General features: G+C 39.5%; 1 protein-coding gene across 2 annotated transcripts; it reads right to left on the reverse strand.

Moving 5' to 3' along the window:
* Positions 1-504: 504 nt before the first annotated feature.
* On the reverse strand, positions 505-32391 carry LOC136323206 (solute carrier family 5 member 4-like). Of its 2 annotated transcripts, none has more exons than XM_066255024.1 (15): positions 32241-32391; positions 31475-31546; positions 30066-30170; positions 27367-27426; positions 25525-25629; positions 21980-22085; positions 19464-19544; positions 16226-16446; positions 14506-14641; positions 12823-12930; positions 10853-11003; positions 8290-8458; positions 5826-6041; positions 4213-4315; positions 505-3830 (listed from the first exon to the last, which is right to left on the reverse strand). In XM_066255024.1, exons 1-15 carry the CDS (start codon positions 32373-32375, stop codon positions 3616-3618), a joined length of 1983 nt encoding a protein of 660 aa, XP_066111121.1. In that variant the 5' UTR covers positions 32376-32391; the 3' UTR covers positions 505-3615. The 2 variants fall into 2 exon arrangements, with proteins under 2 accessions (XP_066111121.1, XP_066111120.1); XM_066255023.1 differs by having other exon boundaries at positions 12823-12926; positions 14502-14641.
* Between the last annotated feature and the right edge of the window lie 39698 nt (positions 32392-72089).

Genomic DNA, 72089 nt, shown 5'->3' on the forward strand with positions numbered 1-72089 from the left:
CATGCACACACCTGTGTCAAGAGCCTGAAGCCACAGAAGTGCATGTTGACAGCTAGGGCTCCCACAGATGATTCTGGGTTGGATCTGGCCCTGTCTTCTGCCACGGGACTGCACTGCTGGGCTCATCTCCAGCTAGCCCCTGCAGCTGTGTACCAGCCTGCCCCAACCTGGCTCCTGGCACTGGCTTCCACCTCCTTGCAACTGTGGCAAGACCCAGTGGCCATGGTAGACTACACTGGTAGCCAGGGCCCTCACAACTGCTAGTCTGCCTGCAGTTTTTACTTTTAAAGTAAATGGATTAAATTAACATTAAATTTATGCCCCTGTGTTTTATCTATTCAGCCACTTTACGTCTCTGATCAAAAGGCATAGAGTAGCTGAATGGATAAAAAACAAGACCCAACTATGTGCTACTTACAAGACATTCACTTCAGCTTCAAGGACACATATAGTCTCAAAATTTTCCATCAAAGTGAAAATCATGCTATATTTGCCATGAGATAAATAGACTTTAAGTTAAAAACTGGAACAAGAAACAAAGAAGGTCATTATATAATAATAAAAGGGTCAATTCATTAAGAGGATATAACAATGGTAAGTATATATGCATTGGACATTGGAGGACCTAAATATATTAAACAAATACAAACAGATCTGAATGGGGTAATAGATAAAAATACAACAATAATAAAGAAGTACAATGATGAATTTTCAATAATAAATAGATCACCTAGGTCAGAAACCAATTAGGAAATATTGGACTTAAATAACACTTCAGACCAAATGGACTTGACAGAGATATACAGAACATTCCATCTAGCAACAGCAGGGTACACATTTTTTTCAAATGCATATGAAACATTCTCTAGGATACATCATGTTAAGTCCCAAACAAGTTTCAGCAAATTTAAAGGTTTACCAAGTATCTTTTCCAACCACAATGGCATGAAACTAAAAATTAGTGACAGGAATAAAATTAGAAAAGTCACAAATATGTGGAAATCAAACCATACACTTCTGAACAACCAATGGGTCAAAGATGAAATCAAAGGGAAGTATAAAAAGTATCTTGAAACAAAACTCAGGCTGGCAAATTTTCAATTTTATGATAGAATAGCAGTAAGAGAGGTATCTGTCACCTTCTGTGGATAATACATAAGAGGAAATATTCTCTGGGGAGGAATCAATTATTATGAAACAATCAAGGAGACTTAAAAAATATCTTGAAACAAAAATGGAAACATAACATACCAAAAATAAATTATAAAAATTATAAATAAATCTGCAAAAATAAAATTATTTTCTAGTCATCAAATTGACAAGTATTAAATTAGACTTATAATACACTCTGTAATTAAGGGTGTGAGTGTGTGAGTAATAGTGCCTTTCATACAGTAATGATGAGAGGATAAATTGGTGAATCCTTTTTGGAACACAAATTTTAAAATTTTATCAGAAAAGTAAATGTTTATACCGCTTGATCCAGTATTTTATTTGTAAGAATCAATCATTAAAGGAAAAACAACTTCTCCAATGTGCTAAAAGTGAATATACATTATGTTGGTCAAGTATTCTTGGTGAAAATAATTGAAAACAACTTGAAAGTTTCTCAGTGAAAAAATGGTCAAATTATGGTAAATGATTTTATGGGATAACGTGTGATTATTAAAAAGGAGGGATACCTATACCTACTAATACGCAAAGAATGCCAAGATAAATTATATATAAAAAAGTTAGTCATTCATCAACACACAAAGTCAGATTGCATTATGTAGAAATATGAGTATATTTAGACACACATACAAACGACTAGAAAAATTAATATTAGCTTTAAACTAACAACTATTTTGAAAGTAATGGGGCAGATGGGAGAGATGGGTTGTCAGTGGAAAGTATTATATTTAATTCTATAGACCAAAGCATTGTTTAAATTTTCATAACAATATCCTAGGTAGGTATTCTTTGTGTAATTTATCAAAACATTTATATTTGTTGATTTCCTTTTACAACAGTGTGTTTTAAATCTGTATATAGTCTTACATAGAGATAATTAACATCTACAATGTCAAAAAAAAACACAGAAATAGGCAGAGAAAGATATATATTTAAGTAACAATGCCAATAAATTAATTGTTAATATCTAAAATTAGATTGTGGTAATAGGCACAACTAAGACTATTTTAAAATACACTGAAATGTACCCTTAAAAAAGTGCATTTTATGATATGTAATTTATATTTTAATAAAGCAATTTAAAAAAAAAATCCATGGCTTAATATGCTAACTTTTAGTGGGGGATGACTTATTTAAGGCAGAAGCTAATAATTTCTAATAAGTTTATGAGAATATTTACAACAGGCATTTCTCACTCACTTCCCCTCAACTATTAGGAAATCTTTATTTTTTGTTTTTTTTTTTTTTAATTAAATTAGAGGTGGATGAGGGGAAGTCCAGACAGATAGGCTCCCACATGTGCCCTGACTGGATCCACCTGGCAAGTCCCCTACTTGGCAATGGTCTGCCGATCTAGGGCCGCTGCTCCATTGCTCAGTAACTGAGCTATTTCAGTGCCTGAGACGAGGCCATGGAGACATCCTCAGCGCCCAGAACCAACTTGCTCAAAACCATTTGAGCCACTACTGCAGGAGGAGAAGGGGGAGGAGAGAGAAGGGGGAGAAGTGGAGAAGCAGATGGTCGCTTCTCCTGTGTGCCCTGTGTGCCCTGACTGGGAATTGAACCTGGGACTTCCACATGCCGGTACGCTCTACCACTGAGCCAACTGTCCAGGGCCAGGAAATATTTCTATTTGTCAAATCATTGAGATCAGTGAGGTAAAGATGGGAGGAAAATGTCACTGTTTTTCAGATGAAGAGGTTACTAAGGGAGGCAGAGTTGGAAGAAGCATTCCTTTCTACGAGGAAACCTCTGGAAGTAACAGAAAACAAGTTTAACATAAGACAATCTTCTGGTGAACTATAAAAATCAAAGATTGAGATCCAAATTCTCCTAGTTTACACACACAGATGCAGTCATTTCACTGGCTTTCTGAATTACCAACTCTTTCTCTTTATTTATTAACACAAAGGAACAGCAAAAGCTAAAAAGTCAGGTTTATAGTTATAAAATTACAGACTGTTTATTTTCCTTTTTCTCTTTCTTTTCTTTCTTTCTTTTTTTTTTTTTTTGGTATTTTTCTGAAGTTGGAAACCCACATGTGCCCGACCGGGATCCACCCAGCACGCCCACCAGGGGGCGATGCTCTGCCCATCTGGGACTTCACTCTGTCACGACCAGAGCCACTCTAGCGCCTGGGGCAGAGGCCAAGGAGCCATCCCCAGCTCCCGGGCCATCTTTTGCTCCAATGTAGCCTTGGATGTGGGAGGGGAAGAGAGAGACAGAGAGGAAAGAGAGGGGGAGGGGTGGAGAAGCAGATGGGTACCTCTCCTGTGTGCCCTGGCCGGGAATCGAACCCGGGACTTTGGCACGCCAGGCTGACTCTCTACCACTGAGCCAACCGGCCAGGGCCTATTTTCTTTTTTCAATACAACGAAATCTAGAGACGAAAAAGCAAAAATATCCTTTGCTTAATAAGTATTCTAGTGGCTCAGATAGAGTTCAGGCAAAGTAGCCGTGGGCAAAGATGGCCACAGTCAGGAGGAGGATGGCATTGATGTTCACTACAGTCCTCCATAATGGCTTCTCGGACGTGTCCGTCAGCTTCTTCCTCAGGGCTTCTTCCTCCTCTTTGCTCAGCTTGGGGCCTTTCTTCTGAAAACCACAGAATATGTCATAAGCTTTCTTGAAACATCCGCGACTTTCTTCAGGATTGTCTGCAACAAAGAAAGATAAACAAATAATCACAAAACACAGGAAATAAAACTCTCGTCAAGGTGATACAGATGACTGTGAAGAATAATCACAGCTACCTCTATGTGTTAGAGAATGTCCCTGAGAAAATACAGATAACTCCGGTTATATAAAAATAGAACACTTTTGCATAACACAAAGTCCAAAAAACCAAGTTAAACCAGTGACAAACTGGAGGAAAACATTCGCATTTTATATAAAACAGGGCTTAATATCCTTAGTATGAATGAATTTCTTGAAATAGAAAAAATCCTACAAACAACTCCAGGTAAATGGACCAGAGAGATGAATAAACAGTTCAAAGAAGAATGGTAGTTCTGAAACCAAATGTGAACCAGATATTACCTTCATCAACGTCGTCATCAGCGTCTTCATGTCGTTTGTCTTCTGCATCTAAATCGATTCGTTCCTCTGTACTGTTCCGAAGAGCCCAGCATAGGCGATACAGCTGCTCAGGGGACACAGACAAGCACATTAGTGATGAGCAAATGTTTACATTAATACAATGGCACATTTATTGTTCAGTGCAAAATACCCAAAAACATCAAACAGCACAGGAAAATATAAATAACCAAGACAAGGTCTTATACCACACTCATTCACCAAAACACACTATTTTCAATATTTCTGTAATATGTTTAAAACTCCTACTGCTGGGTATAATTTCATAAAAGTCAAAGATTTATCTGACACATTATACCCTGGCTTTTTTACTCATTGTTCTGTTACTCAACTGCTCTTAGCTAAAGCATTATTACTTTGTCTGGTTAGACATTATTACTTTGATAACTTTTAAATTTATTCTTAAGTTTCATTTCTGGATCCATCACGTTTAGATAGTATCTAGGTACTCCTATTAAGTTCTGATAGAAATTTATACCCTTACACGCCTGTTTTCCTGACCACATCCAAGCTTTTGTCAACTTGACCATGATTTTAAAACTGTCAAACTTTTTAGAATTTTAATTGTTTTCTGTAAATATAATTAAGATTTACATGCTTAGTCTGTATGTTGAATAAAAAATTTGAAAATAAATAACATTTATGCTATGACACAACTTTTTTGGTCCCATAGATCTAAAATCTGTGATTGGATGCAATGAATTAATACCAACCAGCTCTAGGTCATTTTAAGAAAATTGTTTCTAGTGTCAAATAGGTTTTTAAAAATATAATCCACCTTTCTATGAAATTCTACTTACCCCCAAACAGGCCCAGCCCAGATGGCAGCCCTTTTACGAAGTAGTTTTCAGTCTCTTAGGCAACACTCATTGCTCAGTTTAGTGAATGTTCAGATTTACCTCCTGAATGCATTCTGGAGTTATTAGAGGATGAAGCCCATATCCTAATTCCACATTTCTTTCTTTTTTTTTTTTTTTTTTTTTTTTTTGTATTTTTCTGAAGTTGGAAATGGGGAGGCAGTCAGACAGACTCCCGCATGCGCCCGACCAGGATCCACCCGGCATGCCCACCAGAGGGCGATGCTCTGCCCATCTGGGGCATTGCTCTGTTGCAGCTAGTGCCATTCTAACGCCTGAGACAGAGGCCATGGAGCCAACCTCAGCACCCGGGCCAACTTTGCTTCAATGGAGCCTTGGCTGCAGGAGGGGAAGAGAGAGACAGAGAAGAAGGAGAGGGGGAGGGGTGGAGAAGCAGATGGGCGCTTCTCCTGTGTGCCCTGGCCGGGAATCAAACCCTGGACTCCTGCACGCCAGGCCGACGCTCTACCACTGAGCCAATCGACCAGGGCTAATTCCACATTTCTTAATTCACTATGCTTTTAACATATCAGGTGCAAATTATTGTTTAGTTGAATAATTGCATGATAATCTCTTAGGTTCCTTCTAGGTCTAATGGTATTATGATTCTGTTGCCTGGGACTTATACACCAGTTGAAACTTTAGAAGGCAAATAACTCTTATTTTAAAATGAGCATCTATCTATTAGTCATTACTCACATGTATCTCAGGAATGGGTTTTGTTAACAAGGAGACTCCCAGGATGACAAGTACGGAAATTACAAATAGAATCATGGCAAAGTACAGATAGTGCACTCCACAGATGATCTTGGGACAGTCACTGGCAGCCACGCAGCTCCCTGTTCCATAGGCAAATTCTGTAATCATACGTATAAGGCCGATCACAAGTCCAATGATTAGACCCCAGAAGGCTCCCTGCAAAAGAAGCAAGAACAAAATCAGGACATTTAGAAAAGATGAGAAGCTCGTTTTAGTAGGTCACAATTATCATCCTACTTGCTTTTTCCACCTAGAACCAACACATGGCTAACCCTGAACACAAGGTCACCAGAAAGTAGGGAAAAGGCACCAGTGCATGTGTTTACTAGTGGGCTGTTGCTCTCCGTGGTCTTGAACCATCCTTGCACTGTTAATTCTCCAACTTCCAGGACACTACAGGTATCCCCCACTTCTCAAGCTTGCACTATGTGTCACTTTGCATTTGTGAAAAATCTACATTATTAGGACTCGTTTCTGCTAACCGAAAAAAATTCAAAGAGGATTTTCACTTTTACAAAAAAAGGCAAAATGTGGAAATAGTTTTTTAGCATTTGTTTTTCAGTGCGCCCTTATAGAGGTGGCGTGCACTGACCGGAGCAATGAGAGTGGCCCCACCAAGCTTTTTCCCTGGAACCACACTCCATTTCTCAGCATCAGGATGCCCTGGATTTGAACTGTGTTTGTGAGTATTGTGCTTTATCTTGATTTGTCTCATGCGTCCATTAACAAGATAAGTCCCAATGTATCAGAAAAGCCTAAGAGAGGTTATTATTTGGGTTTGAAAATGCTCAAAAAATTTTCCGTATAAATTAGTGGTAAACTTCTTCACTTTATGCTTTTTAGGCTTAGGTAAGGTTTCATAGAAACATTATCCTTTTGGATAGCAGGGGAAACCTGTACTGTCTACTCTAACCCAAGTTTATGTTTACCTTGACTTTTATTTTATATATAGATTTAAAAACTGGCAACATTTTGTAGAATAAAAAGAACTATGCCTTATGTTACACAATTTACAGAGTTGACATTAGTTATGATACTTCTATTTTTTTAATTTTTTTTTTATTTATTCATTTTAGAGAGAAGACAGAGAGGGACAGAGAGAGACAGAGAGAGAGGAGCTGGAAGCATCAACTCCCATATGTGCCTTGACCAGGCAAGCCCAGGGTTTCAAACCAGCGACCTCAGCATTTCCAGGTCGATGCTTTATCCACTGTGCTACCACAGGTCAGGCGTGATACTTCTATTAAGCTTTGACAAATAAAAGCATTCACTTTCTCTGTGAAGTGGTGGGGGTGGAGAGATATGTCCCCTGTTCCCTTGATTAAGATGTTATGTTTAGTGGATACTGTCTTACATAGAGATTAAGAGTATACGCTTTGGATGGAGGAAGACGTGAGTCTGAATCCCAAGATCCCACTTACTAATACAAAGTAACATGTGGAGAATGCATAGATATTAATTTCCTGTATCTGATCCTCATCTGAAAATTATGACAATAAGGCTGACACCTGGGGACAATTAAGGTGTGAAATGTACATGGTCCATAATAATTGTTTCTTTATGCAATTATACATTAATGTATTTCAAACTCTTATAGTGAGGTAGCTTTTCTTCTAAGCATTTCACATTTAAAGAAATCTTTTTAAATCCTTACAGCAATCCTATAAGGCAGGCACTGTGATTATCTTCATTTTACATAGTCAAATGGTTTTTTTAATATCACAATGATAGGCCCTGGCTGGTTGGCTCAGTGGTAGAGCATCAGACTGGCGTATGGGTGTCCCAGGTTCGATTCACAGTCAGGGCACATAGGAGATGTGCCCATCTGCTTCTCCACCCTTCCTGCTCTTGCTTCTCTCTCTCTTCACCTCCTACAGTCATGGCTCGATTGGAGAGAGTTGGCCCAGGGTGCTGAGGATGGCTCCATGGCCTCCTCCTCAGGCACTAAGAAGAGTTCAGTTGCTGAGCAACGGAGCAATGTCCCAGATGGGTAGAGCTTTGCCCCCTAGTGGATTTGCTGGGTGGATCCTGGTTGGGGCACATGCGTTAGTCAGTCTCTGCCTTCCCTTCTCTCACTAAATAATAATAATAATAATAATAATAAGATCACAATGATATTAAGTGGTAGAGGCAGGATTAGATCCTGGCAGTCTTACTCCAACTCTTGTATTCTTTGGCACTGTGCCATGTATGTATATATTTTGTAAGAAATACAAAAACCACTATGAGTGTGCAGTACCTATTTTCACACTTGGATGAGAGTCAGGAATTGTGGCTGACCACAGTTAAAATGGAGATGTGCCTTGAGTTGTATAAATTCGGTGGAAAGAAGGCATTTTTCTACTAGTGAAAGACATTTTTTCTCCCTCCAGCAGGAAGGAAATGCTCCTTCATTTTCACTTACCTGTTCATTGACTCTTTTACAGAAGATGGCAAGCAGGAAGACAGCACTGACTGGAGGTGCAAGGTAGCTAGAAATTGATTTCACGTAATGAAACAGTTGTCCATTTTGAGATACTTGTATTAAAGGGACCCACAAAATGCTGATGACAATTAAAAGAATGATAAACAACCTGGGAAGAAAACAGAATAATTTCAGTGTTAATCAAAAGCATTGCTGGTTTTGTTTATACTGCTCACAAAAATTGAGGGATATTTCAAAATGAATATGAAGTGATAAAATATCCTCTAATTTTTGTGAGCAGTATAGTTCTTGAATTCATTCTTGTGGCCATTCATTGATTTTCCATAGAAAGTCAAGCTCCTTGACATCAGGCCATGTCATACTTAATGACTGTTCATTAGTAAAATGTTAATAAAGCAATAGCTTACCTATATATGTATATAATAGCTTCAACTGTGAGATTAAAAATCCATTTATAAAAACAGTTTAAATATCAGCATGTGGTTAATAATTCTCTAATGTAGTTTATACATTTTATCAATCAGGAAAAACACAACACCATTTCTAAATAATTATTTGAATGATAAAGAAATTAGACTCCAGCCTGGCCTGTAGTGGCGCAGTGGCTAAAGCGTCAACCTGGAATGCTGAGGTTGCTGGTTTGAAACCCCAGGCTGATTGTACATACAGCAAGCAATCAATGAACAATTAAAGTGAAACAATTATGAGTTGATACTTCTTGCTCCATCCTGCCCTCTATAAAATCAATAAATAAAATCTTAAAAAATTAAACTCCTATTTTGCTCTTTTTTTCTAGCTTGAGAGAAACTGAGTCAGTTTGCACACTTTAGAATAAAAATATCTTCTCTCCTAGAATGCTGAGTGAATTGGCCAGAAATGCTAATTTGTGCATTTTACTACTTGAGTACTTTGGCAGGTAGAAAGGATGGCTTAAAATATTGATATGCAGTACAAATCTATTAGAGGCTCCCGGGGTCCAGGGACCATGACTGAGTCACTTTTAAAGCTTTGCAATATTCTTTTGTACTTGTCATGTGAATAAACCAATAATAACAGTTTACTGGACTCTCTGTGAAAGGTCATTGCTTGTCTGTGCCCACCTGAAACAGAGAGGTGGGAGTAGGGAGAACCGGGAACAAGCGTTTGGGCAGAAGACTGAGGCCCATTCTCATTTAAGCTTTACAAAACCTCTGTAACCCTTTTGGTAACTATGTGATAAACCACGCAAAGTCCAAGCACACTAGAGCTCAGTAAAGAGTCAATAAATAACACCTACTTTCGTTATTGTCATCATCATTGGAAAGCAAATTAGATGCCTCTTTTGCTCTTTTACATTCAGTTGTTTTCACTCATGTGTACAATAAAATCCAAAGTCCTGTTATAGCTGAAATGGCCCTGCATCACTTCCCCTCTCACTATGTTTCTGACCTTGTTTCTTATCACTCTCATCATGGGCCAAGTTCATCTCCTGTTGTTCTCACACGCACCCCACATGACTGTGGAGGAATGTAGCACTTACTGTTCCTCCCTACTGAGCCTTGGGGTTCCCAGCACACTTTCCTCAGGGTTCTGCTCAAATATCATTTCTTCAGGGAGGCCTCTCTGAGCATCTGTCCTAAGGAGGCTCATCCTTTAATCCTGCTTTAATTTTCTTCCTAGAATTTTTTACCACTGGATATAGAATATATTTATTGTCTATCTTCTCCACAAAGGCATAAGTCCTATGCAGCATAAAATTATTTTCCATATATATGTCATTTTTTTTATATTTGGACGTTGGGAAATAGTAGGCATTTAATATGAAAGAGAAAAAAAGAAAAACTCATTAATTGATCATTGAGAATTAAAAGGGGTTTATACACAAGATCATATACCTATTAGTGGGCATCTTTGGCCTACTGACCTCTAGTCCAACACTTTCTCTATCACAGAAACACAGATGCCTTACTGGTCTTCCTCTCCTGGAGCATTTATCCCAAGTCAAGATTTGGATCAACTGAACCTTTGGAATTTCTCCAAGTGTTTAATTTACCAAAACAATTGTTGCTGTATTCAACAAAGCACAATCTTTTAAATAGGTGGTTAGTTTCTCTCAACATTTCATTTTAAAATAAAAACAGTTGGTAAACTCCTCTGCAGTACAGTGTGGATGCCCTTTAATCTGTTATTTCCTTCACGTAATATGCATGGAAACTTCTAGAAATGATGCATTAACCTATGAGAATAGGTAGAAACTTTATACCCCAGGAAAAACATTGATGGAATTTCATGAAGATGTGGTTGGGAGAGAGTGTGAAGGGAAGAATAAGAGACAATCAGAGCTATTTGGAAGTCTGCAAAATAACTATTTCATTTAAAAGTATGATCCTAAATTTTGTATCTAGAAGGAGATAAAGTTGGATCAAATGACCTCTAATGTTCCTTTACCCACTCTAGAACTCTACGGTTAGTTTCTGGAAACCCAAAGATGAGGAAGCTCTGTTTCACTTCCATATTTCTACTTTTTCAGAAAAATTTTAGATGGAAGCCAGGATTCTCTCACCGTCCAGCTATAAGGAGCTCCTTCTCTGATGCCCGCTTCCGGATCTTGGTGTAGAGGTCCATGGTGAAGAGAGTGCTGGCGCTGTTGAAGAGGGAGGTCAGGGAGCTTATGAGAGAGGCCAACATGACTGACAGCATCAGGCCTCGCAGTCCTGGGGCCAGAAGAGGATGCAATCACTGGTTAGGATGCAATCACATGCAAACTGGCTGCCATGATCTATGGTTACCTTGCCAAACCAGAGTCATTCAAAGATGACAGTGTCACGTGGAACATTTATTAACTGATGTGCTTATCAACACATGCCATCATGTAGCATTTTCTGCATATTTCTTGGGTGATTTGATAATAATCCAGTATAGAATTTTAATTCTAAATATAAATTTAGAGATCATTGGCTGGGACCTTTGTTTGGAAGAAAGGAAACAGTGTTTGTTATACTGTCTTTTTTTCCTTTTATGTGGAAGAACTGCTGGCTTCTTGGAGACTTAGGGAACTGAAGAAGGAAAAGCATAGAAGGTGGTTCTGTTGAAGATATCTTTAGTAGGACAAGCAAAAAGTTTTGAGATATTACGGCAACTTCATCCTCCAGGTTCCTCTGCCTAGAATAATGCCACTGAACATCCGAGGATGAAGCGTTGAATAGGTGGATGGGTGATGTACCTTGTGGGTTATGCTCCCTTCTTTCTGACAATGTGCATGTGTGTCAGGGAGAAGAAATGTCATATAAAAGCTATCTTTTGATGGGCCTAAGGTACAACATCACTTGGTCATTTCTGAACCACATGACCTGCTGTTTCTAATCACAGCAGATCACCTTCTGCATCCTAGTAATTCACTTGTTTCATGTGTGTGTTTGATCTCCTATTTCATGAAACTAGAATGTGAGTTCCAAGGGGTAGGTGACCTTGTGCCTACTTCACTAATGTTTTCTAAGCACCAGGGAAGTTTCTGGCACATAGTAGGCACAATTATACTGAGGTATAATTGATCATAACAACTGTATGTATTTAAGGTGTATGACATGATGCTTTGATGTATATATGCACTGTGAAATGATTATCACAGTCAAGCTAAATAAAATATTCATCATCTCATATAGTCATTACTATCTTGTTTTGTTGTGAGAATGCTTGGGATCTATTATTATTTTAGCAAATTTCAAGTATACAACACATCAACTATAGTCTCCATGCTGTACTGTAGATTTCCAGATTTATCCATATTATAACTGAAAGGTTGTACCCTTTGACCAACATCTCCCTATTTCCCCTATTCCAAAGCCCCTGGCAACCACCATTCAACTTCTCTGTTTCTTTAGATTCTGTATATATGAGACATCATGCAATATTTGCCTTTCTGTGTCTGGCTTATTTCACATACTGTAATGTCCTCCAGGTTCATTTATGTTGTCATAAATGGCAGGATTTTCTTCCTTTTTTTTTTTTTCCTGAAGCTGGAAACGGGGAGAGACAGCCAGACAGACTCCCGCACGCGCCCGACCAGGATCTACCCTGCACGCCCACCAGGGGCTACGCTCTGCCCACCAGGGGGCGACGCCCTGCCCCTCCGGGGCGTTGCTCTGCCACGACCAGAGCCACTCCAGCGCCTGGGGCAGAGGCCAAGGAGCCAACCCCAGCACTTGGGCCATCCCTGCTCCAATGGAGCCTCGGCTGCGGGAGGGGAAGAGAGACAGAGAGGAAGGAGGGGGGGGGTGGAGAAGCAAATGGGCGCTTCTCCTATATGCCCTGGCCGGGAATCGAACCCGGGTCCCCCGCACGCCAGGCCGACGCCCCACCGCTGAGCCAACCGGCCAGGGCCAGATTTTCTTCCTTTTTAAAGATAAAAAATGTTTATCTATCTATCTATCTATATCTATCTATCTATCTATCTATCTATCACATACCTACCTACCTATTTATTTATCATCACACTTCCCTTATCCATTTATCTGAGCATGAACATTTTCTTACCATCAGGCATTAGTTCCATCACCAGTATTGGGTAGGCATAGTTACTGCAGCCAACTTCAGTGCCACAGTGTTTCACACATTCAGAAGGTACAACACAGGCCACCCTGTCTGAAGAGAAATTCAGATAAGTGGGTTCAATGAGTGGGGCCCAAACACATAAGATCTACCAACACAGAGGCAAGTTGTAAGATCATGGGTTAGAGGAAAGACATTTGTCTGGAAATTGAAGGTTTGGCATTAAACTTTATACAACCAATCTGGTTCCCCTTTGCCAGGAACACAACTTCCTAAGTGTCTCACAGCTGTAGCTCTCCTTGCACTGACCTATGGGGCAGAGCTCTGTCTTGGGATGTGGCCCAGATAGAGCATTAGGAGCAAACAGAAGGAGCTGATTCCATACTTCGGATGAAGTACAAGAGCATAAATCCTCCCAGAAGCACAGAACTCCAGTGATAAAGCAACAATACCACTACTCAGGAAGTTAATCCTTCGTCAGATCATTTAGCCCAGTGTCTTTCTCCCATATCTAAGAAGATGTGTCACTTGTGATGTTGTTGGGGTGACTGTCCATGTGGGATGATGTCTCATTCATTGTGGTAGTTGCACAGTACCTTGGTGATATTTTCGCTTAAAGGACATTATGAAAACAGATAGCAAAAGTTGATATAAAAATATCACCCATAATACTAATACCTTAGCACATTAGCTTCTTTTAGATTTTTTTTATTCCTTTCTAATCTTCTGGAGAGAAATGTCTTTTTTTGCATAACTATGGTAATTGTTGAGATAATAGTTTACAGTCTGCTTTTTACATCTAACATAATAACTTCAGCATTCCACCAAGTTTTTTTTTGTTTTGTTCTTGTTTTTGTTTTTGTTTTTTAACAAGTTTTGAGATAGTATACAATAATATCTTTGGCTACTCCCTATTTGTTGGATATCCACTCAGTCTTTACTACAATGTTGCAGTAGGAAGGAATATTGGTCACTTGATGTTCATCTTAACAAGTTTTCAGCTAAACAAACTGATGCCCAGTTGAGAAAACATGAAGTGAATTCATTGTTATCTGATAGATTGCCTCAAGAGAAACCAGAAATCTTGATTAGCTAAGAAATATTCTGCCATATTTCCTTAACTCTTCATAATAAAAATTTTTAAGGAAAAATTTCAACATTAGTAGTTACTCTCAGCTGACTCAGAAATTAAAACATTCCCAATAACCCAATTCCAAAATAGTGAGGGTGGGTACAGTTCTCCAATCAGCTTAGAGGGACCAAGAAGTGACAGTGCATCTCCAAGACCCTCTCAGTCAGTGACGTCCTGGACTGAACCACCTCAGCTCACCTATAACTCCCATTTCCCCAGTTCTACCTCATGCTCCTGCATTATCCTCTAGACTTGCTTAAATCCTAGCTACTCATGGAAGCAAGACAAAACAGACGCAAATGTCTACAAAGAGACAGGCATGCAGTATAAAATAGATAAGAGAATAGAATGTCTGATACAGAAAACTTTTTTTCTCTGACCTTCTGCACAATGTGTTAATATCCTCTTGGAATTTTGTGTTTACTTCCAAACATAATGTGTTTTCTAGTTACTAAGGTTTTTCATACATTAAAACCACTATCTGTAACTCAAGCATAAAAAACGAGCAAACGAGCATTTGTGGATTCAGGACTTGCCTGTAAACAGGATGCGGCTGATCATCCCTGGCATCACCATGATGAACATGGGCAGCAACTTCAAGTACCCACACATGACACAGGCTGCCTTCACGTGAGACATGTCCTTGCCTGACAGGCAACGCTGTACAATGACCTGCCAGGAAAATACGATCTTGTCATGAAACAACCAGAGGATGACTTTAAAGAAGGAACGTGCCTCTTTCCAGGGATTAATGTTACAATAAGAAATATTCCTGTTTAAAGGAATATTCCATTTCAGCAGATGTCCTGATGCTCAGTGTATGTGATGTGTACAAATAAATGTGTTCTGAAGCTTTTAATCTTATTGATACATTTTTATAAATGTGTTCCCAAGGAATAAAGATTATTCTTGCTTGAAAAAAAAATGGGATGATGACTAGTGAATAACGAGCTTTGGAGTAAAAGCTGGACTTGAATCCCTACTCATTTTTTTTTCTATATATTTTTTTTGTATTTTTCTGAAGTAAGAAGCAGGGAGGCAGAGAGACAGACTCCTGCATGAGCTCGACCTGGATCCACCCAGCATGCCCACGAGAGGGCGATGCTCTGCCCATCTGGACATTGCTCCATTTTGCAACTAGAGCCATTCTAGTGCCTGAGGCAGAGACCATGGAGCCATCCTCAGCGCCTGGACCAACTTTGCTCCAATGGAGCCTGGGCTGTGGGAAGGGAAGAGAGAGAGATAGAGAGAAAGGAGAGGGGGAAAGGTGGAGAAGCAGATGGGTACTTCTCCTGTGTGCCTGGCTGGGAATCAAACCCGGGGCTTCCACACGCCAGGCCGATGCTCTATTGCTGAGCCAACTGGCCAGGGCCTGTACTCCTCTTAAATGAGTACCTGACTTCTGTGAATTTCAGGTTTCTCGCCTCTAAATAAGGGTATCTTTTGTAGGGCATCCTGAATATTTGGGAAAATGCTCCAATTTCCCTAAACACATATATAAGTTGGAAATAATTTCCCCAAAGTTGTTGATTTATTGTCTTCTGACTTCAACTAGTACTGTTGAGAAGCTGGAAGTTATTCTTGAACCTTTGGATGTGACCTGTTTTTCTGTTGTCCTCAGCATTCACTACAAAGTACTATTGTGTGTGGAGCTATTTTTGTCCATTGTGATGAGTCACTGCATACCTGATTAACCTGGTAACTGATCTCACCAAAATTGCAAATTAGATTTATTGGGAAGATGGAAGGATAAGAGGTCTGCTTGTGTGAGGTTGAGGATGGAATGTTAAAAAAGCTAAATCTTCAGCTCTCATTATCGGAAACCAATAGAAAAATCTTAAAACTGGAAAACTAAGATGTAGCAATAAAAATATTTATTTGAACAACCTGGGGTCAAGTTTATGATCAAATTCTGATCTAATGGGTCTGGGTAGCATCTGAGAGTATCTATTTCTAATGAGCTCCAAGGTGTGTCATTCATGCCAATGGTTCACAGATCATACATAGAGTACCAGGATTTAGGGAAGAGAAATAGACCCCAAAACAAGTGACTGAAGGAGCCAAAAGTGTTTACCTTTGAAGGGCAAGAAATATGGTAGAAAGAGGGACATCAGAAAATTATTTTGCACAAGGTTTGTAGAAGTGTTTGACTTTTTAAATGGTGTGTGTGTGTGTGTATACAAAATAGAAACTATATGATTTTCTAGGAGAAGAAAAAGAACAACATAACATATCCACACCACACACACATTTTACCTGATCTGCACACCAGTACCACACAGCTGAGAGGGTCATTCCAAATATCATTCCTGGCCATGGAATATCCCCAGTGACAGCATCTCGGTAAATGTGGAAGGAGTCTGCCTGAGGAGTGTAGCACCTGGGGCTGATGGTCAGGTTGTCCCCTTCGACGATGGATGGAATGGCATTCATATACTTCTCGGTAAAACTCTCATAACCTCCAACTTTTTCAAATGCTGAAAGAGCATTAGATGAAATAAAATGTTTTACAAAAATATGCAATACCCAGTTTTCGTAATTATTCTTTTGTGGTAAAGATACTCAGCACCTCTGATCAGCCTGGTCATAGTCTCATTATCCTTCTCTCAGGATCTATGTCTTTCCAGTACCTCCATTGGTACCAACTATGCTATCAGATTTCCTTTCACAAAGTTCAGAAAGCAAACCACCTTTTAACTTTTTTTGTTATGGTGCTTTTGAAAAATTTGGTTTAGTACCTCACCTTATAACAAAAACAAAACTGCAAGCCACCAGCCAGATGTTGATGTTTCATAACCATCAGAGCAGAAATAAACCTGAAGGTGAACTAACAGAGTGAGCCTACCAAAATCAGTCACCAGAAAGTCCCAATGCTTCTGAAAGGGCTCTGACACAGAGCCTGGCTAGTATGACTTTACGCCTAGTCAGATTTTCTGGAGTAATACTGTATTCTACCTATGTTACAATAAAAAATTGAAAAGAGAAGGAGCAGAAATTGGAGGAAGCAGATTATGTGTGGTGAGGGGAAATGGTGAGACTCAGCCATTGAGGGTCTAGAAAAGCTAGAGAGGTATAGAAAAGAACCGAAATGGATGGAAATCCTAGAAAGATGAGCCCAGGCATCTAGTGCCACTTAGTATAAGTCAAATTGTGCAAAATTCATTGGAGTATCATAGCTTTAGAGTTAAGGCTGACATTAATTTTTATTTTATTTATTTTTATTTTTTTTTATTTTTTGTATTTTTCTGAAGCTGGAAACGGAGAGAGACAGTCAGACAGACTACCGCATGCGCCCGACCGGTATCCACCCGGCACGTCCCCCAGGGGCGATGCTCTGCCCACCAGGGGGTGATGCTCTGCCCCTCTGGGGCGTCGCTCTGCCGCGACCAGAGCCACTCTAGCGCCTGGGGCAGAGGCCAAGGAGCCATCTCCAGCGCCCGGGCCATCTTTGCTCCAATGGAGCCTCTGCTGCGGGAGGGGAAGAGAGAGACAGAGAGGAAGGAGGGGTGGGGGTGGAGGAGCAAATGGGCACTTCTCCTATGTGCCCTGGCCGGGAATCGAACCCAGGTCCCTCGCACTCCAGGCCAACGCTCTACCGCTGAGCCAACCCGCCAGGGCTAAGGCTGACATTAATTTATTTCATGTATTTGAGCACAGTATGTTTGTATGTACCAAACATGGTGCTGGGATTCTGTGCAAAATGAATGTGTAAAGCAGGAAATCAACATAGTGGAGGATACAGACAATGCAAAGAAATTGTTCTGATGAGGGGAATATCGTTTGTAACAAAAACACATGAGGGACCTTAGGATGTGAGAGACTCTTCCCTGCTCATCTTAAGGATGAAAGACATGAGACTTCAAGAGGTTGGTGCTAAGTATTGCATCACTGAGGCCAGAAACCAAAGAACTATGAGCAAGCCTAGCATAGAAGTTCTGGCTGACTACATAGAAACAAGGAATTGGTATTAACAGTTGCCTCTGGAACAGAACTGGGTCACAGAACTTTCTGCAATGATCTACTCTGTATCTGTGCTGTCTAATATGGAAACCACCAGCCATATGTTGGGCAGTTAAAATATGGCTATGCAGATGAAAAACTAAAATTTATTTAGTTAATTTAAATATAAGTAGCCATATGTGACTAATGGTACCCATGTTATGTCAAAACCACCTATCATTATGAATTTGTCTTTGCAGTCCTCTCAGCTTTTTAAAATTAAATTTCATGGGGTGACATTGGTTAATAAGATCATATAGATTTCAAGTGTACATATCTATGATATATGATCGGTATATTGCATCATGTGCCCACCACCTAATCTATCAGCTTTTGCATCATGTGTTTTCTTTTTTTTTTTCAGTAAGAGGAGGGAAGGAAAAGACAGACTCCCACATGCACCCTGACCAGGATCCACTTGGCAAGCCCACTAGTGAGCAATGCTCTGCCCATCTGGGGCATAGCTCTGTTGCTCAGCAACTGAGTTCTTCTTAGCACCTGAGGCGGAGGCCATGGAGCCACTCTCAGTACCCAAGGCCAACTCACTCTAATTGAGCCATGACTGCAGGAGGGTAAGAAAGAGAGAGAGAGGAAAAAGAAAGCAAGAGGAGAAGGGTGGAGAAGCAGATGGGCACTTCTCCTGTGTGCTCTGACTGGGAATTGAACCTGGGACATTCACACGCCAGGCCGACTCTCTACCACTGAGCCAACCAGCCAGGGCTGCCTCATATGTTTTCAAGCTTTGTGATTAGGTGCATGCATATGCAGAATTGTATACAGAGGAGCTTGAGTGTGTGGAATATGATTGCTGCACAGGGGAGGGATGAAAAGACATTTTTTATCCCATAACCTTTTTACTTCATACATGTATTTGCTTTGCAAAGATAAACAAATACCATAATAAAAGAAAATAAAAACTAGCAAGCTGTATATTAGATTCACTAATGATACTTGCTGGTATGACTTACTCATGAGAATAAACTTATGACACTAAATACGTGAAAGTCATAGAGAAAAATCCAAGCTGTGTTTACAGACTCTAGCAATATCTTTTAAAATTTTCCAATTAAAACAAAACAGTCTTAATGAAGTTCATAGTTATCTAATTTTTCTAATATTTAATTAAGCCTTTATTTTATGAAAATTTTATGTAAATGAAAGGTTTCTGTTCATGAGTTCAATACACCAATATTGTGTAAAATTATCAACTCAGTCATACTAATTTTGTTCATTCTGAACACAAAGGAAGTAAGATTAAACAAGATCATTAACCTGAGCAATTTTTTTAAAGGAAACTCAGTTCTTTTCCCTCATTTCTTCATGTTGCCATAGAACAGCAAGAAAGAAATTAATAGACATTTCAATCATGTGAATTATATAAATGAAGGGAAAATGTGACCAGATAGAACCAGAAGGCAGCAATAATGAACAGACAGACTGAACAGATACAAGTCCCATGATTTCTGGCTGCCGAGGCACACTGTCAATCACTTACCAAACGTCATGAGAGTAAATGAACCAATCAGCATGATGAAGGTCTGGAGGGTGTCTGTGTAAATAACTGAGGCCAAGCCCCCTGTGGAGAGCACAAAAGAACCAGAATGTTTTATTCATGTGCCCTCACCTACTTGCCTTCACCCCTAGGTCCTCTGTTTCCCAAACCCTAGAAATGATTCAGCAGAGAACAAACCAAAAGCTCCTGGCTGGGCTACCAAGTTCCTCTTGGCATCACTATTTCCTTAGAAGTGTTTTCTCTTGTTGATTCTTCTGTCTTCCCAGCCTAACTCTGGCTCAAAGTTTCTATGAATGATAGAGGAGTTCTACCTTTGTGTGAGTTTTGGATATTAAGTAGGAGAAAAGGCAATGTTTTAATATCATGAAAGTTTCCCATAAAAATCCCTCAGTTTGCTCTACTTCACGTAGTATACCTGCTCTCTAAATATTGGGCGAAGCCATTTTTGCTCTAGCGTTGTGACATATCATTGTTTCATTAGTTGAATATCAGATACTATTGTTGACTTGTGTTTTGCTGCAATGCACCGACCACAACTTCTTTTTCAACTGTAGACTCGCTAAACCAGGCATGGCCAACAGTTTTTGTCCCCGGGCCAGATTAGAAAGAAAACTTTTTTCATGGGCCAGACAAAATATTAAAATTTTAAAATGTTAAATATAAAAATGATTCATTTAAGTAAACAAAATTTTATTATGTAATTTGTTTATGAATAAATGTGAGTGAAAAAAATTTTAATATATAATATTATTTTAATAAAAATATAATTACATACTGTATAAATATCCAAACTGTATTGCAATTAATCAAAACAATATTTAATTAATAGAATGAGCTTGAAGGGGTTATATCGCAAATAAAACAATTATTTCGTTTTATAAACAGCCTGGACATGTTTTCAGTTATCAACTGCAGCTATTGTCTATGCTACAGTGCCACTTGATTCAGCACACTTTACCACAAAAATAACGAATTGTTTCACCTTGGGTGCGCACTGGCAAACTCTGCCTAAAAGAATGTGGGTTTGGCCCTGGCCGGTTGGCTCAGTGGTAGAGCATGGGCCTGGCGTGTGGAAGTCCCAGGTTCGATTCCCGGCCAGGGCACACAGGAGAAGTGCCCATCTGCTTCTCTACCCCTCCCCCTCTCCTTTTTCTCTGTCTCTCTCTTCCCCTCCCGCAGCCGAGGCTCCATTGGAGCAAAGATGGCCCGGGCGCTGGGGATGGCTCCTTGGCCTCTGCCCCAGGTGCTAGAGTGGCTCTGGTCACGACAGAGCGACACCCCAGAGGGGCAGAGCATTGCCCCCTGGTGGGCAGAGCTTTGCCCCTGGTGGGTGTGCCGGGTGGATCCCGGTCGGGTGCATGCGGGAGTCGGTCTGTCTCTCCCCATTTCCAGCTTCAGAAAAATACACACACAAAAAAAGAATGTGGGTTTCACATCACCGCTAAACGTCAAACAGTTCATATCGAGTACAGATGAGTGCAAAAGTTGTAAATCTTTATAGTGGAATTTTTTAAAAAAATAAAGAAGTATCGCGAATCCATTCGACCAATTATTGGAAGTTAACCCTAGATTAGGCACATGCGGAATTCTTTTCTGCATATCACTATCTTCTCAAATATCTCGATTTCCAATAATCAAAGACGCTTTCGCTTCTGAGTAGCTGAGATTTTAAGTAGCGAAGAATATTAAAAATTTAATCGTGGGCCGCATAAACTCATTTATGTGGACCAGATGCGGCCCGCGGGCCGTATGTTGGCCATGCCTGTGCTAGACTCTTAGTCAACCAGACATTTCCTTTAGGAGAGGGTCATGGGGAAACATGATGATCCTGAAAACAGGAGGTTCATGCCCTCATCTCTCACTTATTCTGAAACATATGCTCAATCCATGAAAATAGCCACAGAACTGTCTTATTGTTCAAGTTTTCTTTCTTTTTTTCCCAAATGAGCTGGGATAGTTTAATTTTCATAAGTTAGTATGCATGGGTCACTACCCCAGTGTATCTGGTTCATGAAAACCCGCTTGGACTGTTGCCACACAGCTCCCCACATCCAGCCCACGGTTCCAGTCTCCTTTTCTGATTCTGCCATTCAGAGCCCACCACCTTGCCCAGGTATCCTGTACTCATTTGAGCCCTGCCTTGGATTTGTTAGTCTCATGTTTGAGCTGCTATTTCATCTTGACCCCCCTCCCCCATTGGTAAGATATACTGGACTCCAAATGCCAATCTGGGTAGTGAACACATAATTGAACCAAATTAGTGTTTCCCTGACTTACCTACCACATCATTATCCTCGACCAAGGTGTTCATACCTAATACTGAGGATTCTGTTTCTTTTGCTCTAGTTGTGTTTCTAGGCTGTGCCTGACTCTCAGAGTGGGAATAAAGGGGTATCCATACTTTGGCAGTGAAAAGGCTAAGGCTGAGGTTGCTAATTGCAGGTTGGGTTACATGAGCGGAGGATAGCATGACTGAGCTAAATATGTGGTGAACTCACCAGTGATCGTGTAGATGGCGGTGATAGCCAAGAGGATGAAGATCGCCAGGTAAAGATCCAAGCCCAGGGCCAGTTTAATGAATATGGCTCCAGAAAATATGTTTGACTATTAAGGGAGTAGGCGGCAATGGAAAAAAAACACACTGCATCACTTAATTCTTCACTGATGGCTTCCCACTAACAATTACTGTAGCCATGCATGTTCTTGCTAAAGTCTAGTTATGAACTCCTTGGTAGCCAGATCTTATCCTCAGAGGATCATTGTAGGACTGACCATAGAGAGGAACAATGAGTGAGTGAATGGAAAGTGAGAAACGTCTACACCCCAGCTTGTACAGACTATTTATGAATGTCAGTAGAGAAACACCGATTAGAACTAGGGTAATAGAGGAGTCACAGAGTAAATAATGGTTATTGTTCAGTAAGTACTTAAGCATGTTTAGGGTAGTAGAAGAAGAAAAGAATGAGGCAAATGTATATTATTTAAATAGGGCGTGGGAGGGAATGAGTGATTCATACTTAAATTTTCTAGGTAAAGCAAGAGACAAGGCTTTCTGATAAGAGGCCAAAGATCTAGAGCTAAAAATGTGGAGAGTTTGAGATGGTTATTGAGAGGATGGAGTGTGTGTTGGGAGGAATATCATTAAAAAACACAGACTAAAGGATTATTGGCTGAGGTTTAAAGAGTGGTAGGGAGTTCTACAGAAGAGTACTAAGCTGAAAGGTAATGTCTACTCAGCTTTGTCTGGACCCTTGGGTCCCCAAAGTGTCCTCCCCAGTTTCCCTGATCTTTCTTCAGCAACTTGTGATGGTGGCACTTGGATTTGTCCCTTCAACTCTGATCCTCGCAGGTTCTATATCCAAAACCAAACCAAAGCAAAACCTGAGAAGTAGCATATAAGCATGTTAGCTAGAAACACAGAAGTAACATCCCTGGGTGCAGGCACAGAGTACGTGGGAAACTAGGTTTAGCCAGGGTTAGAGTTCTGCTTGGGGAATTCAATGGAAGGAGAGAGAAACGATGTGCTGATGGGCCATAAAATCTAAGGAGCAGGAAAGCATGAGTGAGGTGAGGGACAGGAATAAGGTGGCAGATTCAGAATCAGAATTAGAGGCAGGTTTCCTTGTAGAACTTGGGTTTGGAAAGGGTGTCAGAGGAGATGGTAGATTTTTCCTCTCTAAGATTTGAAATAAAATCTGTCTTTTTATCATCTCACTGGATGTTCGTGTTGGTGAAAAGTCTGTTCTTGATGATCTGTGCTTAGAACCTAACTCTGTGTTACATACACAAAGAACTTCCTACAACTTTGTTATTTCTGGGTTTTCAGGAAATGAAATGACTGTGTAAATGGAGGAAAAAATTTTTTAAAAATTGGATATTTACCAAAAAATTATTTATCTTTTTAGAAAAGATATCACCTACTGAGATGTCACTCATTGTATTTGAGCTACCATGAAACGTACCTGCATCTATATGCATTTATACTGATCTAGATGGTGGTGGGGGTGGGGCAACTATTTAACCACAGCATTAGGACTTGTGTATTCATGTATAATCATTTACATATTAAAAACATTATCTTATTATGTATTTCTTAAAATTTGTTTCTTTATATAATACAATTAAGGCATTAAATTTATGGTTTTGAAATTATATGTAAGTAGCTTATATTACCAATGATTTAAAACAATTTCATTATACATAACTTTCTATTGTAGCCATTTTATCCTGTACAATTTGATGGAATTAATTATATTCACTATTATTATAAAATATTTTTAATAAAAAGGACCATTTTTAATCCAGGATTTTCTTTTTTTTTTTTAAAGACATTGGGACAATTGTCAATTTCTGAACAAAGTTTGTAGGATATATAATAGTTAGTATTAAAGTTAATTTCCTGGATTTTAAAATTTGCAGTGTGGTTTTCTAAAAGAATATCTGTATGCAATAAATTCTCAATATATGTATTATTGGAGGTTGAGAACCAATGAACCAGATGATCTTTTTTGAACCTGGGGTAGGGGAGGACTGTGACAACTGACTTGTCTTAACTCCTTATAATGATCTGTTTAATCAGTAACCAGGACAGAATCTGTATCAGAGTGTAATAGTACACAAAAGGTTGTATATATGATTAATTATTATTAATATCACTTAAAGCATAACCTTGTAGGTAAGAATGGACTCCTGCTATTGTATCTCTTTAGCTGACCACAGGGCCTGCACAGTCAGTCACACATATGCCCGTGGCCTTCCCTGCTCCTCCATTCAGCTCCCTGTCATTCCATCCCTCCCTCCCACCAGGATTCTTCTGCCACAAGAGGCTGCATCCCCAGGGCTTCATCCTGTTCTAGCACCTTGTTCATGACCTTTAGGACCACAAAGCTGTTGAGGTCCAAGCCAGAGAAAACTGGTAGATCACTGATTCTCACCTACTTGTGGAAGAGTACAAGCTTCTCTGCTTCCCTTGGCCTCTCCTCTTTCCTTTGCTGGGCAATTGTGTAATGCCCATCCCCCAGCACTCCACGAGGATGACTTCCATTCCTACCCCTTTCCTGGGTATCCATAGCATATCTCTTACACTTGTCCACACTCTACTCAAGCTCACATTTGAAATATTTTCAGATACTGTCACAAAGCGCTAACAATTTCACGGTTAAATTCTTATCTCCTTAGCCACACTGTGAACTCCTCGTGCACAGGAATCTTTGATACCCCTGGCATGGAGCCCAACAATATGCGATAAGCGCTGGGAAATGCTCACTCTGCATTAGGAAGGTTCATGCCATCTAATCTAAGCAGCTGGTTTATTTCCAATGACTCGGATCAACAGCAATAGTGAGGGTCAGCTTCTTTCATGAGCTGCATAGACTATGAACTTGAGGAGATTATTCCATTAGTCACTGACATATGAAAGCGAATGAGTTACTCGTTGTCTTCTCACGTGCTGCTGAATCTTTAGATTCCCTTTCTTTCCTCAATGATTATCTTCAAGGAATTTAATTTAAATAAATTTTAGAATTCTTTTAGCACTTATTTGTGATACAGGGTTTGTACAAAGGCAGTCTTAGATAAAATAAATGTAAGGAAAGTCAGTATAATAATACAAAGCACTTTCTCTCACATGTCAAAAATCAAGCTGAAAATGAAAACATAGACAAAGAAAGCAAAGAAATTAATGTGCAGTGGAGGAGCAGGGGACCAGGGGATCCTCCTCTTTTGTGCTAAATAGCTGTGCTACTTGAATGAGACAATTGTTCTTTCTGTACATCCAGTTTTTCATATCCTTAATAAAAGGATGGTTTTAACTCTGCAGCCTTTCATGAATCATAAGTCTTTTACTCTATGTATGCAGGATCTCTGAAGCTATTTTCTTCCCATAAAAACCTGGTAGAGACACCACAGGTAGTTTAAGACATTCACCTTGCTTAACCCTGTCTATAGTTGATAGACCACACACACGCCCAGCTCTGTGATTTTAACACTCTGATCCCATCACCTCAATCTCAGGAAGTTAAAAGGCCAGGAGCATTGAACTCACTGAGATGTTCAAAGCCACACAGTTGAAGAGGGAGAAGATAGAGAAGTAGACCTGGAGTCGCTTCCCACCAAATCGCTTCCTTAGATATTCCGGCATGGTCACCACCTGCAGAGACAGACATCACCGGGATTTACCTGCAGATTCAAGCACATTCAGATTATTCAGCATTTACAAAGCATCTTTGGGCAGGTAAGCTTGAGTGTGGCACCTTAGGAAATCAATGTAAAAAGGTACAATGTCTTGAGAGAGCTGCAAGCCTAGAATGAACATAGACATTGGAATCAGACTTCTTGGGATATATTTCCAGGGCCATCATTCACTACAAGTATAACATTTGCCAAATGACTCTCTCTCTGAATTTCCACTATCTCATCTGTAAAGTAGGGTTTTCATATGACAGTAATGTAAAATATCCATACCACTGCCAAATGCATAGTAAACATGCAAAAAATAACTTTTATTATTTTCACCAATAATGTGACAGTTTAGTAAAAACATTACTTGTAAATAATAAGCCACAATTATGGTTACACAGTAAATTAATAATCGAACAAATTGCAAATATACATTTGGCTATATATTTTTGTGATTTTTTTTATTGGCAGGAAGAGATTTACATTAAATTCCCTCTTAGAGAAAAGCCTGTGGTTGTCAATACTGAAATATGAGAGCGACTGTGACTGGGTAGCAGAAAAGGCACAGCTTTCTGGTTGCATCACAGCAGACTGAGCTCATGATGTCATCATCTTCCCCAGTATAAAAGGACATTAAATAAATATTTATACAATATCACCAAAAACAAGACGAGGAATTCCTGGTGGCTCACAACTGAGGAACCCCTAAAAGGTGGTAAGCCAATAGCACATGCAGGAGTTCTGTGAAGTGAGAGGCAATAAGCATTTATTTACAATCAAAGAAAAGCTACTTGGGAAGCACTGATACAGGCAGAAGCCCAAACAGTATTCTGATTAAGAGACAAAGGCAATAGGTATTTATGAGAAAGGGAATGGAACAATTGCATAAATAGAAGGAATGCATTTCTATTGGCGCTGCTGTTAATATAACAGTGATGCTAATTCTAAACAATGTTTTTAGTTTTCAGTCCCATAGTCATCAGTCCAGTAGTCAGAATATCTGCTTTCTTGTTATCTTTGCAAACAGTTCTTTGGGATGCAAAGTTGCTTTAGGCCCAGTCCAATGGTGATTTTGCCCTGTTTGAACATCCTAAAGGTTTGAGGCATAAGATGGGCAGGCAGTTCCTCTGGGATGGCAGCCCAACTCCACTTTAAGGTGGCTCCAGTCATGATTATTTTTATAGGTCCTTGCACCAAGGACAGCACCATCAAACAAAGCTTGTTTAAGCCTGGAGCCAGAAGAGACTCGGGATGAGCAAATAGGGAATATTCGGGTTCCTGCAGGAGACTAGCCAAAAGGCTTGCCCACCAATACCCTCAAACTCGGGATTTACTTCAGGCTGGAGCACCCATGGTCTGAGCACCGGAGCAGAAGGAATAAGTGCAGGAGCGAGGCTCACGGAGACAGAGACACCCAGATTGAAGGGGAGCCACCATAGCTGTGGTCTATCCCGCCCATCATTAAAAAAGAAACCTCTTTACAAATGTCCAAATGCCATGTGTTGGTGCGGCTGTGGGAAAAAGGGTACCATTACAGTAGGGATGGCCAGGGCACTGCTGGCAGCAGCAGTACTTAGTGGATTTTTGTATAGGTAAGCCCAGACACCCTGGTACAAATGGCATTACTCAGGTTTCATGAAGGAGTAGAAGGAATGAACAAATACATGAACTCCTGCCGGATGTGCTGAGAACACCTGCGGACACTCACCCCTGACTTGATGTATATGGGGACGAAGACCCACCCTAGGACCAGCAACAGCAGCAGGGCCTACAAGAAACCAACAAAAGAGTGTGAACTTAGAGAGGTTTGGCTTGTGAGCCTTGTCACTTCATGACCTCTGAGTCTGAAAATAAAATATGCTAAGTTCTTACTTGATGTCACAGGTAGATTCTTGGAACTGCGACTTTAAACAAAATGATATATAACTTGATATGTATCAAGTTTCCCACAGGCTAATTGATATACACAAGAGTTAAGTTCCTATGGCATATTTCTAGTCACAAAAACACCACCAAGCTTCTAAATAAAGATTCCAAATGCTTCTAATATTAAACATTAAAATAAATGTGAGCTATACGTATATTTAAGAAAAATGAATAAACATGAGTAAGATCAGCATTTTCCAAACCACTTATTCCAGTTCAGAGTTACAGGTGGCCAGAGCCTGTCCCAGCAGCTTGGGGTGCTGAGAGGGACCGCCACCCTAGACAGGACGCCTTTCTGTCACAGGGTGCACTCACACCCATCCCTATTCACTTAGACTGGGACAACGTAAACACAGCAATTCACCTCAAATCTTTGGGACATAGGAGGAAACAGGAGTGCCCCAAGAATGCCCACACAGATGTGAGGAGAATATGCAAACTCTACACAGACAGTAACCTCTGCCGGGAATCAATTTTTTTTCATTAACACAATGAAGCAACATTGAACAAAATGATGTTATTCAATGACTTGCTATAAGTTTGCTCAGATTCTATCCCACTCAACCAATTATGATTCATCTCTGTTTTCTTTTTCTTTTAAAAAGTTTTTCTTAAGTGAGAAGCAGGGAGGTGGATAGACAGACTTCCGCATGCACCCCGACTGGGATCCACCCAGCAATCCCCCTATTGGGAGATGCTCTGCCCATCTGGGGCATTGCTATGTTGTTTGGCAACGGAGCGATTTTAGTGCCCAAGGCGAGGCCATGGAGCCATCCTTAGCACCAAGGCCAACTTGTTCCAACCGAGTCATGGCTGCGGAAGGAGAAGAGAGAGCTAGAAAGAGAAGGAAGAGGGGAAGAGGTGGAGAGGCAGTTGGGCGCTTCTCCTGTGTGCCTTGACCAGGAATCAAACCCGGGATATCCACTTGCTGGGTCCATGCTTTACCACTGAGCCAACCAGACAGAGCCCATCTCTGTTTTCATGATCCAGAGGCCATTTCCTGGGGCTCAGGATGTGACAAAAGATGCAAAGTGAAAAATAAACAGAAGGTAAGAGAGCACTGGAAGGTCATACCATCTTTGTCAAAAGGAATTATTATTGAATGGCAGGAATTACATATAGTGTGACAACACAATGAGAAAGAAATTTGAAGATACAGGATATTCCGGTGATTCCCAAGTCTTTCCCCTTATAATAAGATAGTGGCATAATCTTGCACTAATATTAATGTTTACAAACTCTTCACAGATATCACTCATGCTTCTCATGAAACAACCAGGTGAGGCAGATATGACAAGCACAACTAATCCTGTTCTATGGAAGGGAAATATGAGCCTCAAAGAGGTTATAAAAGCCCAAGGTCACAGGCTAAAAGAGCCAGGTTATTGGCAGCCTTATAATCACACCTGCTGGGGCCATAGTGCCTTTTGTTCTTGTCTCTGGAGACTGGCTCCATTCTGGAGTCCCTGATACTGCTGGAGTAAAACTAGGGGCAAAATCTGCAACAAAGGAGGGGCACTGGTATTTGGAAGGACTCAAGGTCACTTCCAGAGTTCATCCAGAGATTGTCTGTCCACACTACTACTATGATCCAACTTTCTTCCACATAAGCACCTTCCTCTGACTGATACACAGACACATGAGCATGCACACACTACAAAGGATAAGAGAGAAGAACAGAAAAAACTCACGCAGCTCAAGAAATATTTAGGGCATGTGTTCAGCCAAGTGTTAGATGATGGGGTGATATAAGTGACATGAGAGGAGGTGGTCCCTGTCCTTAAAACACTTAAGGTCTAATTAAGGGGACACAGCTCCTACTGATGAAATAAATGGCAGTAGAATGATTAAGAACTCAATTACAAAAAGTCTTGTAGAATCACCCTACTGTTGCTGTCACTTCCTTAGTCAGGCCCCCCTTGGTCAGTTTCTAAGCGTCCTTCTGGCATCAGCACCCGGAAGCTTCCTCCTCAGGAGCCCAGCGCTGCCCATTATCTGGGATGGACACTGTCCTGTGTGAGATCTCTCATGACTCTACACGTGCTGCTCTCCGTGTACTTACTACACAGTAGTAAATGCATACCTGTCTCTCCCACGAGGGTGTAAGTTCTCAAAAGAAGGGACTGTTGCTTTTACAGTTTTTTTTGTTGCCTGCATCCAAATCAGAGCCGGACACATAGTGTAATTGCTCGAGTGAGAGCTAAAATGATCAAGGGAGTCAAGTGAAAGTGGGAACCGACTCATATAGAAGTTACACTACTGGTGGGAATAACTGCTTCAGCGAAATCTCAGAGGCAGGAGCGCGACTGGAGTGGCCCAGGCAGGAAGTTCAAACACGGAATGTGCTCAAAGAGAAAAGTATAGAAATCACACCCAAGAGGAGTTTATCTCATGCAGACTCCTAGGAAAACATTGGATAGAGGTTTATAAATTATTTAGATTTTCTTTTTATTTAAGCAAAAAGCTTATGATGTCACTTACATTCCATTCAAACGTTGCAGTGGCGATTCCGGAAGTGGCTCCGGTCCCAGCCAGACCCACAAAATGGCCACTGCCGATGTTAGTGGCGAAGAGAGAGGCGCCCATCTGGAATCCAAGAGAAGAGACTAGGGTCAGAGTTATGAGCCTCAAATCAGACTTCTTAAAAGCAAGTAAATGCTGAGATGTTTCCTTCACTACTGCTTAGGGCAGGAGTCAGCAAACTACAAGCTGTGACCTGAATCCAGCTTCTGGGTTGGTAAGCTGAAAACATGTTTTACATTTTTGAATACAGTAGTTAAAAAAAAAAACAAGCCTGACTAGGTGGTGGTGCAGTGAATAGAGCGTCGGACTGGGATGCAGAGGTCTGAGAACCTGAGGTCACCAGCTTGAGCATGGGCTCATCTGGTTTGAGGAAAGCTCACCAGGTTGGACCCAAGGTCGCTGGCTCCAGCAAGGGGTCACTCCATCTGATGAAGGCCCATGGTCAAGGCACATATGAGAAAGCAATCAATGAACAACTAAGGTTTCGCAACGAAAAACTGATGATTGATGCTTCTCATCTCTCTCTGGTCCTGTCTGTCTGTCCCTGTCTATCCCTCTCTCTGACTCACTCTCTGTCTCTGTAAAAAAAAAAAAAAAATCGAAAGAATATTATTTTGTCATATGGAAAGTTATATGAAATTCACATTTCTGTGCCCATAAATAGTTTTATTGGAGCCCAGCCATGCTCTTTGTTTTTATGTATTGACTAGGGCTGCTTCTGTGCTTTAGTGGCGAAGTTGCGTATTGGCCCATAAATTCTAATATATTCCAATGCCACACTATACCTGCTCACATAATTGGTGACACACTGTCATCTAATGGAATGATGGGGTAAAGCCCTGAGGTGAGGGATTTAGGAAAAGAGACACTAGCAAGTAGGCAACCAACACATATCAGAAATGATCAACATAACCAAAGTTTTCTTCACCTAGTTTTATTTATTTATTTATTTTCTGTATTTTTCTGAAGTGAGAGGGGGGAGGTAGAGAGACAGGCTCCTGCTCATGCTTGACCAGGATCCACCTGGCATGCCCACCAGGGGGCGTTGCTCCATTGCAACCAGAACCATTCTAGTACCTGAGGTGGAGGCCATGGAGCCATCCTCAGCACCAAGGCCAACTTTGTTCCAATGGAGCCTTGGCCGTAGGAAGGGAAGAGAGAGATAGAGAAAAAGGAGACGGGGAAGGGTGGAGAAGCAGATGATTGCTTCTCCTGTGTGCCCTGGCCAGGAATTGAACCCAGGACTTCCACACACTGGGTCAATCCTCTACCGCTGAGCCAACCAGCCAGGGCCTCCCAGTGTTTTCTTTATTTACTCTTAGACACACACACAGGAAATTCATCTCTTAGAAACTCTGACCACTCACCGGCCACCAGGCTATATCTCGACCAGCCAGGAAGAAGCCTCCGACAGTACTCCGGTTGGTTTTCAGCATAGCCTGGGCAGAAGGGAAGACACGTGACAGACCACATCCAATGTACCCAAGATGCCCCAAATACTGTGGTCATGGTGTTTATGAAAGTGATCTTTTCCAGCTCTCCTGAAGAGAGAAACATTTTCCTGGAAACTGTGATATAGCATCAATTTTTAAAGAACTTCCAAATCATAGTTTCATAGAAACCCAGGAACTTCAGGAAATTATATTTCTCAATGTTTGTCCTAATTGCTCTATTCACTTTCATTTATGAAAACAATGTGAGGTATTACTGAAACTTGGTGGAAGAAGATCTGTAGCCCCAAATTCATTCATTACTAAAAGAAAGAGTTAACATCAGTGAATTAAGTATCCAACTCAACTAAGTTAGAAAGTGAGCAAATAACAAAGGAAAAGAAGTGAGAGAAGAAAAATAATGTCCTTATTCATTATTCCACATGTTGGAGATGCTGAACAGATTAAGTCTAATGTACATAGTGTTGGCCCCGTTCATACATTGGGGCTGTTAGGGAGAATAAATTAAGTCAGTGCAAGCATTATTGATGTCACACACAAGAAAATGATTCTGAGAAAGACAATAAAATCTGTGACAGTAGTTACTGTTATCGGAGTTTTGTCACACCACACTTTTGCCTCCCTTAGATGCTTACCCTCAAGCCATGTGCCCACCCTAAATCCCTATTGGACTTCTACATACCCACAGTCCAACAGCCATCACTACAACGAAGTAGATGACAATGACGGAGATGTCGGCGGCATTTCTGAGGCGCTCTGACATCTCAGGAGGGTCAGGAGTCCCATTCACGGTGCTGGGGCTTACTGTGCTGGCCATGACTGCAGGTGGTGCTATCCCCATGCCCAGGAATGGCTCTTTCCTTGTATAGGATCTGGGTTAATGATCAGCCTTGAGCACGTGAGGCACACTATCAGAACTAGCTCCTGGGCATGGGACCTTTAAACCTATTATCCAGAGCTCGGAGACCCTGGCCTCCAGCAGTCAGTATTGGGCTAAGTGCAGTGTGAGAATGAAAGGAGAGAGACAAGAAGTCAGGTGACAATTGGAGGTGGAGAGTGGGGTTTTCACTGGGTGGAAATACAGAGTCTTTATGAGGATTTGACCACCCCCTGGAAAACCATAATTCTAGTCTCTGATTCTTAGAGGTTGACTTTTTAAATTTATTAAATTTATTTTTTAGATTAAATTTACTGAGGTGACACTGGTTGACATAATTATACAGTTTTGAAGTGCAAAATATAACATATCTCTGTACACAATATTGTGTGTTTACCTATCTCTCTTTCCCAAGTCAAGTCTTTGTCCACTACCACCTCTGACAATCACGACACTGTTGTTTGTGTCCATGAGTTTTTCCTTCTTTTGGTCCTTTTTTGTTCTATCCCTCCACCTCCCTCTCCCAATCCCCCAACCCCAACAACTGTCCGCCTGTTCTCCATGTGTGAGTCTGTCTCTACTTTGCTTTTAGTTCATATTGTTCATTAGATTCCACATGAGTGAAATTATATGGTATTTATCTTTCTTTGACTGGCTTATTTCATTTAGCATAATATTCTCCAGGTCCATCCATGCTGTCACAAAAGATAAGATTTCTGTCTTTTTTATGGTTGCATAGTATTTCATTGTGTAAATATACCACACCTTTTTTATCCACTCATCTACTGATGGCACTTGGGCTGTTTCTAGATCTTGGCTATTGTAAATAATGCTGCAATGAATATAGGGGTGCATATAATTTCTCAAATTAGTGTTTTGGGATTCTTAGGATATATTCCTAGAAGTGGGATTGCTAGGTCAAAAGGAAGCTCCATTTTTAATTTTTTGAGATAACTCCATACTGCTTTCCATAGTACCTGCATCAATCTGCATTCCCATCAAGAGGGCATGTGGATTCCCTTTTCTCCACATCCTTGCCAACACTTGTTGTTTGTTAATTTATTGATAATAGTCATTTTGATAGGTGTGAAGTGATATCTCATTGTGGTTTTAATTTGCATTTCTTTGATGATTAGTGATGTTGAGTATCTTTTTATGTCTATTGGCCATCTGTATGTCCTCTTTAGAAAAATGTCTATTCAAGTCCTTTGCCCATCTTTTAATCAGATTGTTTGTTTTTTGATATTGAGTTTTATAAGTTCTTTATAAATCTTGACTATTAAGCACTTATCAGATGTATTGGTGAATATGTTCTCCCATTCAGTGGATTGTTTTTTCATTTTGTTGATGGTTTCCTTTGCTGTGCAAAAACTTTTAGTTTGATGTAGTCCCATTTGTTTATCTTTTCTTCTTATTTCCCTTGCCTGAGGACATATATCTGAAAAAATATTTCTATGAGAAAGGTCCAAGATTTTACTGCCTATGTCTTTTTTCTAGAATTTTTATACTTTCATGTTTTATATTTAAGTCTTTAATCCATTTGGATTTATTCTTGTGTATGGGTGTAAGAAGATGACCTACTTTCATTTTTTTTGCATGTATCTGTTCAATTTTCCCAACACCAATTATTGAATAGACTATCTTTACTCCATTGTAAGTTCGTGCCTCCTTTGTCAAATATTGATTGAACATAAAGGTGTGGGTTGATTTCTTTTTTTTTTATAAATAAATTTTTATTTTAATGGGGTGACACCAATAAATCAGGGTACATGCATTCAAAGAAAACATTTCCAGGTTATCTTGTCATTTAGTTCTGTTGCATACCCATCACCCAAAGAGAGATCATCCTCCACCACCCTCCATCCAGTTCTCTCTGTACCCCTCCCCCTCTCCCTTTCCCTCCTTCCCTCCTCCCACCCCCATAGCCACCACACTCCTGTCCATGCCTCTTAGTCTCACTTTTATGTCCCACCAATGTATGGAATCCTATAGTTCCTGTTTTTTTCTGATTCGCTTATTTCAACCCACACAATGCTACCAAGACTCCACCATTCCTCTATAAGTGATCCAATGTCACCATTTCTCCTAGCTGAATAATATACCATGGTGTATATGTGCCCCATCTTCTTCATCCAGTCCTCTATTTTTTTTTACAGTGATTAAAAGCCTTTAAGCAAACTCTTGGCCAATACAGCAAGAATCCCTAAAAGAGTAGTGTCCTTAACATGTTCCCCAAGTCAAAGTTGGCCCCATCACCATGCCAAATCCCTGAAAAATGCAACCCAACCACAGTTCAGTCTGTTAGGAGCTGTCACAGGGAGCAGGAGTCCAGGAAATTTCCCCATAGGAAAAGTCCACATGGCACTGGAATTGTTGTCACAATTCTATACTTTGCAGCTCATGTCCAAGTCCCAATGACCACTGCTTCTAGCTGGTAATGATTCAGGTAGACTGGAAAAAGCCATTTGCAGCATGCATGGATATGGAGCTTCTGTTCTCCTCTGCCTGGAGAGTTGAGACCAGGTTGCTTTTCCCTGGAGCTCTGCGACTGTGGCCTGGTAAAGAGAACCTTGGGATACACTAAGCTGGGTGGCAAAGGTAAATTCATAATACAAGTTGGCAAAAGGAGGAAAGAGAGCTCTAAATGAGGAGTAGGTCCCAGCCTGAAATATGAGTGGGGCATTGAGGTAGGAGGGATAAAGGAAACACTATATATTAAGCAAAGCAGCAGAAAATAGGACTATCAACACCCACAACAGAGATCTTTGAGGGAAGAATAAAAAACCTGACTGTTCAGGCAAAACATAGTTAAGTGGCCCTTGTGCGAATGAGATCAGTTTACTTGCTTCTTGGAAGAAATACCCTAGGCTCGTCCACAGTGTCGTAGATGGGGCCGACGGCCCTGGGCACCTTCAGCCTTCAGTGGCAAACCCCAGCTTTCTGGGCAAGGTTAGGTCATAGGTGGCTGGAGCATGGCTGGAAGAGACTGAACCCTCCCTTAGAGGAGTGAGGGGGAAGCCCACCTTCCAGTGTCCCTGTTTCCTCACAGCAGAGGCGTGTAAGCCTGGCAGGCTTTAGCTCAATGACCTTCCTTTCCATTATTGAAGCAGGACCCAGATGGCATCCTATGAGACCCCTTTGGGGTGTTGGGGCCTTTAAGGGTGTATCCTAAAAGCTGGTAGTTCCCCTGATCTCTATTGTGCTTTTTCTGCCTCTAGGTATCTTAAAAGCCATGCTCAGAAGATCTCGCTGAGGGGTTTGAGGATCCCCATCTGCCTATATAAATCTTTTCCATATATCTGGAGCTATTTGGAAAAAAGAAAGAACAGTGTTATTAGCTAGATCTAATAAAGAAGGTAGTAGTTTGCAGGTGAAAAAGATTTGGTGTCTCCTGTTCATCAGCATTCAAAAGAAATGTAAATTTTTTTTTTTAAGTAAAAAGCATGATATGGTAGACCCGTCGGAGTCATTGGCCTGGTGTGCAGTATTCCCGGGTTCGATTCCTGGTCAGAACACACAGGAGAAGCACCCATCTACCTCTCCACTCCTCCCCCTCTCCTTCCTTTTCGTTTCTCTCCTCCCGCCCGCAGCCAAGGCTCCACCGGTGCAAATCCACCCTGGGCACTAAGGATGGCCCCATTGCCTCCACCCCAGTCGCTAGAATGGCTCCGGTTGTAACAGAGCAACATCCCAGATGGGCAGAGCATTCCCCCCGGTAGGCATGCCAGGTGGATCCCAGTCAGGCGCATGCAGGAGTCTGTCCGACTGCCTCCCCATCCCCATCCTCAGAAATATACAAAAAATAAATAAATAAAAGAAAAAATACTAAAAAAAAAAAAAGGGGGGGGCATTCCCTGTGCTAAAGCTCCAGGGAGCATGGAGTGAGCTTGAGTATGTCCTTTGAAACATGGAGCTCTATGTTGACATATAAGTCTTTGAAGAAGGAGGAACTGCTGAAATAGTTTATCAGCATTTGTCCCTAAGACAGCAGTCTTTATAGTGGGAACACCATACGTAAATATTTGCTGTCTGTCTATAGATTAAGGGGGAAATATGGCAAATGCTGAAAAGCCATGATCTTTGTGCCCCTCCCCTCCCCCAACCCTCTCCCTCTCCTCCCCCCACCCTGTAACCCCAACACTGTTGTTCATGTCTCTGAGTCTCATCTTTATGTCCCACCTATGTATGGAAACATATAGTTCTTAGTTTTTTCTGATTTACTTCTTTCACTCAGTATAATGTTATCAAGGCCCATCCATGTTGTTGTAAAAGATCCTATGTCATCATCTCTTATGGCTGAGTAGTATTTCATAGTATATATATACCAAAGCTTTTTAATCCACTCGTCCTCTGATGGACACTTGGGCTGTTTCCAAATCTTTGCTATTGTGAACAATGCTGCCATAAACATGGGGGTACATTTCTTCTTTTCAAACAGTGCTATGCTGTTCTTGGGGTATATTCCTAACAGTGGTATAGCTGGGTCAAAAGGCAGTACGATTTTTAATTTCTTGAGGAATCTCCATACTGTTTTCCACAGTGGCTGCACCAGTCTGCATTCCCACCAGCAGTGCAGGAGGGTTCCCTTTTCTCCACATCCTCGCTAGCACTTATTCTGTGTTGTTTTATTGATGAGCGCCATTCTGACTGGTGTGAGGTGATATCTCATTGTGGTTTTAATTTGCATTTCTCTAATAATTAGTGATGTTGAACATTTTTTCATATGCCTATTGGCCATCTGTGTGTCCTCTTTGGAGAAGTGTCTATTCATTTCTTTTTCCCATTTTTGGATTGGATTGTTTGTCTTCCTGGTATTAAGTTTTACAAGTTCTTTATAAATTTTGGTTATTAACCCCTTGTCAGACGCTATGTCAAATATATTCTCCCATTGTGTAGTTTGTCTTTTTATTCTGTTCTTATTGTCTTTAGCTGTGCAGAAGCTTTTTAGTTTGATAAAGTCCCATTTGTTTATCCTGTCTTTTATTTCACTTGCCTGTGGAGACAAATCAGCAAATATATTGCTGTGAGAGATGTCAGAGAGCTTACTGCCTATGTTTTCTTCTAAGATGCTTATGGTTTCATGGCTTACATTCAAGTCTTTTATCCATTTTGAGTTTATTTTTGTGAGTGGTGTAAGTTGGTGGTCTAGTTTCACTTTTTTGCAGGTAGCTGTCCAGTTTTCCCAACACCATTTGTTGAAGAGGCTGTCTTTACTCCATTGTATTGTCTTACCTCCTTTGTCAAATATCAGTTGTCCATAGAGCTGTGGGTTTATTTCTGAGTTCTCTGTTCTGTTCCATTGATCTATGTGCCTGTTCTTATGCCAGTACCATGCTGTTTTGAGTACAATGGCCTTATAATATAACTTGATATCTGGAAGTGTGATACCTCCCGCTTTATTCTTCCTTTTCAGGATTGCTGAGGCTATTCGTGTTCTTTTTTGGTTCCATATAAATTTTTGGAATATGTGTTCTATGTCTTTGAAGTAAGTCATTGGTATTGCATTGAATTTATAAATTGCTTTGGGTAATATAGACATTTTAATGATGTTTATTCTTCCTAACCATGAGCACGGTATATGCCTCCACTTATTCGTATCTTCCCTGATTTCTTTTATCAATGTTTTATAATTTTCTGAGTACAAGTCTTTAATCTCCTTGGTTAGATTTATTCCTAGGTACTTTATTTTTTTGGTTGCAATGGTAAAGGGGATTGATTCCCTGATTTCTCTTTCTGACAGTTCATTATTAGTGTATAAAAATGCCTCTGATTTCTGAGTATTGATTTTATATCCTGCCACCTTGCCAAATTCATTTATCAGGTCTAGTAGTTTTTTGACTGAGACTTTAGGGTTTTCTATATACAATATCATGTCATCTGCAAATAATGATAGTTTTACTTCTTCTTTTCCAATTTGGATGCCTTTTATTTCTTTTTCTTGTCTGATTGCTGTGGCAAGGACTTCTAGAACTATGTTGAATAAGAGTGGTGAAAGGGGGCACCCCTGCCTTGTTCCTGATCTTAAGGGGATTGCTTTTAATTTTTGCCCATTGAGTATGATGTTGCCTGTGGGTTTGTCATAGATGGCCTTTATCATGTTGAGGTATGTTCCCTGTATTCCCACTTTGCTGAGAGTTTTGAACATGAATGGGTGCTGGACTTTATCAAATGCTTTTTCTGCATCTATTGAAATTATCATGTGGTTTTTCTCCTTTCTTTTGTTTATGTGATGAATCACATTGATTGATTTGCAAATATTGTACCAGTCTTGCCTCCCAAGAATAAATCCTACTTGATCATGGTGTATGGTTTTTTCCATATATTGCTGGATCTGGTTTGCTAATATTTTGTTGAGGATTTTTGCATCTAAGTTCATCAGGGATATTGGCCTATAATTTTCTTTTTTTTTTTTTTTTTTTTTTTTTTAAATAAATTTTTATTAATGGTAATGGGATGACATTAATAAATCAGGGTACATATATTCAAAGAAAACATGTCTAGGTTATTTTGTCATCAAATTATGTTGCAAACCCCTCGCCCAAAGTCAGATTGTCCTCCGTCACCCTCTATCTAGTTCTCTGTGCCCCTCCCCCTCCCCCTAACTCTCTCCCTCCCTCCCTCCTATGTCCTCCCTCCCCCCCCACCCTTGGTAACCACCACACTCTTGTCCATGTCTCTTAGTCTCATTTTATGTTCCACCAATGTATGGAATCATGTAGTTCTTGTTTTTTTCTGATTTGCTTATTTCACTCCTTATAATGTTATCAAGATCCCACCATTTTGCTGTAAATGATCTGATGTCATCATTTCTTATGGCTGAGTAGTATTCCATAGTGTATATGTGCCACATCTTCTTTATCCAGTCTTCTATTGAAGGGCTTTTGGGTTGTTTCCATGTCTTGGCCACTGTGAACAGTGCTGCAATGAACATGGGGCTACATGTGTCTTCACGTATCAATGTTTCTGAGGTTTTGGGGTATATACCCAGTAGAGGGATTGCTGGGTCATAAGGTAGTTCTATTTGCAGTTTTTTGAGGAACCACCATACTTTCCTCCATAATGGTTGTACTACTTTACAGTCCCACCAACAGTGAATGAGGGTTCCTTTTTCTCCACAGCCTCTCCAACATTTGCTATTACCCGTCTTGTTGATAATAGCTAATCTAACAGGAGTGAGGTGGTATCTCATTGTAGTTTTGATTTGCATTTCTCTAATAACTAATGAAGCTGAGCATCTTTTCATATATCTGTTGGCCATTTGTATCTCTTCCTGGGAGAAGTGTCTGTTCATGTCCTCTTCCCATTTTTTTATTGGATTGTTTGTTTGTTTGTTGTTGAGTTTTATGAGTTCTTTGTAAATTTTGGATATTAGGCCCTTATCTGAGCTGTCGTTTGAAAATATCAGTTCCCATATAGTTGGCTGTCTGTTTATTTTGATATCAGTTTCTCTTGCTGAGCAAAAACTTTTAATTCTGATGTAGTCCCATTCATTTATCTTTGCCTTCACTTCTCTTGCCATTGGAGTCAAGTTCATAAAATGTTCTTTAAAACCCAGGTCCATGATTTTAGTACCTATGTCTTCTTCTATGTACTTTATTGTTTCAGGTCTTATGTTTAGGTCTTTGATCCATTTTGAATTAATTTTAGTACACGGGGACAGGCTATAGTCGAGTTTCATTCTTTTGCATGTGGCTTTCCAGTTTTCCCAACACCATTTGTTGAAGAGGCTTTCTTTTCTCCATTGTGTGTTGTTGGCCCCTTTATCAAAGATTATTTGACCGTATATATGTGGTTTTATTTCGGGCTTTCTATTCTGTTCCATTGGTCTGAGTGTCTATTTTTTTGCCAATACCATGCTGTTTTGATTATCGTGGCCCTATAATATAGTTTAAAGTCAGGTATTGTAATGCCCCCAGCTTCATTCTTTTTCCTTAGGATTGTTTTGGCTATTCGGGGTTTTTTATAGTTCCATATAAATCTGATGATTTTTTGTTCCATTTCTTTAAAAAATCTCATAGGGATTTTGATGGGAATTGCATTAAATTTGTATATTGCTTTGGGTAATATGGCCATTTTGATTATATTTATTCTTCCTATCCAAGAACAAGGAATATTTTTCCATCTCATTGTATCTTTTTCGATTTCCCTTAACAATGCTTTGTAATTTTCATTATATAGGTCCTTTACGTTCTTTGTTATGTTTATTCCTAGGTATTTTATTTTTTTTGTTGCAATCATGAAGGGGATTATTTTTTTGAGTTCGTTTTCTAATATTTCATTGTTGGCATATAGAAAGGCTATGGACTTTTGTATGTTAATTTTGTATCCTGCGACCTTACTGTATTGGTTTATTGTTTCTAATAATCTTTTTGTGGAGTCCTTCGGGTTTTCGATGTATAGGATCATATCATCAGCAAAAAGTGATAGCTTTACTTCTTCTTTTCCGATATGGATGCCTTTTATTTCTTTGTCTTGTCTGATTGCTCTGGCCAGAACTTCTAGCACCACGTTGAATAAGAGTGGAGAGAGTGGACAACCCTGTCTTGTTCCTGATTTAAGGTAGAAAGTCCTCAGTTTTATGCCGTTTAATAGGATGTTGGCTGATGGTTTATCATATATGGCCTTTATCATGTTGAGATATTTTCCTTCTATACCCATTTTGTTGAGAGTCTTAAACATAAAATTGTGTTGTATTTTATCAAAAGCCTTTTCTGCATCTATAGATAAGATCATGTGGTTTTTGTTCTTTGTTTTGTTGATATGGTGTATTACGTTAACCGTTTTGCGTATGTTGAACCATCCTTGAGATTCTGGGATGAATCCCACTTGATCATGATGTATTATTTTTTTAATATGTTGTTGTATTCGGTTTGCCAGTATTTTGTTTAGTATTTTAGCATCTGTATTCATTAGAGATATTGGTCTGTAGTTTTCTTTTTTTGTGCCATCCTTGCCAGGTTTTGGTATGAGGGTTATGTTGGCCTCATAAAATGTGTTTGGAAGTATTGCTTCTTCTTCAATTTTTTGGAAGACTTTGAGTAGAATAGGAACCAAGTCTTCTTTGAATGTTTGATAGAATTCACTAGTATAACCGTCTGGGCCTGGACTTTTATTTTTGGGGAGATTTTTAATAGTTTTTTCTATTTCCTCCCTGCTGATTGGTCTGTTTAGGCTTTCTGCTTCTTCATGACTCAGTCTAGGAAGGTTGTATTGTTCTAGGAATTTATCCATTTCTTCTAGATTGTTGTATTTGGTGGCATATAATTTTTCATAGTATTCTACAATAATTCTTTGTATTTCTATGATGTCTGTGGTGATCTCTCCTCTTTCATTTTGGATTTTATTTATTTGAGTCCTGTGTCTTTTTTCCTTGGTGAGTCTTGCTAAGGGTTTGTCAATTTTGTTGATCTTTTCAAAGAACCAGCTCCTTGTTTTATTGATTTTTTCTATAGTTTTTCTGTTCTCTATTTCATTTATTTCTGCTCTGATTTTTATTATCTCCTTTCTTCGGCTGGTTTTGGGTTGTCTTTGTTCTTCTTTTTCTAGTTCCTTAAGGTGTGAAGTTAAGTGGTTTACTTCGGCTCTCTCTTGTTTGTTCATATAGGCCTGAAGTGATATGAACTTTCCTCTTATTACTGCTTTTGCTGCATCCCAGAGATTCTGATATGTCGTATTTTCATTTTCATTTGTCTGTATAAATCTTTTGATTTCTGCACTTATTTCTTCTTTGACCCATTCATTTTTTAGAAGTATGTTGTTTAGTTTCCACATTTTTGTGGGTTTTTCCCCCTCTTTTTTGCAGTTGAATTCTAGTTTCAAGGCTTTATGATCAGAAAATATGCTTGGTACAATTTCAATTTTTCTAAATTTGCTGATATTGTCTTTGTGGCCCAACATATGGTCAATTCTTGAGAATGTTCCATGTACACTAGAGAAAAATGTATACTCTGTCGCTTTGGGATGAAGTGTCCTGTAGATGTCTATCATATCCAGGTGTTCTAGTATTTCGTTTAAGGCCACTATATCTTTATTGATTCTCTGTTTGGATGACCGATCTAGAGCCGTCAGCGGTGTATTGAGGTCTCCAAGTATGATTGTATTTTTGTTAGTTTTTGTTTTAAGGTCAATAAGTAGCTGTCTTATATATTTTGGTGCTCCTTGGTTTGGTGCATATATATTAAGGATTGTTATGTCTTCTTGATTCAACTTCCCCTTAATCATTATGAAATGACCATTTTTGTCTCTGAGTACTTTTTCTGTCTTGTAGTCAGCATTATTAGATATGAGTATTGCTACACCTGCTTTTTTTTGGGTGTTGTTTGCTTGGAGTATTGTTTTCCAGCCTTTCACTTTGAATTTGTTTTTATCCTTGTTGCTTAGATGTGTTTCTTGTAGGCAGCATATAGTTGGATTTTCTTTTTTAATCCATTCTGCTACTCTGTGTCTTTTTATTGGTAAGTTTAATCCATTTACATTTAGTGTAATTATTGACACTTGTGGGTTCCCTACTGCCATTTTATAAATTGCTTTCTGTTAGTTTTGTATCTAGTTTGATTCTTCTCTTTTGTTTTTCTATCATTTGTTTTTGTTTGTTTGTGTTCCATACTTCTTTCCTCTGTTGCTACCTTTTTTAAGTCAAGTGTTTTTGTGGTGGTTTTTTTAAGGGTGGTTACCATTAAGTAATGAAAAGGGTACCTACCATATTCATTGTAGTACCCTATCTTATAAGTATTTCTGCACTTCATCATCCTTTGCTACTGTTAATCTCCATCCTCTCCCCCCTTTTTTTCCTTTGTTGTCACAGTTTAAGTTTGGTTTTATTGTGTTCTTGGTGGAGCTGTTACTTGTGGTGTTGTTTTCTTTTGTTCTTTGAATCTGGTTGGAAAACCCCCCTTAGTATTTCCTGGAGTGGGGGCTTTCTGTTGATAAATTCTCTCATCTTTTCTGTATTTGTGAATGTGTTTATATCTCCTTCATACTTGAAGGATAGCTTTGATGGGTATAGTATTCTTGGCTGAAAGTTCCTCTCTTTCAGGGCTTTAAATATTGGGGTCCACTCTCTTCTAGCTTGTAGAGTTTCTGCTGAGAAATCTGATGATAATCTAATAGGCCTTCCTTTATATGTTGTACTCTTCTTTTCCCTGGCTGCCTTGAGAATTTTTTCTTTGTCATTGGTTTGTGTCATCTTTATTATGATGTGCCTTGGAGTGGGTTTGTTGGGGTTAAGAAAACTTGGTGTTCTGTTTGCTTCTTGAATTTGAGGCTTTAGTTCCTTCCACAGGCTTGGGAAGTTCTCGTCTATTATTTGTTTGAGTATATTCTCCATTCCATTTTCTTTCTCTTCTCCCTCTGATATACCTATTATTCTTATGTTATTCTTTCTGATGGAGTCAGACAATTCCTGTAGGGCTTTCTCATTTTTTATTATTTTTGAGTCTCTTTCTTCTTCTCTCTGTTGTGCCTCAAGTTGTTTGTCTTCTATTTCACTAATCCTATCTTCAATCTGGGCTGTTCTGTTAGCTAAGCTTGTTATCTCGTTTTTCAGCTCGTGAATTGAGTTTTTCATTTTTGTTTGATTTGTTTTTATAGTTTCAATTTCCTTGGTAATATATTCTTTGTGTTCATTGAGCTGTTTTCTGATCTCCCTATATTGCCTTTCTGTGTTTTCTTGTATATCTCTGAGTATTTTTAAGATTTCTATTTTAAATTCTCTGTCATTTAGCTCCAAGGCTTCCAATATGTTAAGTCTTTTCTCCATAGATTTTTCCACATCTATTTGTGTTACCTCTCTTTCTTTTGTATCCATAATATTCGATTTCCTCTTTCTTATCGGCATCTGAGGGTGGTCTTATTGATAGCACGCAGGCGCACTCCCTGGCGGCTTGAATGAGCGTCGCTGAGGTAGCTTCCTCCACACCCTCGTCTCTCAGATTCAAGTGATAACAGTCCTTTTGCTTTCAGTTTGTGTGGAACTCCGGAATGCTCCGAGGATAAATTTTTCTGTTTCTAGTTGCTAAATTTGTTGTGATTTAGGGGAGAGCTGTCGGTCGCGCTTCTCACGGCGCCATTTCCGTGACGTCACCCTGCCTATAATTTTCTTTTTTTGTGTTGTCTTTGCCTGGTTTTGGAATCAGAATTATGCTCGCCTCATAAAAGGAGTTTGGAAGTCTTCCTTCTTCTTGATTTTTTGAAATAGCTTGAGAAGGATAAGAGTTAGTTTTTCTTTGAATATTTGGTAGAATTCACTTGTGAAGCCATCAGGCCCAGGACTTTTCTTTTTTGGGAGTTTATTGATAGCTGTTTTAATCTCATTTTTTGTAATTGGTCTGTTTAGGTTTTCTGATTCTTCCAGATTGATTTTTGGAAGATTATATGATTCAAGGAATTTGTCCATTTCATCTAGGTTGTCTAGTTTTTTGGCATACAGTTCTTCATAGTATTTTCTTATAATATTTTGTATTTCTGTTGTGTCAGTTGTTATTTCTCCACTCTCGTTTCTAATTTTATTTGAGTCCTCTCTCTTTTTTTCTTGGTGAGTCTTGTTAAAGGTTCATCGATCTTGTTTACCTTTTCAAAGAACCAGCTCCTGGTTTCATTGATCCTCTGTGTTGTTTCTTTAGCCTCTATGTCATTTATTTCTGCTCTGATCTTTATTATTTCCTTCCTTCTACTAGCTCTGGGCTTTACTTGCTGTTCTTTTTCTAGTTCTTTTAGATGCAGGGTTAAGTTGTTTATTTGAGCTTTGTCTAGTTTCTTGAGGTATGCCTGTAATGCTATAAACTTCCCTCTCAGGACTGCTTTTGCTGTGTCCCATAAATTTTGAGTTGATGTATGCTCATTATCATTTGTTTCTAGGAATTTTTAAATTTCTTCTTTGATCTCAATGTTAACCCATTCATTGTTTAATAACGTGCTATTTAGTTTCCAAGTGTTTGAATGTTTTTCAATTTTTCTATTGTGGTTGATTTCTAGTTTAATGCCATTGTGATCAGAGAAAGTGCTCGATATGATTTCAATCTTCTTAAATTTGTTGAACCTGCTTTTGTGCCCTAACATGTGGTCTATTTTAGAGAATGTACCATGAGCGCTTGAAAAGAATGTATATTCTGCTGTTTTAGGGTGAAAGGTTCTGAAGATATCTATTAAATCGAGTTGATCTAATATGTTCTTTAAGTCTGCTGTTTCTTTGTTAATTTTCTTTCTTGAGGATTTATCTAATGATGTTAATGGGGTATTGAAATCTCCTACTATTATAGTATTGCTGTTGATCTTGCCCTTTAAGTCTATCAAAGTCTGCTTTATATATTTAGGTGCTTTTATATTAGGTGCATAGATATTTATAATGGTTATATCTTCCTTTCGGATTGCTCCCTTTATCATTATGTAGTGACCTTTTTTATCTCTAACTATGGTCTTTGTTCTAAAGTCCATTTTGTCTGATATAAGTATTGCTACCCCAGCTTTTTTTTTTCATTTCCATTTGCGTGAAATATTTTTTCCATCCTTTTATCTTCAGTCTGTGTGCATCTTTTGATTTAAGGTGTGTCTCTTGTAGACAGCATATGTATGGGTCCTGTTTTCTTATCCACACAGCTACCTTAATGTCTCTTGATCGGATCATTTAATCCATGAACATTTAAGGTTATTACTGATATGTAATTGTTTATTGCCATTTTTTTTCTTTAAAACTGTATTCCTCTTTTGCTATATTCTTTTTTTCCTTTGATCTGTTTACAACAGGTCCCTTAGCATTTCCTGCAGCCTTGGTTTAGTTGCAGTGAAATCCTTGAGTTTTTTTTTTTTTTTGTCTGTAAAGCTTTTTATTTCTCCTTCAATTTTAAACAATAGCCTTGCTGGATAAAGTAGTCTTGGTTGTAGGTTCTTGTTCTGCATTACTTTGAATATTTCTTGCCATTCTCTTCTGGCCTCAAGTGTTTCTGTTGAGAAGTCAGAAGTCATCCTTACAGGGGCTCCTTTTTAGGTGATAGTCTTTTTTTCTCTAGCAGCTTTTAATATTTTCTCTTTATCATTTAGCTTTGGTAATTTAATTATGATGTGTCTTGTTGTTGGTTTATTTGGGTTTCTCCTTAATGGAGTTCTCTGTGCTTCTTGAACATGTGAAACATTTTCCTGCCTTAATTGGGGGAAGTTTTCTGCTATAATATGTTTGAACAAAGTCTCTATCCGTTGTTCTTTCTCTTCTTCTTCAGGATGTTATTTCTCTTCATGTTGTCACAGAGCTCTCTTAGAATTTCCTCAGACTTTTTGAGTCTCTTTTCTTTTTTCTGCTCTGCTTCCGTGCCTTTATTTATTGTGTCCTCTAACTCACTGATTCGATTCTCTGCTTCATCCATCCTGCTTTTAATTCCTTCCCTTGTATTCTTTATTTCAGATATTGTATTTGTCATTTCTGTCTGATTCTTTTTTATTATTTCAATGTCCTTTTTTATATTTGTTATCTCTTTATTTAGGTTTTCGTAATGGCCATCTATGGTGGTTCTAATATCTTTGAGCATTCTAACAATTGTTATTTTAAACTCTGCATCTGGTAATTTGGTTATATCTGATTCACTTAGGTCCTTTTCTGGGGATTTCTCTTGGTTTATTTGTGTTGTATTTCTCTACCTCCGCATTTTCTCTTCACGGGAGTGGCTGTGATCACGTGCTCGTGTGCACAAGGGTTGGTAGCCTTGGCCTTTGCCCCACCCCCGTGTGTGGCGTTATGCTCGGTCCTGAGGGCACTGGTGAGCACCTTTGCTCAGCTGTGGGTCTCCGCCTGTTTCTGAGCTTTCGCCCTGCCTTTGCAGGATGATCCCACTCAAGGAACAGCTGCTAGCCTTGGCTCTACCACCAGGCAGGGCTGTGTGCCCAAGCTCAGCTCCGTAGCGGAACTCCGCCTCTTCTGGGCTTTTGGCTCCACCCCCGCAGGAGGAGCCGGCTACCAAGTCAGACCGCAAGCCTGGGTTGCACGGGTGGGGCACAGATGTGCTCCTCTGCCCTTGCTTCGGGGCTGGTTTCTACTCTTTCCAGGTTTCCCGCCCTTCTCCCGGAGGCTGGATTACAGGCTGCCGGCAGCTGAGCTTGGCGGCTTTTGCATGCCCCCTCCTCCCTAGCCCAGCAAGATTGAGCTCACACCTGAGCCCAGTGGTGGCCAGCCAGCTTCCAACCCTGCCAGCAGAACCACGCTTTTGTCTCCCACTGCTGCCCACCCTCTGGCACGCCCTCAGCTGCGTGGGTGGGGGCATTGCAGCTCGGACCCTAAGACTCACTACTGTGGACCCGAAAGCTCCCTCCTTCTATGCAACTCTGCTCTGAATGCTGCGGGGGAGCTTGTTTGGCTGCTTTCCTGCTTCCCTTTGCTGGTATTGCTGTTTCTGGGGGAAATATTCACTTCAGCTTTGGGGAGTGACTTGTCCCAGGGGTTAGGGTGGCTATCTCCCAAAATGTTTCTCCCTATGCCTCCTAGATTGCACTCTTTTCCTGTTACTGTGGTTCTCTCCCCTCTCCCTCCGTCCCCAGGAGCCCCGGGTGACTGTTTGTGAGAGAGATGTTCTGTGTGGTCCCTTTAAATAGGATCCTGGGTCTGAGAAATCAGACTCTCTCACAAACAGTATCCTGACTTGTTTCCAGCTAAATACTGTCCTTACGCTTCTTCTGGGCTCTGGGGCTGCAGGCTGGGGCTTTGTTCCTGGGGCTCAGGACCCTTTCCCCTCTGCTAAACTCACTTCCCGCCACGCGAGTCTCTCCCTGCTGCCATTTGCTCCGAGAAGCTGGGCAGCCCTCTCCACGTTTCCGTGTTTCCGCTTTTCCTACCAGTCTCTGTGTGGCTTCTTCAGCGTTCCTTGGTTGAAGAGTCCTTTTAGTTTAGTCCAAAAGGTTTTTCCAGCTGATAGTTCATTAAAAAAAAAAATTACGATTTCTGGGCTCTCTATTCTGTCCCATTGATTTATATGTTTGTTTTTATGCTAGTACCATGTTGTTTTGGTTACTATGGCATTGTAGCATAGTTTGATATCAGGAAATATGATTTCTCCAACTTTGTTCTTCTTTTTCAAGATTGTTGTGGCTACTTGGGGTCTTTTGTGGTTCCATATAAGTTTTTTGAATAGTTGGCCTTGTTCTGTGAATTACACCATTGGTATCTTGATAAGAATTGTGTTGAATCTATGGATTGCTTTGGGTAATATGAAGATTTTAATGATGTTACTTGAGTTTGACTTTTTTAGATTCCATATGTTAGTGAGATCATATAGTATTTGTAGCTCTGTGTCTGGCTTATTTTACTTAACAGAATGTCCTTTAATTTTATCCATGTTATTACAATGGGAGGGTTTTCTTATTTTTTAAGGCCAAATAATATTCCATTGTGTATGTCACATTTTCTTTATCCACTCGACTGTCATCAGACACTTAGATCATTTTCACATATTAGCTATTGTGAATAATGCTGTGATGAACATGGTACTGCAGATAACTCTGTAAGATACTGATTTTGTTTCCTTTAAATGCACCCCCTGACATGGGATTACTGGATCACATGTTAGATCTATCAATACTTTTAAGTTTTTGGGTAAGCTCCATAGTATTTTCCATAATGACAGAATCAGTTCACATTCTTACTAATAGTGCACCTTCCACATTCTTGCAAACACTTGTTACCTCTTGCCTTTTTGATAATAGCCATCTTAACAGGCATAAAGTGATATCTCATTTTGGTTTTGATATGCATTTCCCTGATGATTAGTTATGTTGAGCACCTTTTCTTCCCCTTACTTGCCAGATTCGTGTGCTCACCAGCCTGCTAGATTCTACTCCTAATCACATTTCAAGCTCACGTCCTCGTGGTTTCCCTGCCATGGACCCTTGCACACAACTACACCCTCTCCTTGCTGAGTTTCTCTAATTTATGTTATTTTAAAAATTACATTATTAAAAGAATATTTAAATACAGAAACCTGAGAATGTCACTGCTATGTTTAAAGTGTTCAATATCTTTCAAGTATATGAAGCCCCAGATCCCAAGGGCATATAAAGCATCCTTCCCCCTCTCAGCTGCACTCTCTCTGTTCTTTTCCTTTCTGCCTAGTCTTTCCCACTTCACCACCTTCTACAGGTGGCATGCACAGAGGACTTCCGCCACCTCTTGGATGTCCCTTGATCTTAAATTTTACAGGGGTTTTATGCCTTTTGTTTCTTCTTCATACAATGATATTTCTGCTATTCCTTTAGAACTAGATCAAGTTCCACGTCCTTTGGAAGACCCAAATATTAAGAGTCATGTAGTAAAAAGCTGTGTTGATCATCATAACATTAAGGCCTAAGATAGTGGTGGGCACATTGGAAGCATAAAAATAATGTGCATTGCAAACTCTGGTAACCCAGTTAAATCCAGGAAAGTCCCAGGAGTAAGAGTCTTTGAAGAAAGACAGCTCTAATTGAACCAGCAGGGGGCACTGTGGGACTAACCATGGAGAGCTGGCTAGTGGCCACTCCCAGTTGGATCAATTCCAAGACAGTGGCAAGCAGAGACTTTTGTTCATGTTGGGGGCTTTGTAGCTGTGTCCCCTGAGGAGGGGCATCAATGGAATCATAGGTGGTATTTTTTTAATTGGATAACAGAAGCCTGAATTCCAGCAGAAGTCTGGGAGCTCTACTCAATTTTTCTCGAGCTTTTACTGGTTCTAAAATAAGCAACATGGTTCTGTGGTTTTCTATGGTTCAGAATTCTCTTTCTTTGGGTTCTCAAATGCATCATTAATATATTACTTGATATGATATGATATGATATGATATGATGATATGATATGACATAATACGATATCATTTGGATCAGAGTTTGGCCTCTCTGATCATCTCTGGGCTCCAGCCTGAGGTGGAGGCTGATGACCACTGCTCAGCATGGGACAGGAGCCTCAGGACTCACACAGTGCTCCAGGCTGGTGGGGAAGTGAGACACAAACCCTGAGCTCCCCTGGCCTCACCTAGCATGTGGGGACCTCACAGAGCACCATTTAACTGGCTCATGGAAGGACAAGGGCTGGGTTCCAAATGACAATGATGTATGCTATTCAGGAATTTTAAAAACAATATGTTAAAATGTCTGGAATCACATAATCGGCAAATGTATATAGCTAACACCATTGCAAATATATTTATGGTGATTAAAACATGTATACTCATAAAAAAGGTGAAAAGGAATATGAGAGTTAACTAAGGGAATATATATTTTTCCAGATTTTTTTTTTCTATTCCAGTTGAAGGTGCTGGATTCACATGCTCTGAGGGCCCACCTCTCTGACTTGGGTAGCCAATCACCAAGGTCACCAGCATCCAGCCTCCACACCTTTCTTGGTCTTGGCACCTGCCTTGACCTCTGATCCAAGGGCTTGCTCTTCCTCTCTGACAAGGAGATCACTTGACTCACCCTACAGATCCAAACCTATGCATCAGACTTTTTGGAGTCTCTGGCCCAACTTCCCTGCTCCCCTCAACATGCACACAGGGCCATTTCCCCATAGGCGTGCTCTTGTTGCACTCCTTAACTTGTCTTGTTACATACATGTGCAGCATCTGGAAACAGCAGGCAAAGTTAGGGCTGCAGGGTTACAGTTGATAGAGATTGACATTTTGAAAAGAAAAGATAGTTTTCCTATAAGATAAAAATCCAGGTGTGAGCGTATCACTGTTACAATGGTGCATCTAATGAGGCTTATTCTCACTCTGTGGTCTTGGGCAGTGACATCAGGAATAATTACAGTTTGGAAAAGACGCTCTACCCACGTGCTTAGTGTTATCACAAGTGGCTGGACAATGTGGGTCCTGTGGCCAGCAGGGGGCACTGTGTGATGTTCTGAGAGTGCAGGTTTGTGACAGCTGGTAAACCACTCAGGGGCTCTAGGGAATTTGGGCAAACTGTGTCCTCACTGGTGTGTGACTTTCCTCTGCCTGTGATACCCTCACCCTCATCACCCCATGAGCTCCTGGGTCTGGTTGCAGATTTGGGTCTTTTTTTATATGGAGCCTGCCCATATCAGGTCCAGGAAGGGCTGATAGATAGTGAGAATCCAGAATGCATGTGGGTAGAGTAAGTTGGCTGCTGGGGGGGGGTGGGTCTGTAAGGCACAGCTGGTGGGCATTATCCACAGTCAGGTTTCTGGAGGCAGAGCTCTAGGCATCCTTAACATTCTCTAGAGCTTCCACCCTCAGTCCTTCATAAACGGGGCATTTGCAAGGGGTTAAAGTAAAGGGGTCCCTGGGAACACACAGGATCTGTCTTCTCCTCTGGCCCCCAGGAAGCAGGTGGGCTGTGATATTAGACTCACTAGCCTCTGTCTCACTGTATTGGTTACTTAGAAGGCCACCACTTTCTGCAATGGAAGCCTTAGAAACATAGGTAATTTTGATGCAGTCGGGCATCAAGAAGCATTATAAATGAGACGATTGTTGTTCCCTGAACTTCAGCCTGAGAGGGAGACTAATTATTAGCGTAGATCTTAAATAATAGCTTCAGAGCTTATACTGTGATCTTGGCTCCAGGGAGGTGGGCCAAGCCCTCCCCTGGCATCCTTTGCCTAGCCATTTGCTCCCCTGTCACAACTTATGAGCAACACTGGGTCACTGGGGGTATGTTTGCTGTTACTTCTGCCACCAGCACCTGAAGATATAAGGCATCTTAGGTCTTTAGCAATGTCTACTTGTGCGGTCCCCTCAAGGCCTAGACCTGACCATTGATAACTTTTGTTTGCATTGTCTAATAATAGTTACCAACAATATTGAATAATAATGAAGGTAATGGACAGTTTTCCCTTTTCCCGATCTTAGTGAGAATATCCCTCATTAACAGAGATGCTGACTTTAGGACCAAATTATATGTGTGTGGGGGAGAACATATATTACCATATTAAAAGTGCATCTTTCTGTTTCTATTTTCTTAACTGTTTTTTATTAGGAATAGTTGTTAAGTTTAATAAGTATATCCTTCTGAATCTGTTGAGATAATAAGATTTTATCTTTTGATCTATTAATATGGTATTTTATACTTAAATATATCTTAATATTGAGCCAAACTTGCATTTCTGAAATAAATCCCACTTGGTAGTGGTATTACTATTTTGGTATTGAATTTTATTTGTTAATTTTTTATTTAGAAATTTTATATCAATATTTAATAACTTGGTCTTAAAATGTACTTTTTATATATTTCTTTGTTTTGCTTAAGTATGTGTTATATGTTTATTTTTTTAATGAGAATGAGAAAATTTCCTCTGATTTTTCTGTGCTTTGCAAAAAATTATGAAGCAAACAGATTAGAATCATCTGATCTTTGAAGATTGGTAAGAAATGTCCTGTTGAACTACCTGAGTCGCATATCTTTCTATAGCAATGTTTCCCAACCTTTTTTGTGCCATGCCCCACCTTAACCTTTCTAAAATTTTTATGTCCCCCCCTTTGTAACATACATAATTTTTAACATGAAAAAATTGATTTGTTCACTTAATAAACATAAATGATAGGTTCTAGGAAGAAATCACTATGAAATTGTTAACAAAACACAGTAAGTAAAATTTCAAAACATATAATGAAAAACAGAAATTTAAATTCCATATAATTTTAATACAGATTTTTCTATATTAATTTATTATTTTAATTTAGTGTGATCCTTGCGCTTGATGCTTGCTGTACAGAGATTTTATATTAGGTTCCAATTTGGTTAGCTTTAGTCTCAAGTCTCCACGTTGTATTATATCCAGCCAATTTCTTTTTTTTACCAGTAAATCATTTACAGCACTAAATCCACATTCAGCTAAAAATGAAGATGTAAACGGTAGCAATAGTTTTCTTGCCCATTTGGTTGAATTTGGGTATTTGATTTCTGTTTCCTCACAAAGCCATGCCATCGCTCCTTTGATATTAAATAAAGCTTTAACTGACTCATCATTTTGCAATTTTGCGAGTTCTTCTTGATACTGCATATTTGATATATCAGACAAATCCAGTAACATTGGCTGCATCATCCATGTTGGGAAATCAATTTGTTTCAAATCAGAAAATCTTTCTAGAAAGCCTCTTCAATAAATGGTGCTGGGAAAACTGGAAAGCCACATGCAAAAGAATGAAACTCAACTACAGTTTGTCCCCCTGTACTAAAATTAACTCAAAATGGATCAAAGATCTAAACATAAGACCTGAAACAATAAAGTACATAGAAGAAGACATAGGTACTCAACTCATGGACCTGGGTTTTAAAGAGCATTTTATGAATTTGACTCCAATGGCAAGAGAAGTGAAGGCAAAAATTAATGAATGGGAGTACATCAGACTAAGAAGTTTTTGCTAAGCAAGAGAAACTGATAACAAAATAAACAGAAAGCCAACTAAATGGGAAATAATATTTTCAAACAGCAGCTCAGATAAGGGCCTAATATCCAAAATATACAAAGAACTCATAAAACTCAACAACAAACAAACAAACAATCCAATAAAAAAAATGGGAAGAGGACATGAACAGACATTTCTCCCAGGAGGAAGTACAAATGGCCAACAGATATATGAAAAGATGCTCAGCTTCTTTAGTTATTAGAGAAATGCAAATCAAAACTCCAATGAGATACCACCTCACACCTGTTAGATTAGCTATTATTAACAAGACAGGTAATAGCAAATGTTGGAGAGGCTGTGGAGAAAAAGGAACCCTCATACACTGTTGGTGGGAATGTAAAGTAGTACAACCATTATGGAAGAAAGTATGGTGGTTCCTCAAAAAACTGAAAATAGAACTACCTTATGACCCAGCAATCCCTCTACTGGGTATATACCCCCAAAACTCAGAAACATTGATACGTAAAGACACATGCAGCCCCATGTTCATTGCAGCATTGTTCACAGTGGCCAGGACATGGAAACAACCAAAAAGCCCATCAATAAATGACTGGATAAAGAAGATGTGGCACATATACACTATAGAATACTACTCAGCCATAAGAAATGATGACATCGGATCATTTACAGCAAAATGGTGGGATCTTGATAACATTATACGAAGTGAAATAAGTAAATCAGAAAAAACCAGGAACTGCATTATTCCATATGTAGGTGGGACATAAAAGTGAAACTAAGAGACGTTGATAAGACTGTGGTAGTTACGGGGGGAGGGGGGGAAAGGGAAAGAGGGAGGGGAAGGGTAGGGGCACAAAGAAAACTAGATAGAAGGTGACAGAGGACAATCTGACTTTGGGTGATGGGTATACAACAAATTGAAAGACAAGATAACCTGGACTTGTTATCTTTGAATATATGTATCCTGATTTATTGATGTCGCCCCATTAAAAAAAATTTAAAAAAAAAAAAAAAGAAAATCTTTCTTTTAAATCAGCCGATAGAATATTCAAATGATTGACAATAAATAACAAGTAAAGCGGTATCAGTTACTTCACATTTTTGGAGCCAATGAAACTGTTTAAAGTTTTTGTTGTTAATATGTTTCTGACATAACTCAATATTGGTAATAAAACCAAATATCTTTGCTTTTGCATCAACAAGAGTTTTATTTGTTCCTTGAAGTTGCTTATTTAATATATTTAGTTTTTCAAAGATATCGGCTAAATAACTCACAAATGTTTTACCATCTATTGTTAACAGATACTTCATTTCAGGTTTGTCGCTTAAAGAATCAGTAAGAGTATCAAACAGTTCCATAAATCTTTTCAAACAGTTTCCTTTAGATAGCCATCTTACTTCAGTATGAAGTAAAAGTCTCACATGGTCTTCATTTTGTTCTTCACAAAATAGCTTGAAAAGATGCTCACATTTGGCACTAGCTTTCATAGCATTAAACACTTTATTACTGTATGTAATCATTCAGAACAGGCGAGATGTTTTTAGCTACCAAGTTTTCCCTATGAATAACACAATGCACAAGAATCATTTCTGGATTCACATCTTTCATCAATTTTAAGCAGCCATTTTTCTTGCCCATCATATTGAGAGCACCATCTGCAGCACAAGATGTTATATTTTTCATTGGTATATCATTGACATCTAAGTAGATTTTTAGCTTATTATATATATCTTTGGAGTTAGTGGTGCTTTCTAATCTTTTACAGAACATTTCTTCAGCAAAATGTCCTTTATCAATATATCTTACGTAAGTTATCAATACTGCCTCACTGTCTCTCAAAGTTGATTCATCCATTTGCAAGGAGAATTTTCTTGTTTTCAGCTTTTCAATAAGTTGTTTTTCAACATCCTCACTCATTTCATCTATTCTTCTGCTAACAGAATTGTTACTGAGTGGCATAGCTTTTACATCTTTGTCATCTTTTTCAAGAACTGTTTTAAGAAATGCTGATATTGACGGTTTTATTAAATTCTCTCCTATAGTGTGATTTTCTCCAGTTTTAGTGATGAATAAAGAAATTTGATAACTAGCCTCAAGAACACAATTATTAGTTGAAGTATGAGCAGTAAATAGAGACTTTAATGTTGTTCTTTTTTCAAAATTTTTCTTTAAAGTTTTTTTTTTACAGTTTGTATTTTATTTATTGATTTTTTTTTTAGAGAGAGAGGAGTGAGAGAGAGAGACAGAGAGAGAGAGAAGGGGGAGGAGCAGGAAGCATCAACTCCCATATGTGCCTTGACCAGGCAAGCCCAAGGTTTCGAACCGGCGACCTCAGTGTTCCAGGTCGACGCTTTATCCCACTGCGCCACCACAGGTCAGGCCCTAAAGTTTTAAAGTAACTCAAATCTGAATTAATATGAGCACTATGTTTCGCCTTCAAATGCGCCTCAAGACGACCTCGTTTCATTGATTCATTGGTCAAGCATTGCTGGCATAAAAGACAAAAAGGAATCCGCTCATCGTGAACAGCGGGTATGAACCCAAATTTTAAATATTCCTTCAAATATTGACGAGTTTTTTTTCTTGCTTGCACCACTCATTTTACTATGGGCTATAAGAAATAAAAATAAGATCAATTAAAAACTAATATTAAAATATGTGTTAAAATATATTCAATGTGACATAGAGTAAATGTATACTAAAAATTCATATTTATTTAAATGTATATAACACATTTACTACACTACCACCGCAAATCAAAAGGTATCTATATTTTTTCCACTTGACAAAATTTTCTGGAAAGTTATGGTTCTAAAATTAAAATTGTCGTGCATGCACTATTATAGCCCCAATAATATTTATGAAATATTAGTGCTTTCTAGCCCTGATGCAAGAAGTACTTAATAAAGAGTTTAATATTGATAAAAATAAAATCAAATACTTACCAATTATATCTATACAATATATATATGTATATTTATTAAATCAACTAGCTTTTACAACAGTTTTGACTGACACTTATTTCAAATTAACACCAATTGAATGATGTGAAACACTACAGAAGTTGCGATGGGCCAATTAGGTGAGAATAACTGCGTTGTTTAGCGAGTTTTTAAAACGTCCGGGGTTCCCCGCGGGCAGATGGCACGCTCTGCGGTGAACCCAGGACGAAGTTTACTTGACGACGCCAATCACCCAGTTGGTATTTTGGTCTCGTCAAACGAAATTATACTTAATAATTATTTACCACAATTATTTAAGAATTGCATTTTTTGTTAAATTTGGCACCGATATCTAGCATTGCATTTAAATGGCCCAGGGTGAAAGAGTTAAAGTCGTGTTGAGACCATTTTCAAATTGCCCCCTTAACTATCGAATTGCCCCCCTGTGGGGCATGGGCCCCACGTTGGGAAACACCATTCTATGGAGTAGTTCAATGATAACACCTTTTTTTTCCTGAAGATATTGATCTGCTTAAATTTTTTTTCCTTTAATAAAACCAGTTTTAGTTTTTCCAAAAAAAGGCATGCATTTCATCCAGTAGTTTTTTAAGAAGAGAAGTTTGGGGGAGTGACGTCACGGAAATGGCGCCGTGAGAAGCGCATCCGACAGCTCTCCCCTAAATCACAACAAATTTATCAACTAGAAACAGAAAAATTTATCCTCGGAGCATTCCGGAGTTCCACACAAACTGAAAGCAAAAGGACTGTTATCACTTGAATCTGAGAGACGAGGGTGTGGAGGAAGATACTGCAGCGAGGCTCATTCAAGCCGCCAGGGAGTGCGCCTGCGGTGAGTCAGCCCATATACTTGGGAACCGCATGCCGCCGCGGGCCCCCGCGAGCTGCCACGAACCCCCGCGAACCCCCGCGAACCGCCACCGCGAGCTGCCGCGAGCCCCCGTGAACCGCCACCGCGAGCGGCCGCCACGAGCCGCGGCGTGCACGCCCGGTCCGGTTGAGCACCGCTGACGTTCCCAGCGGCCCGCACACTGCGAGTGGGGGTCCCCGGCCACCGGTGCCCGGAGCGCCCCATTCGCGCGCGTGCCTTGGGCATTCCACGCGCCCAGGGCGCCCTGCTGGCTCGCGCACCCAGGGGGCTCCATTATCCTGCTCCTGGTGCGGTCCAGCCGCCAGCGGTGGGGCGAGCGGGAGAGGCTTGGGAGATTCTCTCCGTGGGCGGGACACCTCACCCAGCCATTCAAGCTAACAATCAAGCGTTGGGGGAGGGGCGCGCGCAGGCAGCCTAAAATACCTTCAGAAACACAATTGCGACCCAATCACTGAAATTAGCTTAACCCATAAAATCTGCGCACCCTCGGTTCTAATTGATAAGATCTCTCTCAGTTCAGCGATCCAAGACAAGAGGCATGATATTTTTTAGTGCCTCTCGCTAAAGGGGCGGGGGCAACTTCTGATTGATAGAGCCTCCATATTCAGGGATAAACGCTAACAAGAAGGACTTGGCAGATAATAAGGTCTATACTACACTAGTCGTAAGCAGAGACTAGTGCCTCTTCTTCCCTGCAAAAACAGGCTACAAAGTGTGGAAAGCCTGGGTTGAGAGGTCCAACTAAATGATAGGCGCTGAACAGGCACCTTGACAACAATTGACTCCCACCCCCGCCTGATTACACTGGAGGCCCTGACTCTCAGAGCCTTTCCCAAAGCCTTGCACTGAGTGGGGATAGAGTGGGGATTTCCCAGCTCTTTGAGCCTCTTACTCCCCAGGCAGAAGCAGTTGCAGCCTTATAGCTGGATCACCAGGCTGCTAATTCAGAAAGGGGGGACTAGGAGAGAGAATCCAGGAAAGCAAACTCTCTCATCGTTGGACCCTGCAAACGCCAACAAGCCTTTACTTCCAGCAAGACTAAAGCCAATTATATGACATTGCCATAGAATCCCATCAACTGCAAATCCCTACCTAAGAGTGACACAGGGGCAGAGCCTGGGGTACAGAGTCACCGACTAGGAAGAGGGAGAGAAAAGAAAAAGGAAGAAGTTAACCTCTCAAAATCAAGAAAAACCCACAGACTTTACAACTTGATCCACTAATTTTTTGTTATTGTTATTGTTGTTGTCGTTTGTTTCTTCTATCTTTTTGCCTTTATTTCCTCCACCTCGGTCCTTCTATTCTCTGCCCATCTTATGCTTCCCCTTTCTTGAACTACACTACCCATGAGTGTTGCATTTTATTTTTCTTCTTCATCCTCACCCTCCTTTAAGGTTATACTCCAAAACACTTAACTCTCACTCTCTCCTCTTTTGTTTTATTTTGTTTGTTTGTTTTTTTGTCTTGCTTTATTTTGTTTTTTTCTCCTCCTATTTTATTTCTTCCTTCGTTTTTCTCTTTTTCTTATTTTTTCCTTTCTATTCGTTTTTTCTTTTCTCATTTTACTTTCCTCCCATATAATCCTCAATCACGAACAAATTAGTTAATTTGGGACTCAAGGCTTTTTTTTGGCTTTATTTCTCTTTTTTGCTTTTGTTTTTTTTTTTTTCTCTTGTTTGTTTATTTTTGTGGCATTTTGGGTCCTCCCAACCCAAGGACTCCATTGTATTTAGTCTTCGCTCCACTTAATACAACAGATTTTTACTTATTATTTTTATTTTTTCTTCTTTATTATTCTTTTTTGGTCCTTTTTTCTGATTCCCTCTTATCCCTCTCATTATATCTCTTAGTTGACCATCACTTACAAGCAAATCATTTTATGCTTGTCTAAGATTTTCTTCTTTTTTTTTTTTTTTTTTTTTTTTTTTTGCATTTAGTAGGTCCCTACTCCCTTTTTTTGCCCCTTGAACTCTTCACCCCAAATCAGGCCCTCCATTATAGGCATGATATTTCCCTGAGGAGGGGAGAGGAGGGAAAGAGAAGAGAGAAAAAAAGGGGGAAATAATAAATTATTACTGTTTTTTTTGGGGGGGGTGTTTTACCCTTTTTTTTTTTTCTTTTTACTCTTTATTAATTCTAATTAGTGCTATCAATAAGACCACCCTCAGATGCCGATAAGAGGAAATCGAATATTATGGATACAAAAGAAAGAGAGGTAACACAAATAGATGTGGAAAAATCTATGGAGAAAAGACTTAACATATTGGAAGCCTTGGAGCTAAATGACAGAGAATTTAAACTAGAAATCTTAAAAATACTCAGAGATATACAAGAAAACACAGAAAGGCAATATAGGGAGATCAGAAAACAACTCAATGAACACAAAGAATATATTACCAAGGAAATTGAAACTATAAAAACAAATCAAACAGAAATGAAAAACTCAATTCATGAGCTGAAAAACGAGGTAACAAGCTTAGCTAACAGAACAGCCCAGATTGAAGATAGGATTAGTGAAATAGAAGACAAACAACTTGAGGCACAACAGAGAGAAGAAGAAAGAGACTCAAAAATAATAAAAAATGAGAAAGCCCTACAGGAATTGTCTGACTCCATCAGAAAGAATAACATAAGAATAATAGGTATATCAGAGGGAGAAGAGAAAGAAAATGGAATGGAGAATATACTCAAACAAATAATAGACGAGAACTTCCCAAGCCTGTGGAAGGAACTAAAGCCTCAAATTCAAGAAGCAAACAGAACACCAAGTTTTCTTAACCCCAACAAACCCACTCCAAGGCACATCATAATAAAGATGACACAAACCAATGACAAAGAAAAAATTCTCAAGGCAGCCAGGGAAAAGAAGAGTACAACATATAAAGGAAGGCCTATTAGATTATCATCAGATTTCTCAGCAGAAACTCTACAAGCTAGAAGAGAGTGTACCCCAATATTTAAAGCCCTGAAAGAGAGGAACTTTCAGCCAAGAATACTATACCCATCAAAGCTATCCTTCAAGTATGAAGGAGATATAAAAACATTCACAAATACAGAAAAGATGAGAGAATTTATCAACAGAAAGACCCCACTCCAGGAAATACTAAGGGGGGTTTTCCAACCAGATTCAAAGAACAAAAGAAAACAACACCACAAGTAATAGCTCCACCAAGAACACAATAAAACCAAACTTAAACTGTGACAACAAAGGAAAAAAAGGGGGGAGAGGATGGAGATTAACAGTAGCAAAGGATGATGAAGTGCAGAAATACTTATAAGATAGGGTACTACAATGAATATGGTAGGTACCCTTTTCATTACTTAATGGTAACCACCCTTAAAAAAACCACCACAAAAACACTTGACTTAAAAAAGGTAGCAACAGAGGAAAGAAGTATGGAACACAAACAAACAAAAACAAATGATAGAAAAACAAAAGAGAAGAATCAAACTAGATACAAAACTAACAGAAAGCAATTTATAAAATGGCAGTAGGGAACCCACAAGTGTCAATAATTACACTAAATGTAAATGGATTAAACTTACCAATAAAAAGACACAGAGTAGCAGAATGGATTAAAAAAGAAAATCCAACTATATGCTGCCTACAAGAAACACATCTAAGCAACAAGGATAAAAACAAATTCAAAGTGAAAGGCTGGAAAACAATACTCCAAGCAAACAACGCCCCAAAAAAAGCAGGTGTAGCAATACTCATATCTAATAATGCTGACTACAAGACAGAAAAAGTACTCAGAGACAAAAATGGTCATTTCATAATGATTAAGGGGAAGTTGAATCAAGAAGACATAACAATCCTTAATATATGTGCACCAAACCAAGGAGCACCAAAATATATAAGACAGCTACTTATTGACCTTAAAACAAAAACTAACAAAAATACAATCATACTTGGAGACCTCAATACACCGCTGACGGCTCTAGATCGGTCATCCAAACAGAGAATCAATAAAGATATAGTGGCCTTAAACGAAATACTAGAACACCTGGATATGATAGACATCTACAGGACACTTCATCCCAAAGCGACAGAGTATACATTTTTCTCTAGTGTACATGGAACATTCTCAAGAATTGACCATATGTTGGGCCACAAAGACAATATCAGCAAATTTAGAAAAATTGAAATTGTACCAAGCATATTTTCTGATCATAAAGCCTTGAAACTAGAATTCAACTGCAAAAAAGAGGGGGAAAAACCCACAAAAATGTGGAAACTAAACAACATACTTCTAAAAAATGAATGGGTCAGAGAAGAAATAAGTGCAGAAATCAAAAGATATATACAGACAAATGAAAATGAAAATACGACATATCAGAATCTCTGGGATGCAGCAAAAGCAGTAATAAGAGGAAAGTTCATATCACTTCAGGCCTATATGAACAAACAAGAGAGAGCCGAAGTAAACCACTTAACTTCACACCTTAAGGAACTAGAAAAAGAAGAACAAAGACAACCCAAAACCAGCCGAAGAAAGGAGATAATAAAAATCAGAGCAGAAATAAATGAAATAGAGAACAGAAAAACTATAGAAAAAATCAATAAAACAAGGAGCTGGTTCTTTGAAAAGATCAACAAAATTGACAAACCCTTGGCAAGACTCACCAAGGAAAAAAGGCACAGGACTCAAATAAATAAAATCCAAAATGAAAGAGGAGAGATCACCACAGACATCATAGAAATACAAAGAATTATTGTAGAATACTATGAAAAATTATATGCCACCAAATACAACAATCTAGAAGAAATGGATAAATTCCTAGAACAATACAACCTTCCTAGACTGAGTCATGAAGAAGCAGAAAGCCTAAACAGACCAATCAGCAGGGAGGAAATAGAAAAAACTATTAAAAATCTCCCCAAAAATAAAAGTCCAGGCCCAGACGGTTATACTAGTGAATTCTATCAAACATTCAAAGAAGACTTGGTTCCTATTCTACTCAAAGTCTTCCAAAAAATTGAAGAAGAAGCAATACTTCCAAACACATTTTATGAGGCCAACATAACCCTCATACCAAAACCTGGCAAGGATGGCACAAAGAAAGAAAACTACAGACCAATATCTCTAATGAATACAGATGCTAAAATACTAAACAAAATACTGGCAAACCGAATACAACAACATATTAAAAAAATAATACATCATGATCAAGTGGGATTCATCCCAGAATCTCAAGGATGGTTCAACATACGCAAAACGGTTAACGTAATACACCATATCAACAAAACAAAGAACAAAAACCACATGATCTTATCAATAGATGCAGAAAAGGCTTTTGATAAAATACAACACAATTTTATGTTTAAGACTCTCAACAAAATGGGTATAGAAGGAAAATATCTCAACATGATAAAGGCCATATATGATAAACCATCAGCCAACATCCTACTAAACGGCATAAAACTGAGGACTTTCTACCTTAAATCAGGAACAAGACAGGGTTGTCCACTCTCTCCACTCTTATTCAACGTGGTGCTAGAAGTTCTGGCCAGAGCAATCAGACAAGACAAAGAAATAAAAGGCATCCATATCGGAAAAGAAGAAGTAAAGCTATCACTTTTTGCTGATGATATGATCCTATACATCGAAAACCCGAAGGACTCCACAAAAAGATTATTAGAAACAATAAACCAATACAGTAAGGTCGCAGGATACAAAATTAACATACAAAAGTCCATAGCCTTTCTATATGCCAACAATGAAATATTAGAAAACGAACTCAAAAAAATAATCCCCTTCACGATTGCAACAAAAAAAAATAAAATACCTAGGAATAAACATAACAAAGAACGTAAAGGACCTATATAATGAAAATTACAAAGCATTGTTAAGGGAAATCGAAAAAGATACAATGAGATGGAAAAATATTCCTTGTTCTTGGATAGGAAGAATAAATATAATCAAAATGGCCATATTACCCAAAGCAATATACAAATTTAATGCAATTCCCATCAAAATCCCTATGAGATTTTTTAAAGAAATGGAACAAAAAATCATCAGATTTATATGGAACTATAAAAAACCTCGAATAGCCAAAACAATCCTAAGGAAAAAGAATGAAGCTGGGGGCATTACAATACCTGACTTTAAACTATATTATAGGGCCACGATAATCAAAACAGCATGGTATTGGCAGAAAAATAGACACTCAGACCAATGGAACAGAATAGAAAGCCCAGAAATAAAACCACATATATATGGTCAAATAATCTTTGATAAAGGGGCCAACAACACACAATGGAGAAAAGAAAGCCTCTTCAACAAATGGTGTTGGGAAAACTGGAAAGCCACATGCAAAAGAATGAAACTCGACTACAGCCTGTCCCCATGTACTAAAATTAATTCAAAATGGATCAAAGACCTAAATATAAGACCTGAAACAATAAAGTACATAGAAGAAGACATAGGTACTAAAATCATGGAACTGGGTTTTAAAGAACATTTTATGAACTTGACTCCAATGGCAAGAGAAGTGAAGGCAAAAATAAATGAATGGGACTACATCAGAATTAAAAGTTTTTGCTCAGCAAGAGAAACTGATATCAAAATAAACAGACAGCCAACTATATGGGAACTGATATTTTCAAACGACAGCTCAGATAAGGGCCTAATATCCAAAATATACAAAGAACTCATAAAACTCAACAACAAACAAACAAACAATCCAATAAAAAAATGGGAAGAGGACATGAACAGACACTTCTCCCAGGAAGAGATACAAATGGCCAACAGATATATGAAAAGATGCTCAGCTTCATTAGTTATTAGAGAAATGCAAATCAAAACTACAATGAGATACCACCTCACTCCTGTTAGATTAGCTATTATCAACAAGACGGGTAATAGCAAATGTTGGAGAGGCTGTGGAGAAAAGGGAACCCTCATTCACTGTTGGTGGGACTGTAAAGTAGTACAACCATTATGGAGGAAAGTATGGTGGTTCCTCAAAAAACTGCAAATAGAACTACCTTATGACCCAGCAATCCCTGTACTGGGTATATACCCCAAAACCTCAGAAACATTGATACGTGAAGACACATGTAGCCCCATGTTCATTGCAGCACTGTTCACAGTGGCCAAGACATGGAAACAACCAAAAAGCCCTTCAATAGAAGACTAGATAAAGAAGATGTGGCACATATACACTATGGAATACTACTCAGCCATAAGAAATGATGACATCAGATCATTTACAGCAAAATGGTGGGATCTTGATAACATTATAAGGAGTGAAATAAGTAAATCAGAAAAAAACAAGAACTACATGAATCCATACATTGGTGGAACATAAAAATGAGACTAAGAGACATGGACAAGAGTGTGGTGGTTACCAAGGGTGGGGGGGGGAGGGAGGACATGGGAGGGAGGGAGGGAGAGAGTTAGGGGGAGGGGGAGGGGCACAGAGAACTAGATAGAGGGTGACGGAGGACAATCTGACTTTGGGCGAGGGGTTTGCAAAATAATTTGATGACAAAATAACCTAGACATGTTTTCTTTGAATATATGTACCCTGATTTATTAATGTCATCCCATTACCATTAATAAAAATTTATTAAAAAAAAAAAAAAAAAAAAAGAACAGAAGTTAACATTTGGATTTTTTTCATTTTTCTATATTTTTCATATATTTGCATTATCCATTTTCACTGAATAAGTTAGTAAATAATTTTCATATTCTATCATTTAAAAAAGAATTTTGATGTGTCAGTTTGATCTAATGTTTTCCTAGCCTCTACCCCATAAACTGTTGCTTTTATTGTGATGGGGAGGTGGTTGTTTCTCACTTGTCTTTTTAAAATCTTGTACTGAAAAGAACTCTAAAACTTTTCCCTTTGCTTCATTTTGATGGTTCTCACAGAGCTCTCTCGCTTTCCTTTTAATTATCTCTTCACCTAAAGCATTACGTCTCCTAGAAGTCCTTTACTGTAATGTCAGTGCTCTGGCTTCCCCGCCTTCTTTTTCTGTATCTCCCCCTTTCAGCAGTGGTTTTGGATTAATATTAGACTTGCTCATGGCTAGCTTTCCCCTTCATCTTCCCAGATTTCTTGACTGACCTTGCTTTCTGCTTCGACTGTGTCTGATGGTGGAAGAGTGAAAGAGAGCCTGCAGGCATTTGGTATCTGTGTATCCACTTACTTATGAATGCATTTCTCTTACATGTAATTTGAAGTCTGAACATTTTCTTATTGTTTTAGTGGGAATGTGGATGATGTGTAGTTTCATTTGTCCTCTTTTTTTTGTGATTTTTTTAACATGATTTTTAATTTATTTATTCATTTTTAGAGAGGAGAGAGAGACAGAGAGAGGATAGAGAGACAGAGAGAGAGAAGGGGGGAGGAGCTGGAAGCATCAACTCCCATATGTGCCTTGACCAGGCAAGCCCGGGGTTTCGAACCGGAGACCTCAGCATTTCCAGGTCGACGCTTTATCCACTGTGCCACCACAAGTCAGGCTGTCCTCTTTTTTTTTTATTGAGCACGTATTAAAATTTTTTAAATGGAATTTCTTGGGGTGACATTGGTTAATAAATGATACAGGTTTCAGGTGCGCAGTTCTACAACACATCATCTGTATAGTGCACTGTGCGTTCACCACCCCAAGTCAAGTCTCCCTCCATCACCATCGACCCCCCTCTCCCCTCCTCCAGCTCCTTCCACCCCCTTTCCCTTCTCCAACCCCACACTGTGGTTTGTGTCTATAAGTGCTTTATTTTTCTTTGCTTAATCCCTTTACCTTTTTCTTGAGCATGGATTTTTAAAGAAATATAGCAAGTACTTCAAATTTCCTTGGTGGACATTATCTCAGCTTCCCAGAATTTTTTATTCTAAATTTTGGAAAAAGGAGAGTGTTATAAGCAAGATGGTGGATGGGAAATCTACAACCCACACTGCCTCACAGAAACAGGTATTGGGCAGTCATCTACAGAGAAAAGTGCTTTGGTGGGAGCTTTGGAATCCTGGTAAAAGGTTGAAAGCCCCAGTGGAGCCTGAGACCGGGGAGGGTCAGTTTGGAAAGCAGACTTATGCATCAGAGGCAGGCTGCTATCTGTTGTCCCTGCTGGAGAACTGAGACTCAGATTCAGCCTGGCTGTCTGCAGTACTGTGTCTCTGGCCCCTTTCATCAGGGGACCTGGAAGGAGCCCTGCCTCCAAGTGCCGCTGGTTAACAGTCCCACTGAGCTTGGACGTGACTGGGTCCGTGAAGCAGTACTAAGACCTGTCTCAGCCCTGGTGTAATGTGTTTGAGGTGGTTTTGTCTTCCCTGGGGACTGCTTAGGGGAACTGGCAGAAGCCACACCCTTTGACACCGTTGGTAACAGGCTTATCAACCTTGGCCCCAACTGCGTGGTCCCTGAAGCAGTCCCATGACTCAGCTCCAGCCCTGCTCTGCTGTGGTCCAGAGGCAGTCCTGTCCAACAAGGAACCAGCCCAGTGACCTGATAGGAACATTCTCAGGGACCTGGTATGAGGCACACCTGACTGCACCTTTGGGAATAAGCCTGTCATTCATGACCCCAAATGTGGAATCAGAAATAGCTGTGAGTCTGGGCTTCAGCCCTGCTTGACTGAAATCCTGGAGATGGTCCCATCAGATTAAGGATTTGGGCTAACAGGTCTTTACCTGTCAAAAGTAGTCATATCAACTGAGAGAGGCAACTGCTCTTTCAAATGCATAGAAACCAATGCAGCATTCCATGGATCGAAAAATATCAGGCAAACACAACACCACCAAAAAAAAAAATAAAATAAAAATAAAAAAGCTCCAGTAACTATTCCTAAAGGAAAGGAAATCCACAAACTGCTTGACTAAGAATTCAAAATAATCAGCTTCATAAGCAACAAGAGAACAATGATAGATGACTAAACAAAACCAGGAAAATAGTACATGAACAAAATAAGAAATTTAACAATGAAATAGAAATCTTAAAAAAGAACCAAGCAGGATTCCTAGAGCTAAAGAATATAATTACTGAATTGAAAAAAATTCAAAGGCCAAAAAAGTAAAAATAATCAACAGCAGGCTTAATTATACAGAAGAAAAAGTCAGGGAACTCAAAGACAAGTCATTTGAAATAATTAGTAATTCTACCAATTAAATTAAATGGATTAAACTCCCCAAACAAAAACATAGAGTGGCGGAACTGATTGAACAGATTAAAAACAAACAAAATAAAACAAAACAAAAACAAAAAAAAGAAAAAGTAAAGAAAAGAAAAAACCCTCCACAAGATCCAGCAAAATACTACTGCCTACAAGAGGCTCGCTTTAAGCTTATGGATTTAAAGACACATATAAACTGAAAGTGAAGGGATAGGGAAATTATTCCACACAAATTGTAACTAAAAGAGAGTGGGGGTGGCTATACTTATAGCAGACAAAATATATCACAGTCAAATATATCAGTCAAAATCTATCACAAGGGATGAAGAAAGTCACTATATAATGATAAAGGTACTCAATTTACCATGGGATATAACAATTATAAACATACAGGAACCTAACACCAGAATATCTAAATATATAAAGCAAATATTAACAGAACTGATGGGAGGAATAGCAATACACTAAGACTAGGAGACTTTAATACTTCTGTAATAATGAATAGATCCAGGCATAAAATCATAAGGAATAAACAGACTGAGCAACATATAGACCAGATAAACGTAACAGGCATGCACAGAACATTTCATCCAAAGAATACACATTCTTCTCAACTGCACACAGGACATTCTTTTTTTTTTTAATAAATAAATTTTTATTCATTTTAATGGGGTGACATCAATAAATCAGGGTACATATATTCAAAGAAAACATGTCCAGGTTATCTTGTCATTCAATTATGTTGCATACCCATCACCCAAAGTCAGATTGTCCTCTGTCACCTTCTATCTAGTTTTCTTTGTGCCTCTCCCCCTCCCTCTCCCCCTCTCCCTCCTTCCCTCCCCCTGCCCCCTGTAACCACCACACTCTCGTCCATGTCTCTTAGTCTCGTTTTTATGTCCCACCAATGTGTGGAATCCTGCAGTTCTTGTTTTTTTCTGATTTACTTATTTCACTCTGTATAATGCTATCAAGATCCCACCATTTTGTTGTAAGTGATCCGATGTCATTATTTCTTATGGCTGAATAATAAGTATACCATGGTGTATATGTGCCACATCTTCTTTATCCAGTCTTCTATATTTTTTTACAGTGATTAAAGCCTTCTTGTCCATACATCAAGAATCCATAAAAGAGTAGTGTCCTTAACAAGTTCACCAAGTCCAAGTTGGCCCCAACACCATGCCAGGTCTCTGATAAATGCAACCCAACCCCAGTTCAGTCTGTTAGGAGCTGTCCCAAGGAGCAGGAGTCCAGGAAAAGTTCACATCCAGGAAAAGTCCACATGGCACTGGAATTGTTGTCACAATTCTATACTTTGCAGCTCACGTCCAAGTCCCAATGACTGCTTCTTCTAGCTGGTAATGATTCAGTTTAGACTGGAAAAGGCATCTGCAGCATGGCACACAGGACATTCTGCATAATGTATCATATTAGGGCACAAAACAAGTCTTAACAAATTTAATAAGATTGAAATTGTATCAATTATCTTTCTGACCACAATACTATGAAACTAGAAATTAAGATCAGGAGAAAAAATTTTAATTTTATAAATATATAGAAATTAAAAAACACATTCTTGAAAATCTAATGGTTCAAAGAAGGAGTCAAAAGGAAATTCAAAAGATATAGTGACATTAGAATTTAACGGGTAAATTCTACTCAGTATTTAAAGGATAATTAGTGTGAATCTTTCTCAAACTCTTCCAAAAAGTAAAGAGGAGTTCATTCTGCATCTTGGTGAACAATTTCTTAATCTCTTTGAAATCACTTCATGGAGGTGATTTAGTTCAGAACAGGTTTTTGAGGCTTGACAGTACTGACCATGAGGGCAGGGTCACTGTCTGTGGAGGGGGCTGTTCTGTGCATGCTGGGCATTTAGAAACATCCTTTGGGCTCTATACATCACAGGCCAGTAGCACCCTGCTCTCTGAGTCATTACCAACAAAATACCTTCAGATATTTCCAAATATCTCCCGGCGGTGGGTAACTACTCCAGTTTGAGAACCACTGGTTTAAAGGGACATGTTCTCAGCTCTTGGACACCTTGGACTTTCAGTCCTGCTTATGCCATTCAGCTGGTTAGAAACTAGATGTGTCATCTCTCTGTGCTTCCGCGTTCCCATCTGACAGGACGGTTACACATAGACAGTTACGTAAGGTCAGACAGCCTGTGACCCAGTCACGTGGACTCTCTCCACCAGAGTGTGGAATACAATTTGTGGCCAGACTAGATGGGATTGAGACCCAGGCAAGAACAGCAGCATAGACGAATGCATAATAATGTCCTTTCTTTCACCAGCGTGCCAGGTTCAAATTTTAGCTGTGCCTTTATTTGGCTCTGTTCAAATTTTGGTCCTTAGACCTCCACTGTTCAGTATGGTCTCCACTAGCAGAATGTAGGTATTTATGCTTAAACTTAAGTTGATTTAAATTGAGTAAAATTAAAATTCTATTTCTCACTAACATTGTTGCACTTCAACTGCCTAATGACTTTCTGTGCCTCGTAGCAGCCATATTTGGGAGTGCGGCGGTAGAACTTGCCCACCACGGCGGGAAGTGCACTGGGCAGTGTTGACTTGGACAATCACTTACCATTTTCTTTACTCTGTTTCCCCACCTGTAAAATGCAAACATGTAAAACTCCACCACTCTTCACAATCTCTATCACATCTCTCTGTGGGGGTATTATATTGTACCTCCCCACCACACGGAACTCAGGTTGATGTGTGACTAGCATTGGCCAATGACATGAGCAGAAGTGACCAATGTCATTAATGAGCAGGAGATGAAGAACTAGCATGAGCTTTACCAAGTTCTCTAGTCTCTCTGCTGTGAGGGCAGTAGCGTTTCTGTAGAATCTTCTTTGTCAGCTCCATCCTGGGATGACAATTACGTGGAGCAAAGCCATGACCAACCAGGGGTGGTCATGGTGCATAGTGAGAAGTAAAGTTTTGTTTTTGTATGTCACTGAGATTGGTGTGAACTGTCATAGCAGCACAACGTAGCCCATTCTGACTGCTATAGGGATGAGGATCAGAAAACGGGCGCCGCAGCTACAAAAATAATAAAATAGATAACATTGACTTCTGTGCTGGACAGTGAACACAGAGTAGATGTCTATGGAGGTAACAGATATGCTTTTCCATTTTATTCATTGGCATATATTTAATTGTTATCACCTGTGAAACACGGGAGAGAAAAAATAACATCAATGAGCTGATGGTTGTGGGTTAAAAGGTTGGAAAACCATCTAGAACCATGAGTCAATCTCCACTGGAGAAATTTTATAACTTACTACTCTTCAGAAATGTGCTTAGAAAAGAGCTGCTTCTTTCCCAAACAAGAGAAAAAGCAAGAGAGTCCAGAAGTGATACAGCTGTGAAGACAAATTATTCTCAACCCCATACATATAAAGATCAATGGGAAATGCTGTGTGTTAAACATTCACTGTCCAAAGGGAGGCACATGGACATGCCTGAGTTCACCGGGCAGGGAGCTGTGTCCCACGTGTTTGCTGCTGTCCCGTCCTGTGCTCTGCCCCACTGTGCACTCCTTATCTTCTTACTTCCTCACTCCAGGGTCCACTGCAGGCGGAGTCTACTTAACAGCTCTCAAATCCACCCTTTCCTATGATTTTTCACCTAATTCTTACCTTCCACCTTCTTCTCAGTGGGCAGCGCCCTACCTCCCCTCACCCCTCCTCCTCCTTCTCATCTCCTCAGAGGCTCTGCATTCTGGAACCTCCTGTGCTCTTTCCTGCTCTGAGACAGGGTCCCTCTTTCTCTTCTTAAAATGCCCCTCCTTCTCTCTCCACTATGATGAGAACCACTCTCAGCTTCCTTTGAGAATACTTTGGAAAAGCCCTTTCTATGAGGATTTTCCTAAAACTCCAAATTATGGGAATTTCTAAGGCTACTCTTCTGCCCTATGGTACTTTATACAATATATTCACTGTGTTATTGATTTCTTGTAAGATTTTTTTTTGAATTGCAATGCCCTCAAAAACACGGACAATCAGCTAGTATTTGTCATAGTGACCCGAACCCAATGCTTGGCTCACGATGTCTCAGTCAGTATGTGTGGAATCCCAGGTGAAAGATGAATTACAGAGACTCGGGCCCTGGGGAAGAAACTGAAGTTTTTTTATGGTTGTCAGGGGGCATCATGAGACAGTTAGTGGAGGCCCATATAGGGTGAGCACAGATGGAGGAGTTCCCCCAGGGCTGCAGGTCTGGGTGGAGGGAAGCAGGGCGACGGACCCCAAACTTACAGCTGTGTCCTCTCTGTGTGTCCCAGCACTTGTGCCATTGCAGCCCTGCCCATCAGAGAATTATAGGTCACAGAGCCTGTATAAGGCACATC

The sequence above is a fragment of the Saccopteryx bilineata genome, chromosome 2, assembly GCF_036850765.1.
Source record: "Saccopteryx bilineata isolate mSacBil1 chromosome 2, mSacBil1_pri_phased_curated, whole genome shotgun sequence".
NCBI classification, from domain to species: Eukaryota; Metazoa; Chordata; class Mammalia; order Chiroptera; family Emballonuridae; genus Saccopteryx; species Saccopteryx bilineata.

Bases quoted from the DNA above. Each gene is read 5' to 3' on its own strand.
- LOC136323206 (XM_066255024.1), bottom strand. From the start codon at position 32,375: ATGGCCAGCACAGTAAGCCCCAGCACCGTGAATGGGACTCCTGACCCT. The intron at 8,459-10,852 runs GTGAGAGAATCC...TTTTCTTCCCAG, and splicing joins GAGCTCCTTATAGCTGGACG to GTTGTTTATCATTCTTTTAA. The intron at 4,316-5,825 runs GTGAGTAATGAC...TCCCCTGAGCAG, and splicing joins AACCCATTCCTGAGATACAT to CTGTATCGCCTATGCTGGGC.